Source organism: Bufo bufo, chromosome 6 (genome assembly GCF_905171765.1).
Source record: "Bufo bufo chromosome 6, aBufBuf1.1, whole genome shotgun sequence".
NCBI lineage: Eukaryota > Metazoa > Chordata > Amphibia > Anura > Bufonidae > Bufo > Bufo bufo.
Genome location: NC_053394.1, coordinates 437321125 through 437393213, shown reverse-complemented (window position 1 = coordinate 437393213; position 72089 = coordinate 437321125). Strand labels below are relative to the sequence as shown.

General features: G+C 47.4%; 1 protein-coding gene across 1 annotated transcript; it reads left to right on the top strand.

The window, feature by feature from the left end:
- Positions 1 to 28729: 28729 nt before the first annotated feature.
- On the top strand, positions 28730 to 55296 carry RGS9 (regulator of G protein signaling 9). The gene is given in 21 exon segments (XM_040437035.1): positions 28730 to 28860; positions 36310 to 36406; positions 37608 to 37658; positions 37795 to 37901; positions 37984 to 38035; positions 38159 to 38217; positions 39255 to 39331; positions 39446 to 39527; positions 39612 to 39674; positions 40688 to 40717; positions 40794 to 40855; positions 42041 to 42154; positions 42949 to 43064; positions 43197 to 43284; positions 43396 to 43534; positions 43611 to 43693; positions 44249 to 44363; positions 46256 to 46312; positions 46314 to 46753; positions 53857 to 54943; positions 55145 to 55296. Coding segments are annotated over 20 exon segments (2049 nt in total). The 5' UTR covers positions 28730 to 28797; the 3' UTR covers positions 54011 to 54943; positions 55145 to 55296.
- The last annotated feature ends 16793 nt before the right edge of the window (positions 55297 to 72089 follow it).

Sequence of the window (72089 nt, the reverse complement as noted above, 5' to 3'; positions counted from 1 at the left end):
CTACAGAGGACAGTATACTGTATATATACTACAGAGGACAGTATACTGTATATATACTACAGAGGACAGTATACTGTATATATACTACAGAGGACAGTATACTGTATATATACTACAGAGGACAGTATACTGTATATATACTACAGAGGACAGTATACTGTATACACACTACAGAGGACAGTATACTGTATATATACTACAGAGGACAGTATACTGTATATATACTACAGAGGACAGTATACTGTATATATACATTACAGAGGACAGTATACTGTATATACACTACAGAGGACAGTATACTGTATATACACTACAGAGGACAGTATACTGTATATACACTACAGAAGACAGTATACTGTATATATACTACAGAGGACAGTATACTGTATATATACTACAGAGGACAGTATACTGTATATATACTACAGAGGACAGTATACTGTATATATACTACAGAGGACAGTATACTGTATATATACTACAGAGGACAGTATACTGTATATATATACTACAGAGGACAGTATACTGTATATATACTACAGAGGACAGTATACTGTATATATATACTACAGAGGACAGTATACTGTATATATATACTACAGAGGACAGTATACTGTATATAAACTACAGAGGACAGTATACTGTATATATACTACAGAGGACAGTATACTGTATATATACTACAGAGGACAGTATACTGTATATATACTACAGAGGACAGTATACTGTATATACACTACAGAGGACAGTATACTGTATATATACTACAGAGGACAGTATACTGTATATATATACTACAAGGGACAGTATACTGTATATATACTACTGAGGACAGTATACTGTATATATACTACAGAGGACAGTATACTGTATATATACTACAGAGGACAGTATACTGTATATATACACTACAGAGGACAGTATACTGTATATATACTACAGAGGACAGTATACTGTATATATACTACAGAGGACAGTATACTGTATATATACTACAGAGGACAGTATACGGTATATATACTACAGAGGACAGTATACTGTATATATACTACAGAGGACAGTATACTGTATATATACTACAGAGGACAGTATACTGTATATATACTACAGAGGACAGTATACTGTATATATATATATACTACAGAGGGCAGTATACTGTATATATACTACAGAGGACAGTATACTGTATATATACTACAGAGGACAGTATACTATATATATATATACCACAGAGGACAGTATACTGTATATATACTACAGAGGACAGTATACTGTATATATATACTACAGAGGACAGTATAATGTATATATACTACAGAGGACAGTATACTGTATATATACTACAGAGGACAGTATACTGTATATATACTACAGAGGACAGTATACTGTATATACACTACAGAGGACAGTATACTGTATATATACTACAGAGGACAGTATACTGTATATATACTACAGAGGACAGTATACTGTATATATATACTACAGAGGACAGTATACTGTATATATACTACAGAGGACAGTATACTGTATATATATATACTACAGAGGACAGTATACTGTATATATACTACAGAGGACAGTATACTGTATATATACTACAGAGGACAGTATACGGTATATATACTACAGAGGACAGTATACTGTATATATACTACAGAGGACAGTATACTGTATATATACTACAGAGGACAGTATACTGTATATATACTACAGAGGACAGTATACGGTATATATACTACAGAGGACAGTATACTGTATATATACTACAGAGGTCAGTATACTGTATATATACTACAGAGGACAATATACTGTATATATATATACTACAGAGGACAATATACTGTATATATACTACAGAGGTCAGTATACTGTGTATATATACTACAGAGGACAGTATACTGTATATATACTACAGAGGACAGTATACTGTATATATATATACTACAGAGGACAGTATACTGTATATATACTACAGAGGACAGTATACTGTATACATACTACAGAGGACAGTATACGGTATATATACTACAGAGGACAGTATACTGTATATATACTACAGAGGACAGTATACTGTATATATACTACAGAGGACAGTATACGGTATATATACTACAGAGGACAGTATACGGTATATACACTACAGAGGACAGTATACTGTATATACACTACAGAGGTCAGTATACTGTATATATATACTACAGAGGACAGTATACTGTATATATATATACTACAGAGGACAGTATACTGTATATATATACTACAGAGGACAGTATACTGTATATATATACTACAGAGGACAGTATACTGTATATATACTACAGAGGACAGTATACTGTATATATATACTACAGAGGTCAGTATACTGTATATATACTACAGAGGACAGTATACTGTATATACACTACAGAGGACAGTATACTGTATATATATACTACAGAGGACAGTATACTGTATATATACTACAGAGGACAGTATACTGTATATATATACTACAGAGGACAGTATACTGTATATATACTACAGAGGACAGTATACTGTATATATATACTACAGAGGACAGTATACTGTATATATACTACAGAGGGCAGTATGCTGTATATATACTACAGAGGACAGTATACTGTATATATACCACAGAGGACAGTATACTGTATATATATACTACAGAGGACAGTATACTGTATATATATACTACAGAGGACAGTATACTGTATATATACTACAGAGGTCAGTATACTGTATATATACTACAGAGGACAATATACTGTATATATATATACTACAGAGGACAATATACTGTATATATACTACAGAGGTCAGTATACTGTGTATATATACTACAGAGGACAGTATACTGTATATATACTACAGAGGACAGTATACTGTATATATATATACTACAGAGGACAGTATACTGTATATATACTACAGAGGACAGTATACTGTATATATACTACAGAGGACAGTATACGGTATATATACTACAGAGGACAGTATACTGTATATATACTACAGAGGACAGTATACTGTATATATACTACAGAGGACAGTATACTGTATATATACTACAGAGGACAGTATACGGTATATATACTACAGAGGACAGTATACTGTATATACACTACAGAGGACAGTATACTGTATATATACTACAGAGGTCAGTATACTGTATATATATACTACAGAGGACAGTATACTGTATATATATACTACAGAGGACAGTATACTGTATATATACTACAGAGGACAGTATACTGTATATATATACTACAGAGGTCAGTATACTGTATATATACTACAGAGGACAGTATACTGTATATACACTACAGAGGACAGTATACTGTATATATATACTACAGAGGACAGTATACTGTATATATACTACAGAGGACAGTATACTGTATATATATACTACAGAGGACAGTATACTGTATATATACTACAGAGGACCGTATACTGTATATATATACTACAGAGGACAGTATACTGTATATATACTACAGAGGGCAGTATGCTGTATATATACTACAGAGGACAGTATACTGTATATATACCACAGAGGACAGTATACTGTATATATATACTACAGAGGACAGTATACTGTATATATATACTACAGAGGACAGTATACTGTATATATACTACAGAGGACAGTATACTGTATATATATACTACAGAGGACAGTATACTGTATATATACTACAGAGGACAGTATACTGTATATATATACTACAGAGGACAGTATACTGTATATATACTACAGAGGGCAGTATGCTGTATATATACTACAGAGGACAGTATACTGTATATATACCACAGAGGACAGTATACTGTATATATACTACAGAGGACAGTATACTGTATATATACTGAAGAGGACAGTATACTGTATATATACTACAGAGGACAGTATACTGTATATATACTACAGAGGACAGTATACTGTATATATACTACAGAGGACAGTATACTGTATATATATACTACACAGGACAGTATCCTGTATATATACTACAGAGGACAGTATACTGTATATGTACACTACAGAGGTCAGTATACTGTATATATACTACAGAGGACAGTATACTGTATATATATACTACAGAGGACAGTATACTGTACATATACTACAGAGGACAGTATACTGTATATATACTACAGAGGACAGTATACGGTATATATACTACAGAGGACAGTATACTGTATATATACTACAGAGGACAGTATACGGTATATATACTACAGAGGACAGTATACTGTATATATACTACAGAGGACAGTATACTGTATATATATACTACAGAGGACAGTATACTGTATATATACTACAGAGGACAGTATACTGTATATATACTACAGAGGACAGTATACGGTATATATACTACAGAGGACAGTATACTGTATATATACTACAGAGGACAGTATACTGTATATATACTACAGAGGACAGTATACTGTATATATACTACAGAGGACAGTATACGGTATATATACTACAGAGGGACAGTATACTGTATATACACTACAGAGGACAGTATACTGTATATATACTACAGAGGTCAGTATACTGTATATATATACTACAGAGGACAGTATACTGTATATATATACTACAGAGGACAGTATACTGTATATATATACTACAGAGGACAGTATACTGTATATATACTACAGAGGACAGTATACTGTATATATATATACTACAGAGGTCAGTATACTGTATATATACTACAGAGGACAGTATACTGTATATACACTACAGAGGACAGTATACTGTATATATATACTACAGAGGACAGTATACTGTATATATACTACAGAGGACAGTATACTGTATATATATACTACAGAGGACAGTATACTGTATATATACTACAGAGGACAGTATACTGTATATATATACTACAGAGGACAGTATACTGTATATATTTACTACAGAGGGCAGTATGCTGTATATATACTACAAAGGACAGTATACTGTATATATACCACAGAGGACAGTATACTGTATATATATACTACAAAGGACAGTATACTGTATATATATACTACAGAGGACAGTATACTGTATATATACTACAGAGGACAGTATACTGTATATATATACTACAGAGGACAGTATACTGTATATATACTACAGAGGACAGTATACTGTATATATATACTACAGAGGACAGTATACTGTATATATACTACAGAGGGCAGTATGCTGTATATATACTACAGAGGACAGTATACTGTATATATACCACAGAGGACAGTATACTGTATATATACTACAGAGGACAGTATACTGTATATATACTGAAGAGGACAGTATACTGTATATATACTACAGAGGACAGTATACTGTATATATACTACAGAGGACAGTATACTGTATATATATACTACAGAGGACAGTATCCTGTATATATACTACAGAGGACAGTATACTGTATATGTACACTACAGAGGTCAGTATACTGTATATATACTACAGAGGACAGTATACTGTATATATATATACTACAGAGGTCAGTATACTGTATATATACTACAGAGGGACAGTATACTGTAATATACTACAGAGGACAATATACTGTATATAATATACTACAGAGGTCAGTATACTGTATATATACTACAGAGGACAGTATACTGTATATATACTACAGAGGACAGTATACTATATATATATACTACAGAGGACAGTATACTGTATATATACTACAGAGGTCAGTATACTGTATATACACTACAGAGGACAGTATACTGTATATATATACTACAGAGGACAATATACTGTATATATATACTACAGAGCACAGTATACTGTATATATATACTACAGAGGACAGTATACTGTATATATATACACTACAGAGGATAGTATACTGTATATATATACTACAGAGGACAATATACTGTATATATATACTACAGAGCACAGTATACTGTATATACACTACAGAGGACAGTATACTGTATATATACTACAGAGGACAGTATACTGTATATATACTACAGAGGACAGTATACTGTATATATACACTACAGAGGACAGTATGCTGTATATACACTACAGAGGACAGTATACTGTATATATATACTACAGAGGACAATATACTGTATATATATACTACAGAGCACAGTATACTGTATATATATACTACAGAGGACAGTATACTGTATAATATACACTACAGAGGATAGTATACTGTATATATATACTACAGAGGACAATATACTGTATATATATACTACAGAGCACAGTAATACTGTATATATATACTACAGAGGGACAGTATACTGTATATATATACTACAGAGGACAGTATGCCTGTATATACACTACAGAGGACAGTATACTGTATGTATATACTACAGAGGACAATATACTGTATATATATACTACAGAGCACAGTATACTGTATATATATACTACAGAGGACAGTATACTGTATATATATACACTACAGAGGATAGTATACTGTATATACACTACAGAGGACAGTATACTGTATATATACACTACAGAGCACAGTATACTGTATATATACTACAGAGCACAGTATACTGTATATATACTACAGAGCACAGTATACTGTATATATACTACAGAGCACAGTATACTGTATAATATACTACAGAGGATAGTATACTGTATATATTATATACTACAGAGGACAATATACTGTATATATATACTACAGAGGACAGTATACAGCTTACAGAGCGATCTGGGTAGATTGGAGGCGGGCAGAGAAGTGGCAGATGAGGTTTAACACTGACAAATGTAGGTTATGCACATGGGAAGAATAATACAAGTCACCCGTACATACTAAATGGTAAAACACTCGGTAACACTGACATGGAAAAGGAGCCTAGGAATATTAATAAACGGCAAATTAAACTGTAGAAACCAGTGTCAGGGCAGCTGCTGCCAAGGCCAATAAGATAATGGGTTGCATCAGAAGGGGCATAGATGCCCGTGATGAGAACATAGTCCTACCACTTTACAAATCATTAGTCAGACCACACATGGAAGTACTGGTGAACAGTTCTGGGCTCCTGTGAACAAGGCAGACATAGCAGAGCTGGAGAGGGTCCAGGGGAGGGCAACTAAAGTACCCTGAAAGATTATCAAAATTAGGGGTTATTCACTTTAGAAAAAGACGATTGAGGGAGATCTAATTGCATGTATAAATATATCAGGGGTCAGTACAGAGATCACTCCCATCATCTATTTATCCCCAGGCTGTGACGAGGGGACATCCTCTGCGTCTGGGGAAAGAAGGTTTGTACACAAACATAGAAGAGGATTCTTTACTGTAAGAGCAGTGAGACTATGGACTCTTTACTGTAAGAGCAGTGACGATGAGACTATGGACTCTTTACTGTAAGATCAGTGAGACTATGGACTCTTTACTGTAAGAGCAGTGAGACTATGGAACTCTTTACTGTAAGAGCAGTGAGACTATGGACTCTATACTGTAAGAGCAGTGAGACTATGGACTCTTTACTGTAAGAGCAGTGAGACTATGGAACTCTTTACTGTATGAGCAGTGAGACTATGGAACTCTTTACTTTAAGAGCAGTGGACTATGGACTCTATACTGTAAGAGCAGTGAGACTATGGACTCTTTACTGTAAGAGCAGTGAGACTATGGACTCTTACTGTAAGAGCAGTGAGACTATGGACTCTTTACTGTAAGAGCAGTGGGACTATGGACTCTTTACTGTAAGAGCGGTGAGACTATGGACTCTTTACGGAAAGAGCAGTGAGACTATGGACTCTTTACTGTAAAGCAGTGAGACTATGGACTCTATACTGTAAGAGCAGTGAGACTAAGGACTCTCTACTGTAAGAGCAGTGAGACTATGGACTCTTTACTGTAAGAGCAGTGAGACTATGGACTCTTTACTGTGAGAGCAGTGAGACTATGGACTCTTTACTGTAAGAGCAGTGAGACTATGGACTCTATACTGTAAGAGCAGTGAGACTATGGACTCTATACTGTAAAAGCAGTGAGACTATGGACTCTTTACTGTAAGAGCAGTGGAGACTATGGACTCTGTACTGTAAGATCAGTGAGACTATGGACTCTTTACTGTAAGAGCAGTGAGACTATGGACTCTGTACTGTAAGAGCAGTGAGACTATGGACTCTGTACTGTAAGAGCAGTGAGACTATGGACTCTTTACGGTAAGAGCAGTGAGGACTATGGACTGTATACTGTAAGAGCGGTGAGACTATGGACTCTTTACTGTAAGAGCAGTGTGAGACTATGGACTCTTTACTGTAAGAGCAGTGAGACTATGGGACTCTTTACTGTAAGAGCAGAGAGACTATGGACTCTTTACTGTAAGAGCAGTGAGACTTGGACTCTATACTGTAAGAGCAGTGAGACTATGGACTCTATACTGTAAGAGCGGTGAGACTATGGACTCTTTACTGTAAGAGCAGTGAGACTATGGACTCTTTACTGTAAGAGCAGTGAGACTATGGACTCTTTACTGTAAGAGCGGTGAGACTATGGACTGTATACTGTAAGATCAGTGAGACTATGGACTCTTTACTGTAAGAGCAGTGAGACTATGGACTCTTTACTGTAAGATCAGTGAGACTATGGACTCTTTACTGTAAGATCAGTGAGACTATGGACTCTATACTGTAAGAGCAGTGAGACTATGGACTCTTTACGGTAAGAGCAGTGAGACTATGGACTGTATACTGTAAGAGCGGTGAGACTATGGACTCTTTACTGTAAGAGCAGTGAGACTATGGACTCTTTACTGTAAGAGCGGTGAGACTATGGACTGTATACTGTAAGATCAGTGAGACTATGGACTCTTTACTGTAAGAGCCGTGAGACTATGGACTCTTTACTGTAAGAGCAGTGAGACTATGGACTCTATACTGTAAGAGCAGTGAGACTATGGACTCTTTACTGTAAGAGCAGTGAGACTATGGACTCTTTACTGTAAGAGCAGTGAGACTATGGACTTTTTACTGTAAGAGCAGTGAGACTATGGACTTTTTGCTGTAAGAGCAGTGAGACTATGGACTCTATACTGTAAGAGCAGTGAGACTATGGACTCTTTACTGTAAGAGCAGTGAGACTATGGACTGTATACTGTAAGATCAGTGAGACTATGGACTTTTTACTGTAAGAGCAGTGAGACAATGGACTCTATACTGTAAGAGCAGTGAGACTGTGGACTCTTTACTGTAAGAGCAGTGAGACTATGGACTCTTTACTGTAAGAGCAGTGAGACTAATGGACTCTTTACTGTAAGAGCAGTGAGACTATGGACTCTTTACTGTAAGAGCAGTGAGACTATGGACTGTATACTGTAGCAGTGAGACTATGGACTCTATACTGTAAGAGCAGTGAGACTATGGACTCTTTACTGTAAGAGCAGTGAGACTATGGACTCTTTACTGTAAGAGCAGTGAGACTATGGACTCTTTACTGTAAGATCAGTGAGACTATGGACTCTTTACTGTAAGAGCAGTGAGACTATGGACTCTTTACTGTAAGATCAGTGAGACTATGGACTCTATACTGTAAGAGCAGTGAGACTATGGACTCTTTACTGTAAGAGCAGTGAGACTATGGACTCTATACTGTAAGAGCAGTGAGACTATGGACTCTATACTGTAAGAGCAGTGAGACTATGGACTCTATACTGTAAGAGCAGTGAGACTATGGACTCTTTACTGTAAGAGCAGTGAGACTATGGACTCTTTACTGTAAGAGCAGTGAGACTATGGACTCTATACTGTAAGAGCAGTGAGACTATGGACTCTTTACGGTAAGAGCAGTGAGACTATGGACTCTTTACTGTAAGAGCAGTGAGACTATGGACTCTATACTGTAAGAGCAGTGAGACTATGGACTCTTTACGGTAAGAGCAGTGAGACTATGGACTCTTTACTGTAAGAGCAGTGAGACTATGGACTCTATACTGTAAGAGCAGTGAGACTATGGACTCTCTACTGTAAGAGCAGTGAGACTATGGACTCTTTACTGTAAGAGCAGTGAGACTATGGACTCTATACTGTGAGAGCAGTGAGACTATGGACTCTTTACTGTAAGAGCAGTGAGACTATGGACTCTATACTGTAAGAGCAGTGAGACTATGGACTCTATACTGTAAAAGCAGTGAGACTATGGACTCTTTACTGTAAGAGCAGTGAGACTATGGACTCTGTACTGTAAGATCAGTGAGACTATGGACTCTTTACTGTAAGAGCAGTGAGACTATGGACTCTGTACTGTAAGAGCAGTGAGACTATGGACTCTGTACTGTAAGAGCAGTGAGACTATGGACTCTTTACTGTAAGAGCAGTGAGACTATGGACTGTACTGTAAGAGCGGTGAGACTGTGGACTCTTTACTGTAAGAGCAGTGAGACTATGGACTCTTTACTGTAAGAGCAGTGAGACTATGGACTCTTTACTGTAAGAGCAGTGAGACTATGGACTCTATACTGTAAGAGCGGTGAGACTGTGGACTCTTTACTGTAAGAGCAGTGAGACTATGGACTCTTTACTGTAAGAGCAGTGAGACTATGGACTCTTTACTGTAAGAGCAGTGAGACTATGGACTCTGTACTGTAAGAGCGGTGAGACTATGGACTCTTTACTGTAAGTGCAGTGAGACTATGGACTCTTTACGGTAAGAGCAGTGAGACTATGGACTCTATACTGTAAGAGCAGTGAGACTATGGACTCTTTACGGTAAGAGCAGTGAGACTATGGACTCTTTACGGTAAGAGCAGTGAGACTATGGACTGTATACTGTAAGAGCGGTGAGACTATGGGACTCTTTACTGTAAGAGCAGTGAGACTATGGACTCTTTACTGTAAGAGCAGTGAGACTATGGACTCTATACTGTAAGAGCAGTGAGACTATGGACTCTTTACTGTAAGAGCAGTGAGACTATGGACTCTTTACTGTAAGAGCAGTGAGACTATGGACTCTTTACTGTAAGAGCAGTGAGACTATGGACTCTATACTGTAAGAGCAGTGAGACTATGGACTCTATACTGTAAGAGCAGTGAGACTATGGACTCTTTACTGTAAGTGCAGTGAGACTATGGACTCTTTACGGTAAGAGCAGTGAGACTATGGACTCTATACTGTAAGAGCAGTGAGACTATGGACTCTTTACGGTAAGAGCAGTGAGACTATGGACTCTTTACGGTAAGAGCAGTGAGACTATGGACTGTATACTGTAAGAGCGGTGAGACTATGGACTCTTTACTGTAAGAGCAGTGAGACTATGGACTCTTTACTGTAAGAGCAGTGAGACTATGGACTCTTTACTGTAAGAGCAGTGAGACTATGGACTCTATACTGTAAGAGCAGTGAGACTATGGACTCTTTACTGTAAGAGCAGTGAGACTATGGACTCTTTACTGTAAGAGCAGTGAGACTATGGACTCTTTACTGTAAGAGCAGTGAGACTATGGACTCTTTACTGTAAGAGCAGTGAGACTATGGACTCTATACTGTAAGAGCAGTGAGACTATGGACTCTATACTGTAAGAGCAGTGAGACTATGGACTCTATACTGTAAGAGCAGTGAGACTATGGACTCTTTACTGTAAGAGCAGTGAGACTATGGACTCTTTACTGTAAGAGCAGTGAGACTATGGACTCTTTACTGTAAGAGCAGTGAGACTATGGACTCTTTACGGTAAGAGCAGTGAGACTATGGACTGTATACTGTAAGAGCGGTGAGACTATGGACTCTTTACTGTAAGAGCAGTGAGACTATGGACTCTTTACTGTAAGAGCAGTGAGACTATGGACTCTTTACTGTAAGAGCAGTGAGACTATGGACTCTTTACTGTAAGAGCAGTGAGACTATGGACTCTTTACTGTAAGAGCAGTGAGACTATGGACTCTATACTGTAAGAGCAGTGAGACTATGGACTCTATACTGTAAGAGCAGTGAGACTATGGACTCTTTACTGTAAGTGCAGTGAGACTATGGACTCTTTACGGTAAGAGCAGTGAGACTATGGACTCTATACTGTAAGAGCAGTGAGACTATGGACTCTTTACGGTAAGAGCAGTGAGACTATGGACTCTTTACGGTAAGAGCAGTGAGACTATGGACTGTATACTGTAAGAGCGGTGAGACTATGGACTCTTTACTGTAAGAGCAGTGAGACTATGGACTCTTTACTGTAAGAGCAGTGAGACTATGGACTCTTTACTGTAAGAGCAGTGAGACTATGGACTCTATACTGTAAGAGCAGTGAGACTATGGACTCTTTACTGTAAGAGCAGTGAGACTATGGACTCTTTACTGTAAGAGCAGTGAGACTATGGACTCTTTACTGTAAGAGCAGTGAGACTATGGACTCTATACTGTAAGAGCAGTGAGACTATGGACTCTATACTGTAAGAGCAGTGAGACTATGGACTGTATACTGTAAGAGCAGTGAGACTATGGACTCTATACTGTAAGAGCAGTGAGACTATGGACTCTTTACTGTAAGAGCAGTGAGACTATGGACTCTTTACTGTAAGAGCAGTGAGACTATGGACTCTTTACTGTAAGAGCAGTGAGACTATGGACTCTATACTGTAAGAGCAGTGAGACTATGGACTCTTTACTGTAAGAGCAGTGAGACTATGGACTCTATACTGTAAGAGCAGTGAGACTATGGACTGTATACTGTAAGAACAGTGAGACTATGGACTCTTTACTGTAAGAGCAGTGAGACTATGGACTCTTTACTGTAAGAGCAGTGAGACTATGGACTCTTTACTGTAAGAGCAGTGAGACTATGGACTCTTTACTGTAAGAGCAGTGAGACTATGGACTCTATACTGTAAGAGCAGTGAGACTATGGACTGTATACTGTAAGAGCAGTGAGACTATGGACTCTTTACTGTAAGAGCAGTGAGACTATGGACTGTATACTGTAAGAGCAGTGAGACTATGGACTCTATACTGTAAGAGCAGTGAGACTATGGACTCTTTACTGTAAGAGCAGTGAGACTATGGACTCTATACTGTAAGAGCAGTGAGACTATGGGCTCTATACTGTAAGAGCAGTGAGACTATGGACTCTTTACTGTAAGAGCAGTGAGACTATGGACTCTTTACTGTAAGAGCAGTGAGACTATGGACTCTATACTGTAAGAGCAGTGAGACTATGGACTCTTTACTGTAAGAGCAGTGAGACTATGGACTCTTTACTGTAAGAGCAGTGAGACTATGGACTGTATACTGTAAGAGCAGTGAGACTATGGACTCTATACTGTAAGAGCAGTGAGACTATGGACTCTTTACTGTAAGAGCAGTGAGACTATGGACTCTATACTGTAAGAGCAGTGAGACTATGGGCTCTATACTGTAAGAGCAGTGAGACTATGGACTCTTTACTGTAAGAGCAGTGAGACTATGGACTCTATACTGTAAGAGCAGTGAGACTATGGACTCTATACTGTAAGAGCAGTGAGACTATGGACTCTTTACTGTAAGAGCAGTGAGACTATGGACTCTTTACTGTAAGAGCAGTGAGACTATGGACTCTATACTGTAAGAGCAGTGAGACTATGGACTCTATACTGTAAGAGCAGTGAGACTATGGACTCTATACTGTAAGAGCAGTGAGACTATGGACTCTATACTGTAAGAGCAGTGAGACTATGGACTCTATACTGTAAGAGCAGTGAGACTATGGACTCTTTACTGTAAGAGCAGTGAGACTATGGACTCTTTACTGTAAGAGCAGTGAGACTATGGACTCTTTACTGTAAGAGCAGTGAGACTATGGACTGTATACTGTAAGAGCGGTGAGACTATGGACTCTTTACTGTAAGAGCAGTGAGACTATGGACTCTTTACTGTAAGAGCAGTGAGACTATGGACTCTTTACTGTAAGAGCAGTGAGACTATGGACTCTTTACTGTAAGAGCAGTGAGACTATGGACTCTTTACTGTAAGAGCAGTGAGACTATGGACTCTTTACTGTAAGAGCAGTGAGACTATGGACTCTTTACTGTAAGTGCAGTGAGACTATGGACTCTTTACGGTAAGAGCAGTGAGACTATGGACTCTATACTGTAAGAGCAGTGAGACTATGGACTCTTTACGGTAAGAGCAGTGAGACTATGGACTCTTTACGGTAAGAGCAGTGAGACTATGGACTGTATACTGTAAGAGCGGTGAGACTATGGACTCTTTACTGTAAGAGCAGTGAGACTATGGACTCTTTACTGTAAGAGCAGTGAGACTATGGACTCTTTACTGTAAGAGCAGTGAGACTATGGACTCTATACTGTAAGAGCAGTGAGACTATGGACTCTTTACTGTAAGAGCAGTGAGACTATGGACTCTTTACTGTAAGAGCAGTGAGACTATGGACTCTTTACTGTAAGAGCAGTGAGACTATGGACTCTATACTGTAAGAGCAGTGAGACTATGGACTCTATACTGTAAGAGCAGTGAGACTATGGACTCTATACTGTAAGAGCAGTGAGACTATGGACTCTATACTGTAAGAGCAGTGAGACTATGGACTCTTTACTGTAAGAGCAGTGAGACTATGGACTCTTTACTGTAAGAGCAGTGAGACTATGGACTGTATACTGTAAGAGCAGTGAGACTATGGACTCTTTACTGTAAGAGCAGTGAGACTATGGACTCTATACTGTAAGAGCAGTGAGACTATGGACTCTTTACTGTAAGAGCAGTGAGACTATGGACTCTATACTGTAAGAGCAGTGAGACTATGGACTCTTTACTGTAAGAGCAGTGAGACTATGGACTGTATACTGTAAGAACAGTGAGACTATGGACTCTTTACTGTAAGAGCAGTGAGACTATGGACTCTTTACTGTAAGAGCAGTGAGACTATGGACTCTTTACTGTAAGAGCAGTGAGACTATGGACTCTATACTGTAAGAGCAGTGAGACTATGGACTCTATACTGTAAGAGCAGTGAGACTATGGACTCTATACTGTAAGAGCAGTGAGACTATGGACTCTATACTGTAAGAGCAGTGAGACTATGGACTCTTTACTGTAAGAGCAGTGAGACTATGGACTCTTTACTGTAAGAGCAGTGAGACTATGGACTCTTTACTGTAAGAGCAGTGAGACTATGGACTCTATACTGTAAGAGCAGTGAGACTATGGACTCTTTACTGTAAGAGCAGTGAGACTATGGACTCTATACTGTAAGAGCAGTGAGACTATGGACTGTATACTGTAAGAACAGTGAGACTATGGACTCTTTACTGTAAGAGCAGTGAGACTATGGACTCTTTACTGTAAGAGCAGTGAGACTATGGACTCTTTACTGTAAGAGCAGTGAGACTATGGACTCTATACTGTAAGAGCAGTGAGACTATGGACTCTATACTGTAAGAGCAGTGAGACTATGGACTGTATACTGTAAGAGCAGTGAGACTATGGACTCTTTACTGTAAGAGCAGTGAGACTATGGACTGTATACTGTAAGAGCAGTGAGACTATGGACTCTATACTGTAAGAGCAGTGAGACTATGGACTCTTTACTGTAAGAGCAGTGAGACTATGGACTCTATACTGTAAGAGCAGTGAGACTATGGGCTCTATACTGTAAGAGCAGTGAGACTATGGACTCTTTACTGTAAGAGCAGTGAGACTATGGACTCTATACTGTAAGAGCAGTGAGACTATGGACTCTATACTGTAAGAGCAGTGAGACTATGGACTCTTTACTGTAAGAGCAGTGAGACTATGGACTCTTTACTGTAAGAGCAGTGAGACTATGGACTGTATACTGTAAGAGCAGTGAGACTATGGACTCTATACTGTAAGAGCAGTGAGACTATGGACTCTTTACTGTAAGAGCAGTGAGACTATGGACTCTATACTGTAAGAGCAGTGAGACTATGGGCTCTATACTGTAAGAGCAGTGAGACTATGGACTCTTTACTGTAAGAGCAGTGAGACTATGGACTCTATACTGTAAGAGCAGTGAGACTATGGACTCTATACTGTAAGAGCAGTGAGACTATGGACTCTTTACTGTAAGAGCAGTGAGACTATGGACTCTTTACTGTAAGAGCAGTGAGACTATGGACTCTATACTGTAAGAGCAGTGAGACTATGGACTCTATACTGTAAGAGCAGTGAGACTATGGACTCTATACTGTAAGAGCAGTGAGACTATGGACTCTATACTGTAAGAGCAGTGAGACTATGGACTCTATACTGTAAGAGCAGTGAGACTATGGACTCTTTACTGTAAGAGCAGTGAGACTATGGACTCTTTACTGTAAGAGCAGTGAGACTATGGACTCTTTACGGTAAGAGCAGTGAGACTATGGACTGTATACTGTAAGAGCGGTGAGACTATGGACTCTTTACTGTAAGAGCAGTGAGACTATGGACTCTTTACTGTAAGAGCAGTGAGACTATGGACTCTTTACTGTAAGAGCAGTGAGACTATGGACTCTTTACTGTAAGAGCAGTGAGACTATGGACTCTTTACTGTAAGAGCAGTGAGACTATGGACTCTTTACTGTAAGAGCAGTGAGACTATGGACTCTTTACTGTAAGTGCAGTGAGACTATGGACTCTTTACGGTAAGAGCAGTGAGACTATGGACTCTATACTGTAAGAGCAGTGAGACTATGGACTCTTTACGGTAAGAGCAGTGAGACTATGGACTCTTTACGGTAAGAGCAGTGAGACTATGGACTGTATACTGTAAGAGCAGTGAGACTATGGACTCTTTACTGTAAGAGCAGTGAGACTATGGACTCTTTACTGTAAGAGCAGTGAGACTATGGACTCTTTACTGTAAGAGCAGTGAGACTATGGACTCTATACTGTAAGAGCAGTGAGACTATGGACTCTTTACTGTAAGAGCAGTGAGACTATGGACTCTTTACTGTAAGAGCAGTGAGACTATGGACTCTTTACTGTAAGAGCAGTGAGACTATGGACTCTATACTGTAAGAGCAGTGAGACTATGGACTCTATACTGTAAGAGCAGTGAGACTATGGACTCTATACTGTAAGAGCAGTGAGACTATGGACTCTATACTGTAAGAGCAGTGAGACTATGGACTCTTTACTGTAAGAGCAGTGAGACTATGGACTCTTTACTGTAAGAGCAGTGAGACTATGGACTGTATACTGTAAGAGCAGTGAGACTATGGACTCTTTACTGTAAGAGCAGTGAGACTATGGACTCTATACTGTAAGAGCAGTGAGACTATGGACTCTTTACTGTAAGAGCAGTGAGACTATGGACTCTATACTGTAAGAGCAGTGAGACTATGGACTCTTTACTGTAAGAGCAGTGAGACTATGGACTGTATACTGTAAGAACAGTGAGACTATGGACTCTTTACTGTAAGAGCAGTGAGACTATGGACTCTTTACTGTAAGAGCAGTGAGACTATGGACTCTTTACTGTAAGAGCAGTGAGACTATGGACTCTATACTGTAAGAGCAGTGAGACTATGGACTCTTTACTGTAAGAGCAGTGAGACTATGGACTGTATACTGTAAGAGCAGTGAGACTATGGACTCTATACTGTAAGAGCAGTGAGACTATGGACTCTTTACTGTAAGAGCAGTGAGACTATGGACTCTTTACTGTAAGAGCAGTGAGACTATGGACTCTTTACGGTAAGAGCAGTGAGACTATGGACTCTATACTGTAAGAGCAGTGAGACTATGGACTCTATACTGTAAGAGCAGTGAGACTATGGACTCTTTATTGTAAGAGCAGTGAGACTATGGACTCTTTACTGTAAGAGCAGTGAGACTATGGACCCTTTACTGTAAGAGCAGTGAGACTATGGACTCTTTACTGTAAGAGCAGTGAGACTATGGACTCTATACTGTAAGAGCAGTGAGACTATGGACTCTTTACGGTAAGAGCAGTGAGACTATGGACTCTATACTGTAAGAGCAGTGAGACTATGGACTCTATACTGTAAGAGCAGTGAGACTATGGACTCTATACAGTAAGAGCAGTGAGACTATGGACTCTTTACTGTAAGAGCAGTGAGACTATGGACTCTATACTGTAAGAGCAGTGAGACTATGGACTCTTTACTGTAAGAGCAGTGAGACTATGGAATCTATACTGTAAGAGCAGTGAGACTATGGACTCTTTACTGTAAGAGCAGTGAGACTATGGACTCTATACTGTAAGAGCAGTGAGACTATGGACTCTTTACTGTAAGAGCAGTGAGACTATGGACTCTTTACTGTAAGAGCAGTGAGACTATGGACTCTTTACGGTAAGAGCAGTGAGACTATGGACTCTATACTGTAAGAGCAGTGAGACTATGGACTGTATACTGTAAGAGCAGTGAGACTGTGGACTCTATACTGTAAGAGCAGTGAGACTATGGACTCTTTACTGTAAGAGCAGTGAGACTATGGACTGTATACTGTAGCAGTGAGACTATGGACTGTATACTGTAAGAGCAGTGAGACTGTGGACTCTATACTGTAAGAGCAGTGAGACTACGGACTCTATACTGTAAGAGCAGTGAGACTATGGACTCTATACTGTAAGAGCAGTGAGACTATGGACTCTTTACTGTAAGAGCAGTGAGACTATGGACTCTTTACTGTAAGAGCAGTGAGACTATGGACTCTATACTGTAAGAGCAGTGAGACTATGGACTCTTTACTGTAAGAGCAGTGAGACTATGGACTCTATACTGTAAGAGCAGTGAGACTATGGACTCTTTACTGTAAGAGCAGTGAGACTATGGACTCTATACTGTAAGAGCAGTGAGACTATGGACTCTTTACTGTAAGAGCAGTGAGACTATGGACTCTTTACTGTAAGAGCAGTGAGACTATGGACTGTATACTGTAGCAGTGAGACTATGGACTGTATACTGTAAGAGCAGTGAGACTATGGACTCTATACTGTAAGAGCAGTGAGACTATGGACTCTTTACTGTAAGAGCAGTGAGACTATGGACTCTTTACTGTAAGAGCAGTGAGACTATGGACTCTTTACTGTAAGAGCAGTGAGACTATGGACTCTTTACTGTAAGAGCAGTGAGACTATGGACTCTTTACTGTAAGAGCAGTGAGACTATGGACTCTTTACTGTAAGAGCAGTGAGACTATGGACTCTATACTGTAAGAGCAGTGAGACTATGGACTCTTTACTGTAAGAGCAGTGAGACTATGGACTCTTTACTGTAAGAGCAGTGAGACTATGGACTGTATACTGTAGCAGTGAGACTATGGACTCTATACTGTAAGAGCAGTGAGACTATGGACTCTTTACTGTAAGAGCAGTGAGACTATGGACTCTATACTGTAAGAGCAGTGAGACTATGGACTCTTTACTGTAAGAGCAGTGAGACTATGGACTCTATACTGTAAGAGCAGTGAGACTATGGACTCTTTACTGTAAGAGCAGTGAGACTATGGACTCTTTACTGTAAGAGCAGTGAGACTATGGACTCTATACTGTAAGAGCAGTGAGACTATGGACTCTATACTGTAAGAGCAGTGAGACTATGGACTCTATACTGTAAGAGCAGTGAGACTATGGACTCTTTACTGTAAGAGCAGTGAGACTATGGACTCTATACTGTAAGAGCAGTGAGACTATGGACTCTATACTGTAAGAGCAGTGAGACTATGGACTCTATACTGTAAGAGCAGTGAGACTATGGACTCTTTACTGTAAGAGCAGTGAGACTATGGACTCTTTACTGTAAGAGCAGTGAGACTATGGACTCTATACTGTAAGAGCAGTGAGACTATGGACTCTTTACTGTAAGAGCAGGGAGACTATGGACTCTTTACGGTAAGAGCAGTGAGACTATGGACTCTTTACTGTAAGAGCAGTGAGACTATGGACTCTTTACTGTAAGAGCAGTGAGACTATGGACTCTTTACTGTAAGAGCAGTGAGACTATGGACTCTTTACTGTAAGAGCAGTGAGACTATGGACTCTTTACTGTAAGAGCAGTGAGACTATGGACTCTTTACTGTAAGAGCGGTGAGACTATGGACTCTTTACTGTAAGAGCAGTGAGACTATGGACTCTTTACTGTAAGAGCAGTGAGACTATGGACTCTTTACGGTAAGAGCAGTGAGACTATGGACTCTTTACGGTAAGAGCAGTGAGACTATGGACTCTATACTGTAAGAGCAGTGAGACTATGGACTCTTTACTGTAAGAGCAGTGAGACTATGGACTCTTTACTGTAAGAGCAGTGAGACTATGGACTCTTTACGGTAAGAGCAGTGAGACTATGGACTCTATACTGTAAGAGCAGTGAGACTATGGACTCTTTACTGTAAGAGCAGTGAGACTATGGAGCTCTCTCCCTGAGGAGGTGGTGATGGTGAGTACAATAAAGGAATTCAAGAGGGGCCTGGATGTATTTCTGGAGTGTAATAATATTACAGGCTATAGCTACTAGAGAGGGGTCGTTGATCCAGGGAGTTATTCTGATTGGAGTCGGGAAGGAATTTTTTATTCCCCTAAAGTGAGGAAAATTGGCTTCTACCTCACAGGGTTTTTTTGCCTTCCTCTGGATCAACTTGCAGGATAACAGGCCGAACTGGATGGACAAATGTCTTTTTTCGGCCTTATGTACTATGTTATGTACTATGTTATGTACTATGTTATGTACTATGTTATGTACTATGTTACTACTACTATGTTACAAGCAGATCCCACCTGAGATGTTTTCTACGTGCCACAGTGGAGGGGGCGCCATAATGGTCTGGGGGGCTTTTTCCTTCAGTGGAACCATGGAGCTTCAGGAAGTGCAGGGGCGTCAAACGGCCGCTGGCTATGTCCAGATGTGGCAGAGAGCCTTCCTCATGACTGAGGGCCCTCGTCTGTGTGGTGACGACTGGGGGTTTCAACAGGACAACGCTACAGTACACAATGCCCGCAGGACAAGGGACTTCTCCAGGAGAATAACATCACTCTTTTGGCCCATCCTGCGTGTTCCCCTGATCTAAATCCAATTGAGAACCTTTGGGGATGGATGGCAAGGGAAGTTTACAAAAATGGACAACAGTTCCAGACAGTAGATGGCCTTCGTGCGGCCGTCTTCACCACTTGGAGAAATGTTCCCACTCACCTCATGGAAACGCTTGCATCAAGCATGCCGAAACCATAACGGTGGAGCTACTCATTACTGAGCTCATGTTTGGAGGTTGGATTTCTGTTTTGTGGGGTTTAGTTATTTGTTTTTTTTGGCAGTGTGGTCCTAAACTTTTGATCAGCTGAAAAACCGCCTGTTTCAGTTTATTCGTTGTTTTCATTACATTGAATGCTCAAAAAATGTTCTGTCTCATCTCCCATTTCTTCTTGTTGCATGTTGAAGCTCTACTTGGAACCTTGTTAGGATCCAGCCATGATACATACACTGCTCAAAAAAATAAAGGGAACACGTAAACAACACAATGTAACTCCAAGTCAATCGCACTTCTGTGAAATCAAACTGTCCACTTAGGAAGCAACACTGAGTGACAATCAATTTCACATGCTGTTGTGCAAATGGGAAGGACAACAGGTGGAAATTATAGGCAATTAGCAAGAAACCCCCAATAAAGGAGTGGTTCTGTAGGTGGTGACCACAGACCACTTCTCAGTTCCTATGCTTCCTGGCTGATGTTTTGGTCACTTTTGAATGCTGGCGGTGCTTTCACTCTAGTGGTAGCATGAGACGGAGTCTACAACCCACACAAGTGGCTCAGGTAGTGCAGCTTATCCAGGATGGCACATCAATGCGAGCTGTGGCAAGAAGGTTTGCTGTGTCTGTCAGCGTAGTGTCCAGAGCATGGAGGCGCTACCAGGAGACAGGCCAGTACATCAGGGGATGTGGATGAGGCCGTAGGAGGGCAACAACCCAGCAGCAGGACCGCTACCTCCGCCTCTGTGCAAGGAGGAACAGGAGGAGCACTGCCAGAGCCCTGCAAAATGACCTCCAGCAGGCCACAAATGTGCATGTGTCTGCTCAAACGGTCAGAAAAAGACTCCATGAGGGTGATATGAGGGCCCGACGTCCACAGGTGGGGGTTGTGCTTACAGCCCAACACCGTGCAGGACGTTTGGCATTTGCCAGAGAACACCAAGATTGGCAAATCCGCCACTGGCGCTCTGTGCTCTTCACAGATGAAAGCAGGTTCACACTGAGCACATGTGACAGACGTGACAGAGTCTGGAGACGCCGTGGAGAACGTTCTGCTGTCTGCAACATCCTCCAGCATGACCGGTTTGGCATTGGGTCAGTAATGGTGTGGGGTGGCATTTCTTTGGAGGGCCGCACAGCCCTCCATGTGCTCACCAGAGGTAGCCTGACTGCCATTAGGTACCGAGATGAGATCCTCAGACCCCTTGTGAGACCATATGCTGGTGCGGTTGGCCCTGGGTTCCTCCTAATGCAAGACAATGCTAGACCTCATGTGGCTGGAGTGTGTCAGCAGTTCCTGCAAGACGAAGGCATTGATGCTATGGACTGGCCCGCCCGTTCCCCAGACCTGAATCCAATTGAGCACATCTGGGACATCATGTCTCGCTCTATCCACCAACGTCACGTTGCACCACAGACTGTCCAGGAGTTGGCAGATGCTTTAGTCCAGGTCTGGGAGGAGATCCCTCAGGAGACCGTCCGCCACCTCATCAGGAGCATGCACAGGCGTTGTAGGGAGGTCATACAGGCACGTAGAGGCCACACACACTACTGAGCCTCATTGTGACTTGTTTTAAGGACATTACATCAAAGTTGGATCAGCCTGTAGTGTGTTTTTCCACTTTAATTTTGAGTGTGACTCCAAATACAGACCTCCATGGGTTAAAAAATTTGATTTCCATTTCTTATTTCTGTGTGATTTTGTTGTCAGCACATTCAACTATGTAACGAACAAAGTATTTCAGAAGAATATTTAATTAACTCAGATCTAGGATGTGTTATTTTTGTGTTCCCTTTATTTTTTGAGCAGTGTAGGATTTTTTGCCATTTTTCAAGTGGTCTTAAACTTTTGATCAGGACTGTATAACACAGGGATGGGGGTCAGAATTTGGTGATGTAGAAAAAAGAAAAAATATTTTTTTTCAAAGTTTCAATTTATTTTTACATAAAAACCTATACATATGTGGTATTAAAGTAATCGTACTGACCCAGAGAATGAAGGGCGAAACCCGTAAAACGGTGGAGGAATTGCTTTTTTTCCCCCAATTCTACCTCATTTGGAATTTTTTTTCCGCTTCCCACTTCAATGTATGCCATATTAAATGGTGGCAAGTACAACTTGTCCCGCAAAAAATAAGCTCTCATATGGATAAGTGAACGGAAAAATAAAAATGTTATGGCTCAAGGAAGATAGGGAAGAAAAATGAAAACGCAAAAACAAAAAACCTCCGGGTTAAATATTAAGTTTACTATCCGCCTGTTTCTCTTGATTTGCGACATTTTAACGCCAATGGCAGTCAAATGCGACTGTCTGAGACGCTGAATGTTTTTGCTGTTGTTTTGGTTGAGTGCTGTTCAGCTCATTTCTATCCGGTTTTAATACTCGCCGGTCACTTGTTCCCACGACCAGTTGGTTTTTCTTTCCATAAATGCGCCTTTTTACACAAAGCACCGACACATGAGCCGGCTTCATTTTCCGCAACAACTTGAACCATTTCTGCCGATGATAAATGAGGCGTAATATGCGCCGATTTGATAGTCCCACCTTCGTTATATGTTTTCCCGTTTCCTATCAAGTTCTTACTTCTCCGGTACAATGTCTGGAAGGACCCAGTTTACTCTCTGAGCTCGGGCCAAAACCAGCAGGTCCAACATTCGCTGCCCTCCTTCTTAAAATAAGGGCCATAACTGACCCCTGTTTCTTCACAGAATTCGACCCCACACTGCTATTTATCTAAAAATTAGTCAATTCCACCCAACTAGCAGCCTGCCTGTCATGGCTGCTGATGGTTGCCCATTACTCGGATACACCTAGTCATTACTTTTTTCCCATATATCATCTTTTCTGCCCAAAACAGTAATTAAACACATTAGTGATGTTAGGCTGCTATTATACTGCACAGAACTGTTCATAGAATAAATAAATAATTAGAAATAAATATCTGCTATCTAATTAGCATCTAATGCATCCGGACCACAAGGGCAGAGGTCTGCGAAATGAAGATCACACGTTCTGGGAGATAAAGCTCTGTCTGGAGAGGCCTGAAGAAGGCAGTGTGGACGGGGACAGAGAAGACTCCGAAGTCTGGAGGAGGACAGAGGAGTCTGGACGGAGGGGGACAGAGGAGTCTGGACGGAGGGGGACAGAGGAGTCTGGACGGAGGACAGAGGAGTCTGGACGGAGGACAGAGGAGTCTGGACGGAGGACAGAGGAGTCTGGACGGAGGACAGAGGAGTCTGGGCGGAGGACAGAGTAGTCTGGAGGAGGAGAAGAGGAGTCTGGAGGAAGACAATGGAGTCTGGAGGAAGACAATGGAGTCTGGAGTAGGAGAACGGAGTCTGGAGGGGGACAGCAGATTTTGGAAAAAGACAGAGGAATCTGGAAGGGGACAGAGGAGTCTGGAGAAGAAGACAGGAGTCTGAAGGGGACAGGGTGTCTGGAGGAGAAGAGAGGAATCTGGAAGAGGAGTCTGGAGGAGAAGAGAGGAATCTGGAAGAGGAGTCTGGAGGAGAAGAGAGGAATCTGGAAGAGGAGTCTGTAGGAGAAGAGAGGAGGACATAGGAGTCTGGAGGAGGACAGGGGTTCTGGAGCATGACAGGCATTCTGGAGGTAGAGAAAAGAGTCTGGAAGAGAAGAGGGTTCAGTAGAGGACATAGGAGTCTGGAGGAGGAGAGAGGAAAATGGAGGAGGACAGAGGGTCCTGGAGGGGGACAGAGGAGTCTGAAGGAGAACAGAAGGTTCTGAAGGAGGACAGAAGGTTCTGGAGGAGAATAGAGGAGTTTGGAAGAGGAGAGGGGAGTCTGGAGGAGAAGAGAGGAGTCTGGAAGAGGAGAGAGGAGTCTGGAGGAGGACATAGGAGTCTGGAGGGAGACAGAGGAGTCTGAAGGAGGATATTGGAGAAGGACAGAGGAATCTAGAGGGGGGGCAGAGGAGTCTGGAGAAGAAGACAGGAGTCTGAAGGGGGACTGAGGAGTCTGGAGGAGAAGAGAGGAGTCTGTAGGATGACATAGGAGTCTGGAGGAGGAGAGAGGAGTCTGGAGGAGGAGAAAGGAGTTTGGAGTAGGAGAGAGGAGTTTGGAGGAGGACAGAGGGTTCTGGAGGGGAAAGAGGAGTCTGGAGGAGGACAGAAGGTTCTGGAGGAGAATAGAGGAGTCTGGGAGAGGAGAGGAGAGTCTGGAGGTGGAGATAGGAGTCTGGAGGAGAAGAGAGAAGTCTAGAAGAGGAGAGGAGGTTCTGGAGGAGGAGAGAGGAATCTAGAGGGGGACAGAGGAGTCTGGAGAAGAAGGAGTCTGAAGAGGGACAGGGTAGTCTGGAGGAGAAGAGAGGAGTCTGTAGGATGACATATGAGTCTGGAGGAGGAGAAAGGAGTTTGGAGGAGGAGAGGAGAAAGGAGTCTGGAGGAGGAGATAGGGTTCTGGAGGAGGACAGAGGAGTCTGAAGGAGAAGTGACTTTTGGCTCCTCAGCATTTTGGAGGTCAGTTCTCTACATTTGGCCACTTTCCTCTCTGCGTCTGTCGCCCGGATTGTGGCAGCGATTCCTCATTCACAAAGAGAGCACGTCTCCTAACATGAGGAGGGACACCGCAAGACAATGGGGTGGAGTCGGTATCACACAGGATTAGATACACAGCTCAGCAGACTGTATCACACAGGAGAGGATTAGATACACAGCTCAGCAGACAGTATCACACAGGAGAGGATTAGATACACAGCTCAGCAGACAGTATCACACAGGATAGGATTAGATACACGGCTCAGCAGACTGTATCACACAGGAGAGGATTAGATACACGGCTCAGCAGACAGTATCACACAGGATAGGATTAGATACATAGCTCAGCAGACTGTATCACACAGGAGAGGATTAGATACACGGCTCAGCAGACAGTATCACACAGGATAGGATTAGATACACAGCTCAGCAGACTGTATCACACAGGAGAGGATTAGATACACGGCTCAGCAGACAGTATCACACAGGATAGGATTAGATACATAGCTCAGCAGACTGTATCACACAGGATAGGATTAGATAAACAGCTCAGCAGACAGTATCACACAGGAGAGGATTAGATACACAGCTCAGCAGGCAGTATCACACAGGATAGGATTAGATACACAGCTCAGCAGACAGTATCACACAGGATAGGATTAGATACACAGCTCAGCAGACAGTATCACACAGGATAGGATTAGATACACAGCTCAGCAGACTGTATCACACAGGATAGGATTAGATACACGGCTCAGCAGACTGTATCACACAGGATAGGATTAGATACACAGCTCAGCAGACAGTATCACACAGGATAGGATTAGATACACAGCTCAGCAGATAGTATCGCACAGTATAGGATTAGATACACAGCTCAGCAGACAGTATCACACAGGATAGGATTAGATACACAGCTCAGCAGACTGTATCACACAGGATAGGATTAGATACACAGCTCAGCAGACAGTATCACACAGGAGAGGATTAGATACACAGCTCAGCAGACAGTATCACACAGGATAGGATTAGATACACAGCTCAGCAGACTGTATCACACAGGATAGGATTAGATACACAGCTCAGCAGACAGTATCACACAGGAGAGGATTAGATACACAGCTCAGCAGACAGTATCACACAGGATAGGATTAGATACACAGCTCAGCAGACAGTATCACACAGGATAGGATTAGATACACAGCTCAGCAGACAGTATCACATAGGATAGGATTAGATACACAGCTCAGCAGACAGTATCACATAGGATAGGATTAGATACACAGCTCAGCAGACAGTATCACACAGGATAGGATTAGATACACAGCTCAGCAGACAGTATCACACAGGATAGGATTAGATACACAGCTCAGCAGGCAGTATCACACAGGATAGGATTAGATACACAGCTCAGCAGACAGTATCACACAGGATAGGATTAGATACACAGCTCAGCAGACAGTATCACATAGGATAGGATTAGATACACAGCTCAGCAGACAGTATCACACAGGATAGGATTAGATACACAGCTCAGCAGACAGTATCACACAGGATAGAATTAGATACACAGCTCAGCAGACAGTATCACACAGGATAGGATTAGATACACAGCTCAGCAGTCAGTATCACACAGGATAGAATTAGATACACAGCTCAGCAGACTGTATCACACAGGATAGGATTAGATACACAGCTCAGCAGACAGTATCACACAGGATAGGATTAGATACACAGCTCAGCAGACAGTATCACACAGGATAGGATTAGATACACAGCTCAGCAGACAGTATCACACAGGATAGGATTAGATACACAGCTCAGCAGACAGTATCACACAGGATAGAATTAGATACACAGCTCAGCAGACTGTATCACACAGGATAGGATTAGATACACAGCTCAGCAGACTGTATCACACAGGATAGGATTAGATACATAACTCAGCAGACAGTATCACACAGGATAGGATTAGATACACAGCTCAGCACACAGTATCACACAGGATAGGATTAGATACACAGCTCAGCAGACAGTATCACACAGGATAGGATTAGATACACAGCTCAGCAGACAGTATCACACAGGATAGAATTAGATACACAGCTCAGCAGACAGTATCACATAGGATAGGATTAGATACACAGCTCAGCAGACAGTATCACACAGGAGAGGATTAGATACACAGCTCAGCAGACAGTATCACACAGGACAGGATTAGATACACAGCTCAGCAGACTGTATCACACAGGATAGGATTAGATACACAGCTCAGCAGACAGTATCACACAGGATAGGATTAGATACACAGCTCATCAGACAGTATCACACAGGATAGGATTAGATACATAGCTCAGCAGACGGTATCACACAGGATAGGATTAGATACACAGCTCATCAGACAGTATCACACAGGATAGAATTAGATACACAGCTCAGCAGACAGTATCACACAGGATAGGATTAGATACACAGCTCAGCAGACTGTATCACACAGGATAGGATTAGATACATAACTCAGCAGACAGTATCACACAGGATAGGATTAGATACACAGCTCAGCACACAGTATCACACAGGATAGGATTAGATACACAGCTCAGCAGACTGTATCACACAGGATAGGATTAGATACACAGCTCAGCAGACTGTATCACACAGGATAGGATTAGATACACAGCTCAGCAGACAGTATCACACAGGATAGGATTAGATACACAGCTCAGCAGACAGTATCACACAGGATAGGATTAGATACACAGCTCAGCAGACTGTATCACACAGGATAGGATTAGATACACAGCTCAGCAGGCAGTATCACACAGGATAGGATTAGATACACAGCTCAGCAGACAGTATCACACAGGATAGGATTAGATACACAGCTCAGCAGGCAGTATCACACAGGATAGGATTAGATACACAGCTTTTTACATATAACGGACAGTTCATTATAAACTCGGTTACAGTGACTGAAAGTAGAGTTTTGTGCAGGAAGTGCTCTCTCTGGTGGCTGTGTCTGGTACTGCAGCCCATTCTGATTGGCTGCTGCGTGTGATTGACAGCTAGGAGAGGGGAGGAGCCTCTGTCCCCAGTACAACCTGTGTCGCTGCCGCAGCCGCTTGTGTCTGTCTCTGATCGCCGCAAACATGACGGTGAAGCATCTGGACCAAGGCCAGCACCACAGGCCGAGGATGGCGTTCCTGAGGAAGGTACTGCCGGGTGTGTGTGTGTGTGTGTGTGTGTGTGTGTGTGTGTCAGAGCTGTGTGTGTGTGTGCGGGGCAGAGCTGTGTGTGTGTGTGTGTGTGTGTGTGTGCGGGGCAGAGCTGTGTGTCTGTGTGTGTGTGTGCGGGGCAGAGCTGTGTGTGTGTGTGTGCGGGGCAGAGCTGTGTGTGTGTGTGTGTGCGGGGCAGAGCTGTGTGTGTGTGTGTGTGCGGGGCAGAGCTGTGTGTGTGTGTGTGTGTGTGTGTGTGTGTGTGCGGGGCAGAGCTGTGTGTGTGTGTGTGTGTGTGTGTGTGTGTGTGCGGGGCAGAGCTGTGTGTCTGTGTGTGTGTGTGTGTGTGTGTGCGGGGCAGAGCTGTGTGTGTGTGTGTGTGTGTGTGTGTGTGCGGGGCAGAGCTGTGTGTGTGTGTGTGTGTGCGGGGCAGAGCTGTGTGTGTGTGTGTGTGTGCGGGGCAGAGCTGTGTGTGTGTGTGTGTGTGTGTGTGTGCGGGGCAGAGCTGTGTGTGTGTGTGTGTGCGGGGCAGAGCTGTGTGTGTGTGTGTGTGTGTGTGTGTGTGTGTGCGGGGCAGAGCTGTGTGTGTGTGTGTGTGTGTGTGTGTGTGTGTGCGGGGCAGAGCTGTGTGTCTGTGTGTGTGTGTGTGTGTGTGTGCGGGGCAGAGCTGTGTGTGTGTGTGTGTGTGTGTGTGTGTGCGGGGCAGAGCTGTGTGTGTGTGTGTGTGTGCGGGGCAGAGCTGTGTGTGTGTGTGTGTGTGCGGGGCAGAGCTGTGTGTGTGTGTGTGTGTGTGTGTGTGCGGGGCAGAGCTGTGTGTGTGTGTGCGGGGCAGAGCTGTGTGTGTGTGTGTGCGGGGCAGAGCTGTGTGTGTGCGGGGCAGAGCTGTGTGTGTCTGTGTGTGTGCGGGGCAGAGCTGTCTGTGTGTGTGTGCGGGGCAGAGCTGTCTGTGTGTGTGCGGGGCAGAGCTGTCTGTGTGTGTGTGTGTGTGTGTGCGGGGCAGAGCTGTCTGTGTGTGTGCGGGGCAGAGCTGTGTGTGTGTGTGCGGGGCAGAGCTGTCTGTGTGTGTGCGGGGCAGAGCTGTCTGTGTGTGTGCGGGGCAGAGCTGTCTGTGTGTGTGCGGGGCAGAGCTGTGTGTGTGTGTGCGGGGCAGAGCTGTGTGTGTGTGTGTGCGGGGCAGAGCTGTGTGTGTGTGTGTGTGTGCGGGGCAGAGCTGTGTGTGTGTGTGTGTGCGGGGCAGAGCTGTGTGTGCGGGGCAGAGCTGTGTGTGTGTGTGCGGGGCAGAGCTGTGTGTGTGTGTGCGGGGCAGAGCTGTGTGTGTGTGTGCGGGGCAGAGCTCTGTGTGTGTGTGCGGGGCAGAGCTGTCTGTGTGTGTGTGTGTGTGTGCGGGGCAGAGCTGTCTGTGTGTGTGTGTGTGTGTGCGGGGCAGAGCTGTCTGTGTGTGTGTGTGTGCGGGGCAGAGCTGTCTGTGTGTGTGTGTGTGCGGGGCAGAGCTGTCTGTGTGTGTGTGTGCGGGGCAGAGCTGTCTGTGTGTGTGTGTGTGTGTGTGTGCGGGGCAGAGCTGTCTGTGTGCGGGGCAGAGCTGTCTGTGTGTGTGTGTGTGTGCGGGGCAGAGCTGTCTGTGTGTGTGTGTGTGTGCGGGGCAGAGCTGTGTGTGTGTGTGTGTGTGTGTGCGGGGCAGAGCTGTCTGTGTGTGTGTGTGTGTGCGGGGCAGAGCTGTCTGTGTGTGTGTGTGTGTGTGCGGGGCAGAGCTGTCTGTGTGTGTGTGTGCGGGGCAGAGCTGTGTGTGTGTGTGTGTGTGTGTGTGTGTGTGTGTGCGGGGCAGAGCTGTGTGTGTGTGTGTGTGTGTGTGTGTGTGCGGGGCAGAGCTGTCTGTGTGTGTGTGTGCGGGGCAGAGCTGTGTGTGTGTGTGTGTGTGTGTGTGTGTGTGTGTGTGTGTGTGCGGGGCAGAGCTGTGTGTGTGTGTGTGTGTGTGTGTGTGTGTGTGTGTGTGCGGGGCAGAGCTGTGTGTGTGTGTGTGTGTGTGCGCGGGGCAGAGCTGTCTGTGTGCGGGGCCCCAGGGGCTTGTGGTGTTGTATGGCAGGTGTCAGTATCAGTTAGTATGGAGATGTGTTTGTCACCCGGTTGGGGGTGACACAGTTGTCCCTATCATGATGTCTGCGCTGTGTCACTGGTTGAGATCCCAGTATAGAACTGGCCGGGGACGAGAGCACTCATCATCTTCTGGTGGTCAGGGAGGCGTCCGGATGATGACTACTTCAGGTATCTGGCCGGTTGTGATGTCACCACTTTCCAGTCTTCGGGCCCCACAGGGTCGTTCCCGGGGTCTCCGCTGCAGCATGAATTCTTCTCACGGGTGTAGATGGCAGTGACCTCGTGATGTCATCGCTGCTCTGATGATGTCACTGCTGGAACATGGAGAGGATCTTATTACAGGCCATAATCCGGGTTATCCTTGCCTCTATCGCCCTTGGATTATCCGGATGATGAGGGTTACAGTTATTGCTGGTGACAGCCCCAGATGGTCCCTATGTCCGCTGTGGAAGTATGGTGGCCGTGAAGGGTTAATCCACTCCTGGCTGTGAGACATCAAGAAAGTGCGGCCTATAGTGTGAGGGTGGCCCTCCAGAACCGCGGAGCCAAGCATCAGTATGGTACTGGCCTAGGTTCTGCCTCTGACCACTAGGGGCAGTGGTGGTGGACATAGGGTCTCTGTCATCGGCCGGTTAGAGAGCCTTGATACCTGGCAAAAGTGGGAGTGGCCTTTTGAGAGGCGGAGTTTACATAATAGGGTGGGAATAATCTAAAGCAGTAGTAGTGGTGCCATACCAAGCCCAGTACATGTATACAGCACCAGAACCAAGCCCAGTACATGTATACAGCACCAGAACCAAGCCCAGTACATGTATACAGCACCGGAACCAAGCCCGGTACATGTATACAGCACCAGAACCAAGCCCAGTACATGTATACAGCACCAGAACCAAGCCCAGTACATGTGTACAGCACCAGAACCAAGCCCGGTACATGTATACAGCACCAGAACCAAGCCCGGTACATGTATACAGCACCAGAACCAAGCCCAGTACATGTGTACAGCACCAGAACCAAGCCCAGTACATGTGTACAGCACCAGAACCAAGCCCGGTACATGTATACAGCACCAGAACCAAGCCCAGTACATGTGTACAGCACCAGAACCAAGCCCGGTACATGTATACAGCACCAGAACCAAGCCCGGTACATGTATACAGCACCAGAACCAAGCCCAGTACATGTATACAGCACCAGAACCAAGCCCAGTACATGTGTACAGCACCAGAACCAAGCCCGGTACATGTATACAGCACCAGAACCAAGCCCAGTACATGTATACAGCACCAGAACCAAGCCCGGTACATGTATACAGCACCAGAACCAAGCCCAGTACATGTATACAGCACCAGAACCAAGCCCAGTACATGTATACAGCACCGGAACCAAGCCCAGTACATGTGTACAGCACCAGAACCAAGCCCAGTACATGTATACAGCACCGGAACCAAGCCCAGTACATGTGTACAGCACCAGAACCAAGCCCAGTACATGTATACAGCACCAGAACCAAGCCCAGTACATGTATACAGCACCGGAACCAAGCCCAGTACATGTGTACAGCACCAGAACCAAGCCCAGTACATGTATACAGCACCAGAACCAAGCCCAGTACATGTATACAGCACCGGAACCAAGCCCAGTACATGTGTACAGCACCAGAACCAAGCCCAGTACATGTATACAGCACCAGAACCAAGCCCAGTACATGTGTACAGCACCAGAACCAAGCCCAGTACATGTATACAGCACCAGAACCAAGCCCGGTACATGTGTACAGCACCAGAACCAAGCCCGGTACATGTATACAGCACCAGAACCAAGCCCGGTACATGTATACAGCACCAGAACCAAGCCCGGTACATGTATACAGCACCAGAACCAAGCCCGGTACATGTATACAGCACCAGAACCAAGCCCGGTACATGTATACAGCACCAGAACCAAGCCCGGTACATGTATACAGCACCAGAACCAAGCCCAGTACATGTGTACAGCACCAGAACCAAGCCCAGTACATGTATACAGCACCAGAACCAAGCCCAGTACATGTGTACAGCACCAGAACCAAGCCCAGTACATGTATACAGCACCAGAACCAAGCCCAGTACATGTGTACAGCACCAGAACCAAGCCCAGTACATATCCGGCACCGGAACCAGCGGCCATTGCCTTATAAGTTTATTGTAAAACTACAACCCCTATTATGTCCTGAGCAGGTGGAAAGGTCTGCTGGGAGTTGTTGGACCAGCCATCATCATGCTGTAGACCATCTGAGGTTCAGACCACCAGGAGCTTCTCTCTGTATACCGCCACGTGCTGTATATAATGGCGGTGTATACAGTCATGTGACAGTGCCGTCCCCTTATAACGCTCCAGCGCTGGTATAACCTCCGCAGACACTTGTCTCGGTGATGTCATCGCTGATCTCTGATGTCATGTATGGTTGGTCCTCAGTCTTTCCTCACGTGGTGTTGGGGGTCGGGAGGTTCCTTGGCCGCTCGTCGCTCCTTCTCCTCGTTGTGTCGCTGATGTCTCGCCCTTTCCCAGGTTTCGCCCCCGCACTGGTGATAAGTGGGTTATGTGTGGAGGGAGCGATCAATTATACATCAGGCCTCATCACCGCTGCTCTCCAGAGACGAGCGTCACCCCCCCGCTCCTCGTTACTATGGCTCCAACCGCAGGAAATAAGGAGGATTGTCAGCACGCCGGGAGAGGCCAAGGAATAGGGGCCCCAGAGGAAGGGGCCCGGACCTGCAGATAGTATATCATGTCTGAGGGGTAGTCACAGCCCCGCCCCCTGCTGATGACATCACTGATATAATGACATGTGATCAGACATGAGATCCACACACCTTATACTACAGGAACATCTATTCATCTATTACTGCTGACAACCTGCCTGTATATCCTGTCTGAGAGGTAGTCACAGCCCCGCCCCCTGCTGATGACATCACTGATATAATGACATGTGATCAGACATGAGATCCACACACCTTATACTACAGGAACATCTATTCATCTATTACTGCTGACAACCTGCCTGTATATCCTGTCTGAGAGGTAGTCACAGCCCCGCCCCTGCTGATGACATCACTGATATGACATGTGATCAGACATGAGATCCACACACCTTATACTACAGGAACATCTATTCATCTATTACTGCTGACAACCTGCCTGTATATCCTGTCTGAGAGGTAGTCACAGCCCCGCCCCCTGCTGATGACATCACTGATATAATGACATGTGATCAGACATGAGATCCACACACCTTATACTACAGGAACATCTATTCATCTATTACTGCTGACAACCTGCCTGTATATCCTGTCTGAGAGGTTGTCACAGCCCCGCCCCCTGCTGATGACATCACTGATATAATAACATGTGATCAGACATGAGATCCACACTCCTTATACTACAGGAACATCTATTCATCTATTACTGCTGACAACCTGCCTGTATATCATGTCTGAGAGGTAGTCACAGCCCCGCCCCCTGCTGATGACATCACTGATATAATGACATGTGATCAGACATGAGATCCACACTCCTTATACTACAGGAACATCTATTCATCTATTACTGCTGACAACCTGCCTGTATATCCTGTCTGACAGGTAGTCACAGCCCCGCCCCCTGCTGATGACATCACTGATATAATGACATGTGATCAGACATGAGATCCACACACCTTATACTACGGAAACATCTATTCATCTATTACTGCTGACAACCTGCCTGTATATCCTGTCTGAGAGGTAGTCACAGCCCCGCCCCCTGCTGATGACATCACTGATATGACATGTGATCAGACATGAGATCCACACTCCTTATACTACAGGAACATCTATCCATCTATTACTGCTGACAACCTGCCTGTATATCCTGTCTGAGAGGTTGTCACAGCCCCGCCCCCTGCTGATGACATCACTGATATGACATGTGATCAGACATGAGATCCACACACCTTATACTACAGGAACATCTATTCATCTATTACTGCTGACAACCTGCCTGTATATCCTGTCTGAGAGGTTGTCACAGCCCCGCCCCCTGCTGATGACATCACTGATATAATGACATGTGATCAGACATGAGATCCACACTCCTTATACTACAGGAACATCTATTCATCTATTACTGCTGACAACCTGCCTGTATATCCTGTCTGAGAGGTAGTCACAGCCCCGCCCCCTGCTGATGACATCACTGATATAATGACATGTGATCAGACATGAGATCCACACTCCTTATACTACAGGAACATCTATTCATCTATTACTGCTGACAACCTGCCTGTATATCATGTCCGAGAGGTAGTCACAGCCCCGCCCCCTGCTGATGACATCACTGATATAATGACATGTGATCAGACATGAGATCCACACTCCTTATACTACAGGAACATCTATTCATCTATTACTGCTGACAACCTGCCTGTATATCATGTCTGAGAGGTTGTCACAGCCCCGCCCCCTGCTGATGACATCACTGATATAATGACATGTGATCAGACATGAGATCCACACACCTTATACTACAGGAACATCTATTCATCTATTACTGCTGACAACCTGCCTGTATATCCTGTCTGAGAGGTTGTCACAGCCCCGCCCCCTGCTGATGACATCACTGATATAATGACATGTGATCAGACATGAGATCCACACACCTTATACTACAGGAACATCTATTCATCTATTACTGCTGACAACCTGCCTGTATATCCTGTCTGAGAGGTAGTCACAGCCCCGCCCCCTGCTGATGACATCACTGATATAATGACATGTGATCAGACATGAGATCCACACACCTTAATCTACAGGAACATCTATTCATCTATTACTGCTGACAACCTGCCTGTATATCATGTCTGAGAGGTAGTCACAGCCCCGCCCCCTGCTGATGACATCACTGATATAATGACATGTGATCAGACATGAGATCCACACACCTTAATCTACAGGAACATCTATTCATCTATTACTGCTGACAACCTGCCTGTATATCATGTCTGAGAGGTAGTCACAGCCCCGCCCCCTGCTGATGACATCACTGATATAATGACATGTGATCAGACATGAGATCCACACTCCTTATACTACGGAAACATCTATTCATCTATTACTGCTGACAACCTGCCTGTATATCATGTCTGAGAGGTAGTCACAGCCCCGCCCCCTGCTGATGACATCACTGATATAATGACATGTGATCAGACATGAGATCCACACACCTTATACTACAGGAACATCTATTCATCTATTACTGCTGACAACCTGCCTGTATATCCTGTCTGAGAGGTAGTCACAGCCCCGCCCCCTGGTATTTCTCGCTGGTCTTTTGCAGATTGAGGCGCTGTTGCTGGAGATGCAGGACGTGGAGATCGGCATTAAGATGCACACGCAAAGACTGATGATCACCACCATCCCCCACGCCATCACAGGTACCGCCAAGGGTGCTGTGCTCCACCCACTCATTTCCATAATGTGTTGCCCCACCCACTCATTTCCGTAATGTGTTGCCCCACCCACTCATTTCCGTAATGTGTTGCCCCACCCACTCGTTCCTCTGTAATGTGTTGCCCCACCCACTCGTTCCTCTGTAATGTGTTGCCCCGCCCACTCGTTCCTCTGTAATGTGTTGCCCCACCCACTCGTTCCTCTGTAATGTGTTGCCCCGCCCACTCGTTCCTCTGTAATGTGTTGCCCCGCCCACTCGTTCCTCTGTAATGTGTTGCCCCACCCACTCGTTCCTCTGTAATGTGTTGCTCCACCCACTCGTTCCTCTGTAATGTGTTGCCCCACCCACTCGTTCCTCTGTAATGTGTTGCCCCACCCACTCGTTCCTCTGTAATGTGTTGCCCCACCCACTCGTTCCTCTGTAATGTGTTGCTCCACCCACTCGTTCCTCTGTAATGTGTTGCTCCACCCACTCGTTCCTCTGTAATGTGTTGCTCCACCCACTCGTTCCTCTGTAATGTGTTGCCCCGCCCACTCGTTCCTCTGTAATGTGTTGCCCCGCCCACTCGTTCCTCTGTAATGTGTTGCCCCGCCCACTCGTTCCTCTGTAATGTGTTGCCCCGCCCACTCGTTCCTCTGTAATGTGTTGCCCCGCCCACTCGTTCCTCTGTAATGTGTTGCCCCGCCCACTCGTTCCTCTGTAATGTGTTGCCCCGCCCACTCGTTCCTCTGTAATGTGTTGCCCCGCCCACTCGTTCCTCTGTAATGTGTTGCCCCGCCCACTCGTTCCTCTGTAATGTGTTGCCCCGCCCACTCGTTCCTCTGTAATGTGTTGCCCCGCCCACTCGTTCCTCTGTAATGTGTTGCCCCGCCCACTCGTTCCTCTGTAATGTGTTGCCCCGCCCACTCGTTCCTCTGTAATGTGTTGCCCCGCCCACTCGTTCCTCTGTAATGTGTTGCCCCGCCCACCTGTGGACACTTACACTTGTCCTCCGAGTAGTGCTGAACTACAACTCCCAGCATGCCCTAACAACCACAGGCTGGGAGTTGTAGTCTTATCTAGGCGGTCGCCTTGTAGGATCCAGTGCACTGCTGTTCCTGCTGAACGAGCAGGAGTTCTGTTACAGTGTGTCAGCCGCTCGTCATGTCCGCAGTTGGAGGTGACTTTGTTGTGTTTGTCCCCAGGACACGATATTCTGGAGTGGATCATCCAGCGACTGCAGATTGCGGATGAAGGTAGGTGGGCGATGGCGCCCCATTCTTCTTTATTGACCTGCTGCGTGAATAGAATGTCAGCGGCACATTATAGACTGACACAGCCATGATCAGTGGAGGTTCTGCGTGCCTCTGACCTCTGCCTCCTCCTCCACAGAGGGGCAGCACCTGGGGAACCTGATGGTGAAGTGCGGCTACGTCTACCCCCTGCAGGAGCCCACCAACCTGGTCCTGAAGCCCGACAGCAGCCTCTACAGGTTCCAGGTGCGGGGGGAGGGCAGGTGTCGCTGGGGGGTCTTATTTTGGGGTGTCACCGGGCTGTGCTTGTCACGTTTTCTCTCCTCAGACGCCCTATTTTTGGCCGACGCAGCAGTGGCCGGCGGAGGACACCGACTACGGTGCGTGTATTATATGTATCTACACCTGCCCCGCAGTATGTAAATGAGGGGGAGGGGCCAGATATGTATGTAAATCAGGGGGAGGGGCCACAGCTGATAATTTTATTACCGTTTTCTCTGCAGCGATTTATTTGGCAAAGAAGAACATCCGTAAGAAGGGAATTCTGGAGGAATATGAGAAGGTAAGTCGCCGCAGTCATGTGACCTCTCCCGTAGTCCGGCCCTGTCCGCTGCCATGTGACCTCTCCCGTAGTCCGGCCCTGTCCGCCGCCATGTGACCTCTCCCGTAGTCCGGCCGTGTCCGCCGCCATGTGACCTCTCCCGTAGTCCGGCCGTGTCCGCCGCCATGTGACCTCTCCCGTAGTCCGGCCGTGTCCGCCGCCATGTGACCTCTCCCGTAGTCCGGCCCTGTCCGCCGCCATGTGACCTCTCCCGTAGTCCGGCCGTGTCCGCCGCCATGTGACCTCTCCCGTAGTCCGGCCGTGTCCGCCGCCATGTGACCTCTCCCGTAGTCCGGCCGTGTCCGCTGCCATGTGACCTCTCCCGTAGTCCGGCCGTGTCCGCCGCCATGTGACCTCTCCCGTAGTCCGGCCGTGTCCGCCGCCATGTGACCTCTCCCGTAGTCCGGCCCTGTCCGCTGCCATGTGACCTCTCCCGTAGTCCGGCCGTGTCCGCCGCCATGTGACCTCTCCCGTAGTCCGGCCGTGTCCGCCGCCATGTGACCTCTCCCGTAGTCCGGCCGTGTCCGCCGCCATGTGACCTCTCCCGTAGTCCGGCCGTGTCCGCCGCCATGTGACCTCTCCCGTAGTCCGGCCGTGTCCGCCGCCATGTGACCTCTCCCGTAGTCCGGCCGTGTCCGCCGCCATGTGACCTCTCCCGTAGTCCGGCCGTGTCCGCCGCCATGTGACCTCTCCCGTAGTCCGGCCGTGTCCGCCGCCATGTGACCTCTCCCGTAGTCCGGCCGTGTCCGCCGCCATGTGACCTCTCCCGTAGTCCGGCCGTGTCCGCCGCCATGTGACCTCTCCCGTAGTCCGGCCGTGTCCGCCGCCATGTGACCTCTCCCGTAGTCCGGCCGTGTCCGCCGCCATGTGACCTCTCCCGTAGTCCGGCCGTGTCCGCCGCCATGTGACCTCTCCCGTAGTCCGGCCGTGTCCGCTGCCATGTGACCTCTCCCGTAGTCCGGCCGTGTCCGCTGCCATCTCGCCATCTTCTATTACAGGAAAACTACAGCAATCTGAACAAGAAAATCAACCACAAGTGGGACTTCGTGGTCATGCAGGCGAAGGAGCAGTACAAGTGAGTGCGTCCGCGCCTCGGCCGACCAGACTGCCCCTCGTGCATGAACAGCATGTCAGCTCATCCTGCGCTTCCTGATTCACTAGCAGACTAACTCATTGTGTGTTATCTCAGGGCAGGAAAGGAGCGGAAAAAGTCGGACCGGGTTGTGCTGGACTGTCAGGAGAAGGCGTACTGGCTGGTGCAGCGCCCCCCGGTGAGTGCGGGTAGATGGCGTCCTCTCCCTGACGGGGGCGGTTTGGGGGCTCAGGGTCATGTGACCCCCTCTCGTGTCTTACAGCCCGGATCGCTGGACGCCCTGGAGTACGGGATGGACCGCGCCACGGACCCCAATGTCGTCAAGGTAATCAGGTGAGGCCGGGCGGAGTGTGAGGTGAGCGGTGCCCCCCGACCAGAGGTTCCGGGGGATTGGTTACCATGGTAACATGCAGCTGATGGAGCTTCTGCTGCCCCTGAAAAGTCTGTGTGGAGGGAGGGGAGGAGTAGCGGCACTGTATCCATAGCAACCCGACTGCGGAGAGCGCGTGGCACCGCGAACCTCACGCCTCTGTGTTGTCCTTCGCAGGAGTCTGGAGGCTTGTGGGGCCGCGGCTCCATTATTTTCACGGTTGGCGGTTTCTTCGGCTCCGTTATATATGCTGAGTGTTTGTGGCAGTGCATGCTGAGAGTTGTAGTAGCATGGCTCCTGCTAGTCAATGACGCTTGTCTCTTCTCTCCACAGATTCCATGTGTCTCGGGGATTTGGTGAGGGTTGGAGGACGCCGCTGGTCACATGACCCCCCAACACACACACACGACATGGCAGATGGGAGTATTACTGTCTTCCCTGGAGGATGGGAGTGCCGTTCAGGCTCCTGCGATGGCGGCCACGCTGTTTCGGGCCCCGGTCATGGCGCATACAGCTTATTTACACCATGTTTCAAGCTTTCCAGAGCTGCACTCACAGTTCTTATACTCCAGTCGCATCCAGAGCTGCACTCACAGTTCTTATACTCCAGTCGCATCCAGAGCTGCACTCACAGTTCTTATACTCCAGTCGCATCCAGAGCTGCACTCACTATTCTTATACTCCAGTCGCATCTAGAGCTGCACTCACTGTTCTTATACTCCAGTCGCATCCAGAGCTGCACTCACAGTTCTTATACTCCAGTCACATCCAGAGCTGCACTCACAGTTCTTATACTCCAGTCACACCCAGAGCTGCACTCGCCCTTAGTGGAGCTGTTACAGACTGTAAATGCAGCTCTGGGTGTGACTGTTGCAGGGTAATGTGTGGCGCAGTGCTCTCCGCTCGCTGTCGGTCGGGCGCGGGTCGCACGTTCTTCGTGTAACATTTCCCTGTTTCTCTTCCGGCAGAAGACGACGGTGGATTTCTACAGGAGGGAGGTAAGTGGTTGCTGCGGCGGGGGAGGGGGGAGAGAGGCCCGGGGTGTGCCGGTGCTCAGCCTCCTCTCTGTTACAGATCATGTATTATCAGCAGTCACTGATGAGATCCACAGTAAAGTCCTCCGTGTCCCTCACCGGGTAAGTGACATCCAGATACCTACCTGACCCCAAAATGTATGTACAGCATTGTGTGTGTATAGTGGAGGGCGGTGTTATATGGGGTGTGTGTATAGTGGAGGGCGGTGTTATATGGGGTGTGTGTATAGTGGAGGGCGGTGTTATATGGGGTGTGTGTATAGTGGAGGGCGGTGTTATATGGGATGTGTGTATAGTGGAGGGCGGTGTTATATGGGGGTGTGTGTATAGTGGAGGGCGGTGTTATATGGGGTGTGTGTATAGTGGAGGGTGGTGTTATATGGGGTGTGTGTATAGTGGAGGGCGGTGTTATATGGGGTGTGTGTATAGTGGAGGGCGGTGTTATATGGGGTGTGTGTATAGTGGAGGGCAGTGTTATATGGGGTGTGTGTATAGTGGAGGGCGGTGTTATATGGGGTGTGTGTATAGTGGAGGGCGGTGTTATATGGGGTGTGTGTATAGTGGAGGGCGGTGTTATATGGGGGGTGTGTATAGTGGAGGGCGGTGTTATATGGGGGGTGTGTATAGTGGAGGGCGGTGTTATATGGGGTGTGTGTATAGTGGAGGGCGGTGTTATATGGGGGGTGTGTATAGTGGAGGGCGGTGTTATATGGGGGGTGTGTATAGTGGAGGGCGGTGTTATATGGGGTGTGTGTATAGTGGAGGGCGGTGTTATATGGGGTGTGTGTATAGTGGAGGGCGGTGTTATATGGGGTGTGTGTATAGTGGAGGGCGGTGTTATATGGGGTGTGTGTATAGTGGAGGGCAGTGTTATATGGGGTGTGTGTATAGTGGAGGGCGGTGTTATATGGGGTGTGTGTATAGTGGAGGGCGGTGTTATATGGGGGGTGTGTATAGTGGAGGGCGGTGTTATATGGGGGGTGTGTATAGTGGAGGGCGGTGTTATATGGGGTGTGTGTATAGTGGAGGGCGGTGTTATATGGGGTGTGTGTATAGTGGAGGGCGGTGTTATATGGGGGTGTGTGTATAGTGGAGGGCGGTGTTATATGGGGGGTGTGTATAGTGGAGGGCGGTGTTATATGGGGGGTGTGTATAGTGGAGGGCGGTGTTATATGGGGGGTGTGTATAGTGGAGGGCGGTGTTATATGGGGGGTGTGTATAGTGGAGGGCGGTGTTATATGGGGTGTGTGTATAACTTTTCTGCTCTGACATTTTAACCCTTTGCAGGATGGTGAAGTATTGTGAGCAGTATTTCACACACGACCCCATCATGTCCGGCTGCCTCCCCAGTAACCCCTGGATCACAGACGACACCCTGTTCTTGGAGCTGAACGCCAAGCTGTGAGTTCTCATTGTGAACCCCACAACACCCCCTGAAATGTGTCCCCTGCTGCCGCCCCCTGGTGGAATCATATGGTCTCTGCTGCCCCCTGGTGGAATCATATGGTCTCTGCTGCCCCCTGGTGGAATCATATGGTCTCTGCTGCCCCCTGGTGGAATCATATGGTCTCTGCTGCCCCCTGGTGGAATCATATGGTCTCTGCCGCCCCCTGGTGGAATCATATGGTCTCTGCTGCCGCCCCCTGGTGGAATCATATGGTCTCTGCTGCCGCCCCCTGGTGGAATCATATGGTCTCTGCTGCCCCCTGGTGGAATCATATGGTCTCTGCTGCCCCCTGGTGGAATCATATGGTCTCTGCTGCCCCCGGTGGAATCATATGGTCTCTGCTGCCCCCCGGTGGAGCGTTATGGTGTGTGCCGCCCCCCTAGTGGAATCATATGGTCTCTGCTGCCCCCTAGTGGAATCATATGGTCTCTGCTGCCCCCGGTGGAATCATATTGTCTATGCTGCCCCCCGGTGGAGCGTTATGGTGTGTGCCGCCCCCCGGTGGAATCATATGGTCTCTGCTGCCCCCGGTGGAATCATATGGTCTCTGCTGCCCCCGGTGGAATCATATGGTCTCTGCTGCCCCCTGGTGGAGCGTTATGGTGTGTGCTGGTGGAGTGTAATTCAGCCGCAGGAGCCCCGAGGGGTGAACAGAAAGCACTTCCTGGTTCTGTGAAGTCACATGGTTTATCACCGCCTGCAAGACCTCTTCCAGCAGTCAGTGAATAGACGTTTACCTGTCTTCCAGAGTGGAGATTCCTACGAAGCTGCGGGTCGAGCGCTGGGCCTTTAATTTCAGCGAGCTGATCCGCGATCCTAAAGGACGGCAAAGCTTCCAGCAATTCCTCAAGAAAGAGTTCAGCGGTAAATCTACAGGGGAACTCTACCCATAGCCGATCCCTTCTTAAAGGGCCGGCGCTTAGGCAGCCTCTCCCCTGAAATGGCGGATAACGGGGCAGTAGGTCTGGGATAATGGGGTCTTCTGTCTCTTTGAAGGGGAGAACATGAGTTTCTGGGAGGCTTGTGAGGACCTGAAATACGGCGATCAGTCCAAGGTGAAGGACAAGGCGGAGGAGATCTACAAGTGAGTGCGGTCGGGGTGGAGGGTGCAGCAGTCGACAGTGACGATGCTCACACAGCTGAGGAGGCGTTACAGTGTATCAGTACGACTTACGGAAATCCTTTTCCTCTCCAGGTTGTTCCTCGCTCCTGGCGCCAGACGCTGGATCAATATAGACGGTAAAACTATGGAAATCACGGTGAAGGGGCTGAAGCACCCGCACCGCTACGTGCTGGACGCCGCACAGACGCACATCTACATGCTGATGAAAAAGGTCTGGTGTTGCTGTGCGCGGTGTCGCGGCCCCGCCCACTGCGCAGCCTCTGCCATGTCCTCCTTTCTCTCAGTAGGATTCGTACGCCAGGTACCTGAAGTCTCCCATCTACAAGGAGATGCTGAACAAGGCCGTCGTCCCGCAGGAGACCAAGAAAAGGCAAGCACAGCGATGGCGGCGGATAGCGGGGACTTCATATGTAATAACGGGGTCCTACATCTCCGGGGCCCCCCAGGACTCGGGTCTCTCCACTAAATCAGTACATCTCCGCGGAGCCCCCCCATATCACATTACTGGTGATATTCACCGGACCTGTAGCTATAGCAGACCTATCTTTATTTATGACTAGAATGCCAGAAGTGCAGTGAAGACTGACACACAGGGAGAGAGGTGCGGGAGAGTATTGGGTCCCTTCTCAGCACATTTCAAAAGCGGAACGAAGAGGTTAAAGTTGGCGTGTCCCTGCCGCCACATCTGCTCGCCTCTCATGGCGCTCTAATTGTCTGCACATGGCGGCGGCTGGGAGGCTCCTTCATGTCTCCTCCGTGGTCCCCAGAGACCCACCAGCCGACCCACTGATCCGATTCAGCAGGGAAACTACGTGAACCCCCAACACCTCAAGATTGTCCTGTGTACACCATTCACTGACAGCAAGCAGGGATGTTGAGGCGTTGGTTCTGTATAAGTGATGTCTGTCTGTCTTCCTCCCGGCAGTAATTTCCCGTTCATGCGGCGACATCGGAGGTCGAGTCCCAGCCCGGTGATCCTGCGCCAGCTGGAGGAGGAGGCCAAGGCGAGAGAAGCCGCCAACACTGTGGATATCACACAGGTCATGAGCAAGCTAGACCGCCGAAATCAGCCCAAGCAGGAGCCCGCTAAGCCAAACTAGGCCGGGGCCCCGAAGGTGCAGGGCCCCAGCACGGGGCGTAGAGGCCAGAGTTATAGAATCAGCTGTAGGCGACCAGGAGATTTTAGCGCAGTTCCCTCTGTGGCCACTAGATGTCCCCACTGCTCTATGTAGCTGGGTTCTCATGGTCAGTTGGAGATGAGGATGGTGGTAGTAGGTATTATAGGGTCCGCTGGACCTACACTCCGTAAGGAGGGGGGAAGCATAGTGGAGGTGTCGTTCCTATGGGTAAGCAAATAACATCCCCCTCGCCCGGAGCAGGTTACCTACGCGCTATACGTATGGGGTGGAGCTACAGGCAGTATCGGCTCCGCCTCGCTCTGAGAGACATCGGAGAAAGTCGCAGGAAGGCGTCACCAGAAGTTCTGCAGCTAATGGACTTTGTGTATCATTTGTTCACCATTGTCAAGATCTCTGCTTACTGTCAGTGACTGGGAACATTCATTGTTTACATCCCTGTTATGGTGTTCTCACAGTTGAGGGTTTGTCACAGTGTACCCTGAGTGTAAAGAAGAATGTTCCCATTCACTGACGGTGAGCAGAGATCTTGGCAGTGGTGGGGGATAGGAATCTGCCAGATACCGGGGATTGATGCGTAGACCTCCTGTGTGTTTTACCCCAGCCCGCCCCTTCACCGGCCACGTCCTGCCATTTCACGCTCAATAAACATTACACCACCGCTCTGGCGTCCATTTCATCCTCCTGTTTCTGCCTCGTGCTCCAAGAGAATCCTAGGAAATTTCCTACATGGAGACTATAACTCTCAGCATGTTCTGTAGCATGGAAGTGTAGATTTACAACACTATGCAATGTCTTGTTTTTGCGGCTGCAGTGCCTCTTCTCAGCCACTAGGTGGTAGTATTACGAAGCTGATCTGCCACCTGCAGGCTGAGATTAGGTACTGCAGTTAGCTCCTAGTTCCTCTGGGGACAGTCTGCAGTAGTAAAGGCCCCTGATGTTTCCTGGCGTTCTCCTGGGGCCCAATTGTTGTGTGCCGTCATATACCTGCATGATGTGCCCTGGCGTTCTCCTGGGGCCCGATGCTTGCCGTCATGTACCTCCATGATGTGTCCTGGCGCTCTCCTGGGGCCCAATGCTTGCCGTCATGTACCTGCATGATGTGTCTTGGCGTTCTCCTGGGGCCCGATGCGTGCCGTCATGTACCTGCATGATGTGTCCTGGGGCCCGATGCGTGCCGCCATGTACCTGTATGATGTGTCCTGGCGCTCTCCTGGGGCCCGATGCGTGCCGTCATGTACCTGCATGATGTGTTCTGGCACTCTCTTGGGGCCCGATGCGTGCTGTCATGTACCTGCATGATGTGTCCTGGCGCTCTCTTGGGGCCCGATGCGTGCTGTCATGTACCTGCATGATGTGTCCTGGGGCCCGATTGTTGCGTGCCGTCATGTACCTGCATGATGTGTCCTGGGGCCCGATGCGTGCCGTCATGTACCTGCATGATGTGTCCTGGCGCTCTCCTGGGGCCCGATGCGTGCCGTCATGTACCTGCATGATGTGTCCTGGGGCCCGATTGTTGCGTGCCGTCATGTACCTGCATGATGTGTCCTGGCGCTCTCCTGGGGCCCGATGCGTGCCGTCATGTACCTGCATGATGTGTCCTGGGGCCCGATTGTTGCGTGCCGTCATGTACCTGCATGATGTGTCCTGGCGCTCTCTTGGGGCCCGATGCGTGCCGTCATGTACCTGCATGATGTGTCCTGGGGCCCGATGCGTGCCGTCATGTACCTGCATGATGTGTCCTGGGGCCCGATGTTGCGGTCCCGCTCATAACCTCCCTCTGGTCTCTCCCACAGCTGTGCCATTACACCGCTCCAATACCTCACCTGACGGTCTACACCGGTACCTGTGCCCCCCCCCTCCCCGGCGAGTCCTTTCCTGCCCTGCCAGCCCAGACTGGAGCTCTCCACGCCGTCTCCCGGACACGTCACTTTACCAAACTGTGCCGCCTGCCCTTCTCCTATTAGCGTGGCGATAGAGAGCACGCCGGGCGTGGAGAGAAAGTGGGAGCCCAGCGAGGCCCGCCAGTCCGACAACCAGTACCCCTCCAACGACAACACAGAGGTGTCTTTCGGATCGGAGTCTGGCGGGAACTACCTGTCCGTCCCGCTGGAGATCAAGACGGCTCCAAAATCCAAGGTGACCCTGTCCTTTAGCAAGCTGCTGAAACGAGGGTGCTCCAACTCGCCTGTTTTTGCCACCCTCTCACCCAAGTGCCCGGCGGTGAATCACGGCAAAGTGCAGCCGCTGAACGAGCTGGAGCAGCAACTCCAACAGACGAAGAAGGTGACCAAGTAAGTGGGGTGTGCCTGCAGGAGGGCGGGGTCATTGTAACTAAGCTCCTCCTCCATCCATCATGGCTGCCGCCCCCATCTATGTGTCATAGCGCCTCGTTGCTCCTGTGTGTGCTCACGTGATTACCACCTCGTGTCTTTGTGCCAATGGCGCCTCTCTGGTATTTTGCTCACCATATTACCAGTTTCCCACCACTGATGGAGGCTGCAGCGCCCTCTGGTGGCTGGCACTGGGATGAGGCTGCAGCGCCCTCTGGTGGCTGGTACTGGGATGAGGCTGCAGCGCCCCCTGGTGTCCAGCAGTGGGATGAGGCTGCAGCGTCCCCTGGTGCTCAGTTCGGGGATGAGGCTGCAGCGCCCCCCGGTGGTGAGTTTGGGGATGAGGCTGCAGTGCCGGGGATGGGGGGGGGTTCGGGGGGGCTGGCACTTGAATGAGGCTGCAGCGTCCCCCCGGTGTCCAGCAGTGGGATGAGGCTGCAGCGTCCCCCCGGTGTCCAGCAGTGGGATGAGGCTGCAGTGCCCCCTGGTGCTCAGTTCGGGGATGAGACTGCAGCGACCCCCGGGGGTTGACCGTTCCTTCTCGCCACATATCATCATGTTCTGTGTGTTTCGCTCCATCAGCGTCCACCCATCGGAGAGACGCCCGCGGTCTGCATGGAGCATACGTGTTGGCGGCTGCCCCTTATGTGTTCTGATGCTTCCCACTCCTGCATGTTAACCATTCAGCTCCCAATTTCATCACTGCATGAATCCATCGCAGGACGCAAGGGTAAAACCCGAGGTGTGTGAGTGTCAGGGAGATGACATTCCTGGGAAAAGTGAGGAAAATCCACCCAGAAGAATAGGCTAGACATTACTAGTGGCTTCTTTATAGGGATTAGCATTCCCACATAGAAGAATAGGTCAGACATTACTAGTGGCTTTTTCATAGGGATTAGTATTCCCACATAGAAGAATAGGCCAGACATTACTAGTGGCTTCTTCATAGGGATTAGTATTCCCACATAGAATGGGCCAGACATTACTAGTGGCTTCTTTATAGGGATAAGCGCTGCATCATAGAACACTAGGCCAGACATTACTGGTTGCTTTATAGGAATTGGCATTCCCACATAGAATAGGTCAGACATTATGAGTGGCTTCGTTATAGGGATCAGCCCTTGCACATAGAATAGGCCAGATATTACTAGTCAGTTCTCCATAGGGATCGGCGATTGCACATAGAATAGGCCAGACATTACTAGTGGCTTCTTCATAGGGATTAGAATTCCCACATAGAAGAATACGCCAGACATTACTAGTGGCTTCTTTATAGGGATTCGTATTCCCACATAGAAGAATAGGCCAGACATTACTAATGGCATCTTTATAGGGATTAGAATTCCCACATAGAAGAATAGGCCAGACATTACTAATCGTTAATTTCTAACGATAATTTGTTGTCCCTTAGTCCTAACAGTGGCACAAATGGGGGGTATTCTGCCCCTGTGGACTGGTTAGGACAGGTGGAAGTTTAATGAACAATAAAAAAAACACTGGCATGCACACGCCCTCCCTGCCCCAATAAAGAGGGGTGTGACCCTCCAACCCATGTGTAATTACAAGTAGACAAACATAATCATTAATAACATATGGGGGGGGGGGGGGAATTTGTGTGCCACTGTTAGACTAAGGGAAAACAAATTATCGTTAGAAATTAACGATTCCCTTACGTCCTAACCAGTGGCACAGATGGGGATTTAGCAAGTAGAAACCCCCATGGGAGGGTCCTCATGCCTGGAAGAAGATAACACTGTCCGGCCAAATGAGGAATAACTATGTATTCTAGTATCCACTCTATAGTGTGAGATAAAAGTGGAGTGAGAACTCCAAGAAGCTGACTTACAGATCACGTCCAATGGGATCGAGCTTCTCTCTGCAAAAGAAGTGGCCACTGCTCGAGTAGAGTGGGCCCTTACAAATTCAGGGGGCTCCGAGCCCTGAGACATATAAGACTCCCGAATTGCCTCTTTAAGCCAGCGACTGATGGAGAGCTTAGAGGCTTTCCTCCCCTTATGGGTACCGGAAAAAAGGATAAGGAGGTTTTCATCCTTCCTAAATACCTTGGAGCGTTCCAGGTAAATCCTAAGACATCTCGCAATATCGAGGGTATGGAGCCCTCTTTCCTCAGAGGAGGGGGGTGGAGCCAACGTTGGTAGGGAGATCACCTGATTGATATTGTCAAAGGAAGGAACCTTTGGGATAAAGGTAGGTAAAAATTTTAGAAGTACCCGATCCTGTAGGAACTTCGTATATGGCTCAAAGGCAGAAAAAGCCTGGAGTTCCCCAACTTACTTTGCAGAGGTAACAGCTAACAAGAAGGTGATCTTCCAGGTCAGGAACCTGAATCCCGCCTCCTCTAGGGGCTCAAAGGGGGGAGATGATAACCCCCTGAGCACGATCAATAGATCCCAAACAGGGATAGGTCTGATTACTGTAGGCTTTAATCTTGGGGCTCCCTTCAGGAGCCTCTTGATAAGGGGGTCTTGAGAAATAGCTCTGTTGAGACAAGCAGAGATTGCTGAAATCTGCACTTTAAGGGTAGCTGGTGATAGCCCCCCTGTCCAGACCGTCCTGAAGAAATTGGAGGATGAAAAGATCTTCCAGATTCTGGAGTAGGCCTTATTGGTAGCTTCTGATCTGGAGTGCTCCAGGGTTCTCAAGACAGACCCCGATAGCCCTTATATCCCTGGAAGGGACTGATCAACCTCCAGGCCGTCAGGTTGAACATTTGAAGATTTGAGGAGACCTGGGTGCCCCCCCCGACACCAGTACTCTCTCTGGGGGAAGCCTCAGCAATTGACCCCGACTCATCTGTAAGAGTTGGGTAAACCAAGCTCTTTTCGGCCAGTATGGGATAATGGCGATTACTGACGCTTGGTCCTGCCTGATCTTCATCAAGACCCTTGGTATCAAGGAAATTGGAGGGAAGATGTAGGCCAGCCTGAACCTCCATGGGATTGACAGTGCATCTATTGCCACCGGGTTGTCCTCCCTGTAAAGGGAGCAATACCTCTCCACCTTGGTGTTGAACCTCGTTGCCATGAGATCGATCTCTGGCATGCCCCACCTGAGCGTTATCTCCTTGAAGACCTCTGGATGAAGTGACCATTCTCCGGTTGGAAGACCTCGGCTCAGGCGATCCGCAATCACATTGTGAACTCCGCGAATGTGAACGGCTGATAAGTGGGTGAGGTTCAGTTCTGCCCAATCCAAAATCACCCCTATCTCTCTCAGGAGACTGTGACCTCGTGCCTCCCTGCTTGTTGATATACAGTACAGCGGTCATGCTGTCTGACTGTACCTTCACTGCCTTCCCTCGAATGACGGGAGCAAAATGAAGAAGAGCTATTCTGATTGCTCTGATCTCCAGGAGATTCGATGACAATAACCTCTCCTGAGGTGTCCAAGTTCCCTGGACTGTCTTGTCCTGACGATGCGCACCCCAGCCTACTAGGGATGCGTCTGAAGTAAGTATGATCCAAGAGGGCTGGATCAGGGACTTGCCGTCCGTGAGGTGGGACCACCACCTCAGAGAGGATTGGACTTTGTAAGGCAGGGAGAGCACGGAATTGAGTCCCACCGGACTGTGATTCCACTTGGCTAATACTTCCGACTGGAGCGGACGTAGGTGCCATAATGCCCAAGGTACCGCCTCTGCGGTTGAAGACATTAGTCCCAACATCCTCATCCACGTTCGAATCATTACCTGTTTTGGTACAGAGAGAGAGAACGGGCTGTCTGTTGCACGGATTGCCTTCTTTCGGGAGTGAGATGAATTGTCATCCTGACTGAATCCACCATGAACCCCAGGAACCTTACCGAGGTGGCTGGTTGTAGTTGGGATTTGTCCTAACTGATGTAGGAATGTAACAGCCTGTTGGATGTGTTGGGACAGGATCGCTTGGGAAGGAGCTCTGAGGAGCCAGTCGTCCAGGTATGGAACTATGCTCAGGCCCTGAAGCCTTAGTGCGGCCACCACAGAGACCACTACTTTGGTGAAAGTGTGTGGGGCTGAAGAAATCCCAAACGGGAGGGCCACAAACTGAAAATGTTTTAGGACCCCCCCCCCCCCCCCGATGTTTACCGCGATCCTTAAGAATCTTCTGGACCCAGGATGGATGGGAATATGGAGATGAGCATCCTTGAGGTCTAAGGTTGCCAAGAAATCTCCCGGCATAAGAAGATTGGTCACTGACTGGATAGTTTCCATATGGAACTTCTTCTGTTTTATGAAACGGTTGAAGAACCTCAGATCTATAATCATCCTCCAACCACCGGTACTCTTGGCTACCAGGAAAACTGGGGAGTAGATACCTGTTCTCCTCTCTTGGAGAGGAACCTCTTCTAAGGCCCCCTTCTGGAAGTATTCTAGCACGTAGCTTTCTAGAATCTTCTGCTTGTTGCTGGGAAGAAGCCTTGTTTGGACAAACTTGTCCAGAGGCAAACTGCTCAAGTCTACAAGGTAGCCCTGAGAAATTACACGCAGGACCCAACTGTCCTGGATATGATCCTGCCAACAAGGTAGAAAGTGCTGTAGGCGACCGCCTACGGGAATGTGGGGAGAAGGGAGCCCGAGATCTCCAGTCAAACCGGCTAAATACCAAGAGCCTCGAGGAGGCCCGCAATCAGAGTGCCGAGGACTTCGTGGGGGGTTTAGAACCCCGAGAGGATCTCCCTCCTCTACGGGAACCCCAATTCCTCTGGGGTCTGGGTTGCGGTTCCGCTCTGGAACTATACCCCTTGCCCCGACCACGAAAGGACTGCTGGGGAAGGGACTTGCCCTTCTTGTCCGACAGCCCCTCCATTATGTGGTCAAGCTCTGCACCAAAGAGTTTGCCGGGTTCATATGCCATGACACAGAGGTTATGTTTTGAGGTCGTATCGGCCTTCCAAGGTTTCAACCAAAGCGGACGCCTGCCCGCGGTTGAAAGAGCCATGGACTTGGATGCCAGCTTCAATTGTTGTGGAGCTGCGTCACACAAGAAGTCAATGGCAAGGCTGGCCGTCTTACATGAGGCCAGAATGTCGTCCCTAGAGACCCCTTGGTCCAGGTCAGACTGGATTTGGGAAAATCTAGATTTTAGAAAATTCGCCACTTCGGACGAGGAAATTGTGACTGAGGCGGAGGCCGAGGAATAAGCGCGCCTAAGGGCGCAGTCCGCCTTCCGGTCCATTGGGTCCAGCAAACTTGACCCGTCGTCTGAAGGGATCAGGGTCCTTCTGGATAATTTTGCGATCGCCATGTCCACTTTGGGAACAGGCCCCCAGGACGATACCTGATCCTCTTTAACCGGAAACACCGCCTTGAACCTTTTGGTCAACACTGGACCTTTCTCTGGCTTTCTCCACTCTGTTTTCATCAGAGACAGGAGAGAATCATCTGCTTTAAAGGCCCTAGGCCCCCTAGAGGCAGAGGATGAGGCTTCCCCCGGATCAACGTCCTGGTCCCCCGACCGGACGGATTTTAGTAGCCGCTGGGCCTTCTCCAGCGGAAAAAAATATGCGAATCCATCCTCCTCATCCAAGGAGGAAGAGGCTGAACCCTCTCTCGCCTCCTGACCCCCCGAGACCTCCATCGCACGATGGGGGGAGGAGGGACGATGACGTTTGGAGACCAGGGTTCAGCTCCTGTATGGAGGCGTTGACCTGGCTCATGTTGGACTCCATGTACCCCTTCACCCAATCGACCACGTCGTTGGACAGATGGCTCCAGTCTTGGCCCTACAGGATGGGCACCGGGAGAAATCGTAAGAGTCCTCCAGGACGATCTGACAGTCATGGCACTGCGGACTTCCTGCTGGGCTCTTGCTCCCCGTCACCGGTAGACGACATGGCTGAAAATTAAAAGAGACATGAATTTAGCAAAATTCAAGAAAACAGAGCTTAATCGCAAGCTTCAGGATCTTTACCCAGAAGATCCTAGCAAGCTCTTTTCAGCACACAGAGGTTAGCAAACACTCTAGCACCAAACCACACTCAAGGTTAACAGCAAGCTGCGCTCCAGGAGACTGAACCTGGAGCTTCATCCAGTTTAAATAGGGTTGTTGGCGCCAAAAAGAAAGCCCCGCCCACAAAAGGGGCGGGGTAAACCTCTAAGTTTGTATCTTTAAAACTAAAAGAAAAAACTCTATATCATGGACCCAGAGAGGGACCCTGAAACATTTAAAGGCCCCCCGCGGCCCTATAACATCAAAATACACCTCCGGCCGACGATCCGATCGGCCGGAGCGAAACCCGGAAGTGACGTCACCTGAAGTCACTTCCGCAGGATGGCGGCGCCCAGCCGAACATGCCACCGCCACTCCAGCTCCGTAAATGAGGTAAGCCCCACAGTGACAGGGCTCTGTACAAGGGAGCCAAAAAACAGCAAAGGCCGGAGGACATCCTCAGGCCGCATCGGAGGAGCGGCCCAGTTCCCAAGGGATTAAATAAAAAAGGGGAAAGACACTCTCTCCACCGCAAGGATTGAGGAGTGCACCACCCGTCCCGTCCGCAGTTTGGAGGGTCACACCCCTCTTTATTGGGGGCAGGGAGGGCGTGTGCATGCCAGTGTTTTTTTTTATTGTTTCATTAAACTTCCACCTGTCCTAACCAGTCCACAGGGGCAGAATACCCCCCTTTGTGCCACTGGTTAGGACGTAAGGGAATAGGCCAGATATTACTAGTCGGTTCTCCATAGGGATCGGCGATTGCACATAGAATAGGCCAGACATTACTAGTGGCTTCTTCATAGGGATTAGCATTCCCACATAGAATAGGCCAGACATTATGAGTGGCGCTCCCACATAGAATAGGCCAGGCATTACTAGTGGCTTCTTTATAGGGATTAGTACTCCCACATAGAATAGGCCAGACATTACTAGTGGCTTCTTCATAGGGATTAGCATTCCCACATCGAATAGGCCAGACATTACTAGTGGCTTCTTTATCGGGCTCGGCGCTCCCACATAGAATTATGGGAAATCCTGGTCTGAATGCTATGGGAGGGGCTCTGCATGCATCTCTGGGGCCCCCAAGACCATTTCCTCCGCCCCCTGATTTAACCCTTTCCCCGGTTGCAGCTTCTTCCAGATTAAGGTGGACATCCCCGCGGAGTGCCGGATCTACCCCATGGACTCTGAGGAGGAGGAGGGGGGCCCGCTGGCCTGTAAGGACTCCATCCAGGAGGTGATCTGCCCCTGGGAGAACATCCTGGAAGAGGGGAAGGCCGGATAAGCGGCGCCCGGAGCCACCCAGATAACCAAGTGCATTAGGATCCGCAGCGATCGCCTCCACCATTAACCAGTTCACTGCCGGCGGGGGTCGGAGCTCCTCTGTCACTGAAGCACAGCAGTATTAGCCAAAACCCCCTGCCCTCCACCCTGGCCGCTGCTTCGGGGGTGACTAGGGTCTAGCATGGTGTAGCCCATCAGTCCTCCTCTGTTCAGTGTCACTTGTGTTGCCTCAGTGTGATCCGGGCGATATCGGGGGCGGGCACCCCAGTATCTGCAGATCCCACCTCATCATCTACCTCCAATGTATGGCTACCCGGGGGCCCCCAGCGCCAGGGGCCATGGTAAAGCTGAGGAGCAACCTCATGTGCTGTACTCCAGTCACTGCCAGAGCTGCATGTACAATTCTGCAGTTACATCATGTCATACTCCAGTCACTGCCAGAGCTGCATGTACAATTCTGCAGTTACATCATGTCATACTCCAGTCACTGCCAGAGCTGCATGTACAATTCTGCAGTTTGCTCATGCTCCAGTTACATCCAGAGCTGGTGGCAGTATTATGCGCTGTTGCATCTCTAGTGCAGCACAGTGCAATGCATTATGGGAGTTCTGTCACAATGTAGCGGTGGTTCCTGGGTGTCAGGGATCAGCACTCCAGCTGTAGTGAAACTACAACTCCCAGCAGGAACACTTACTCAGCTGTATAGATGTGAAAGGGAGTTGTAGTTTAAGAACAGTCAGAGGTTGCTGATTCCTGCGGTATATGGAGAACAGAAGGTGATGTAAGACTGACTGCAGCTCTGGATGTGACCAGAGTAGGAGACATCGAACAGCAGCTGCAGCTCTGGATGTGATTGCAGTGATTTGTCACCAAATTATGAAGATTCTCCCCATATGTTGACAAAACCATCCCTGTGCAGGGGTGCGGTATAGAGGTGAGGTGCGTATAGAGGTGAGGTGCAGGGGTGCGGTATAGAGATGAGGTGCGGTATAGAGGAGGGGTGCAGGAGTGCGGTATAGAGGTGGGGTGCGGTATAGAGGTGGGGTGCAGTAGTGCGGTATAGAGGTGGGGTGCAGGGATGCGGTATAGAGGAGGGGTGCGGTATAGAGGTGAGGTGCAGGAGTGCGGTATAGAGGTGGGGTGCAGGGGTGCGGTATAGAGGTGGGGTGCAGGGGTGCGGTATAGAGGTGGGGTGCAGGGGTGTGGTATAGAGGTGGGGTGCAGGGGTGCGGTATAGAGGTGAGGTGAGGTTCAGGGGTGCGGTATAGAGGTGGGGTGCGGTATAGAGGTGAGGTGCAGGGGTGTGGTATAGAGATGAGGTAGGGTGCGGTATAGAGATGAGGTGCGGTATAGAGGTGAGGTGGGGTGCGGTATAGAGATGAGGTGCGGTATAGAGGTGGGGTGCAGGATAGAGGTGGGGTGCAGGAGTGCGGTATAGAGGTGGGGTGCAGGGGTGCGGTATAGAGGTGGGGTGCAGGAGTGCGGTATAGAGGTGGGGTGCAGGGGTGCGGTATAGAGGTGGGGTGCAGGAGTGCGGTATAGAGGTGGGGTGCAGGGGTGCGGTATAGAGGTGAGGTGCAGGGGTGCGGTATAGAGGTGAGGTGCAGGAGTGCGGTATAGAGGTGGGGTGCAGGGGTGCGGTATAGAGGTGGGGTGCAGGAGTGCGGTATAGAGGTGAGGTGCAGGGGTGCGGTATAGAGGTGAGGTGCAGGAGTGCGGTATAGAGGTGAGGTGCAGTGCAGGAGTGCGGTATAGAGGAGGTTCTGGGGTTCGGTATAGAGGTGGGGTTCAGGGGAGTGCTATAGAGGTGAGGTGCAGGAGTGCGGTATAGAGGAGGTGCAGAGGTGCGGTATAGAGGTGGGGTGCGGTATAGAGGTGGGGTACAGGGGTGCGGTATAGAGATGAGGTGCAGGGGTGCGGTATAGAGGTGGGGTACAGGGGTGCGGTATAGAGATAAGGTGCAGGGGTGCGGTATAGAGGTGGGGTGCAGGGGTGCGGTATAGAGTGAGGTGCAGGGGTGCGGTATAGAGTGAGGTGCAGGGGTGCGGTATAGAGTGAGGTGCAGGGGTGCGGTATAGAGATGGGGTGCGGTATCGAGGTGGGGTGCGGTATAGAGGTGAGGTGCAGGGGTGCAGTATAGAGGTGGGGTGCGGTATAGAGGTGGGGTGCAGGGGTGCGGTATAGAGGAGGGGTGCGGTATAGAGGTGAGGTGCAGGGGTGCGGTATAGAGTGAGGTGCAGGAGTGCGGTATAGAGTGAGGTGCAGGGGTGCGGTATAGAGGTGGGGTGCAGTATAGAGGAGAGGTGAGGTATAGAGGTGAGGTTCAGTATAGAGCAGGGGTGCGGTATAGAGGTGAGGTTCAGGGGTTCAGTATAGAGCAGGGGTGCGGTATAGAGGTGAGGTTCAGGGGTGCGGTATAGAGGTGAGGTTCAGGGGTCCGGTATAGAGGTGGGGTGCAGGAGTGCGGTATAGAGGAGAGGTGCGGTATAGAGGTGAGGTGCAGGAGTGCGGTATAGAGGTGGGGTGCAGGAGTGCGGTATAGAGGAGAGGTGCGGTATAGAGGTGAGGTTCAGGGGTGCGGTATAGAGGTGGGGTGCAGGAGTGCGGTATAGAGGAGAGGTGCGGTATAGAGGTGAGGTGCAGGAGTGCGGTATAGAGGTGAGGTGCGGTATAGAGGTGAGATGCGGTATAGAGGTGAGGTTCGGTATAGAGGTGAGGTTCGGTATAGAGGTGAGGTGCGGTATAGAGGTGAGGTGCGGTATAGAGGAGAGGTGTGGTATAGAGGTGAGGTTCAGTATAGAGGTGAGGTGCGGTATAGAGGTGAGGTTCAGGGGTGCGGTATAGAGGTGGGGTGCAGGGGTGCGGTATAGAGTGAGGTGCAGGGGTGTGGTATAGAGGTGGGGTGCGGTATAGAGGAGAGGTGCGGTATAGAGGTGAGGTGCAGGAGTGCGGTATAGAGGTGAGGTTCAGTATAGAGGTGAGGTGCGGTATAGAGGTGAGGTGCAGGGGTGCGGTATAGAGTGAGGTGCAGGGGTGTGGTATAGAGGTGGGGTGCGGTATAGAGGTGAGGTGCGGTATAGAGGAGAGGTGCGGTATAGAGGTGAGGTGCAGGAGTGCGGTATAGAGGTGAGGTGCGGTATAGAGGTGAGGTGCGGTATAGAGGTGAGGTGCAGGAGTGCGGTATAGAGGTGAGGTTCAGGGGTGCGGTATAGAGGTGGGGTGCGGTATAGAGTGAGGTGCAGGGGTGCGGTATAGAGGTGGGGTGCGGTATAGAGGTGAGGTTCAGGGGTGCGGTATAGAGGTGAGGTTCAGGGGTGCGGTATAGAGGTGGGGTGCAGGGGTGCGGTATAGAGGTGAGGTTCAGGGGTGCGGTATAGAGGTGGGGTGCAGGGGTGCGGTATAGAGTGAGGTGCAGGGGTGCGGTATAGAGGTGGGGTGCGGTATAGTTATTATTGATGTCTGGTGCAGCTCAGGCTGAGACATTGTGCACCAAAACTCAGCAGTAAGACGTTTGCGCCTTGCCCTGTCGTTCTCACCCTGCCACACTCACTCCGTCGTCTTTCCCCTGCCACCCTCGCCCCGTCGGCCTCACCATGCCATCCTCGCCCCGTCATCCTCGCCCGCCGTCCTGCCCTTCCGATGCGTTTTGTGTGACAACCTGTGTCTGATGCCTTACTGTAATGTACAATAAAGATGGCTGCAGCCTCCCCGATTCCTGTGTGTGCTCTGCAGAACATTGCACTGTTTACCTCTATGCAGAACATTGCACCGCTCGCCTCCCTGCAGAACATTACACAGCTCACTTACCTGCAGAACATTTCTCAGATCACCTAATGTCTGACATTGCACTGCTCACCTCCCTGCAGAACATTGCACTGCTCACCTCCCTGCAGAACATTGCACTGCTCGCCTCCCTGCAGAACATTGCACTGCTCGCCTCCCTGCAGAACATTGCACTGCTTGCCTCCCTGCAGATCATTGCACTGCTCGCCTCCCTGCAGAACATTACAGCACTCACCCCTCTGCAGAACATTACACAGTTCACCTCCCTTCAGTGCAATGCACCGCTCACATTTCTGCAGAACATTACTCCACTCAGCAGTACATTGCTGTCTCCTGACAGATACACAGTGTTATATCCTGCAGATTATTACACCACTGACCTCTAGAGATCTGCAGAACATCGCTCTGTCCTCCTGACAGATACATAGTGATATATTCTGCAGATTATTACACCTCTGACCTCTAGAGATCTGCAGAACATCACTCTGTCCTCTCTACCTCCTGACAGATACATAGTGATATATCCTGCAGATTATTACACCACTGACCTCTAGAGATCTGCAGAACATCGCTCTGTCCTCTCTACCTCCTGACAGATGCATAGTGATATATCCTGCAGATTATTACACCACTGAGTCTAGAGAGTTGCAGATTATTACCCTCTGAGCACTTTAGATTCCTGCAGAACATCTCTCTGTCCCTGTACATTGCTCTTTTCTGCAGATTATTACCCCTTGAGGTCTGTAGATCCCCGCTCTGCCCCTGTATACGACTATGTTCTGCAGATTATTACTCTCTAGATCCCTGCAGAACATCGCCCTGCCCCTGTACACTGCTAGGTTCTGCAGATGTGGAGGGGGTTAATGGTCTGCTACCCAGAACCCTCCGGTCGGACTCTCTGTATCTCAGAACCACGCAGCGCGCCTCTTTGAAGGCGAATGAACAAAGCCGGGACGGGCAGACAGATCCGTCTTCAAACCCTCTTTGTCTGCGATCAATGGGGCGCATTTGTTAGTTTGTTTACCGGATCCGTCCGCCGGCAGCATCAAGGCTCGGCTATATACCTAGCGAGCGGCGGGGGGCGCAGACATCCCCTCCCCGCTCACACTGCGCTCCTGCCTTGACATTTGACAATCTCCTCTATTCAGAGACTAGATAAAAGCCGGCGCGGGGCTGAGTTCTCTGCCTTCAGTCGCTCGTGCTGTGCTGGATCCACCTGTACCAAGTCGCCCGCCGCGGAGTGGGCCGGAATACAATGCGCCGATATAATGCGCGGGGACGGCGAAGGTTAACGATGGGGAAAGTGAACTCTCCTGCCGGGCGCTTAAGAAACCGAAGGAAAAAGTTCTCCCGCTGATTTGGAAGAGGAACAAAGAGTCGTGTGTGAAAGCAGCAGTCGCGACCTTCGCCCTCGGGCGAGCGGGGCTCCGGAGCACCTGCCTTTGAGTTCTGGGCGGCTGAAGGAAAAGAGTTTTATCTACTAAGAGAACACGGAGGCTTCCTGCACAATCAGCTCAACTCCGATAACGAGTGGCGAGTGCTGATCACACTGGCGTCAGAGCCCGTATTGCCGCTTATCTGCCCCCCGGTCCTTGTCCCTTCTCTCTGTGTGGACGATACTGAACAGCACACAGCATCACAGTGTTACAGGACGGGGAGTAAGCGCCAGAGCTGCATACAGCAGGGGCTGTTGGGAAGTGTCAGGCTATGCTGCAGCGAGCACAGGATACTGGGTAATGTCAGGCAATGCTGCAGCGAGCACAGGATACTGGGTAATGTCAGGCTATGCTGCAGCGAGCACAGGATACTGGGTAATGTCAGGCAATGCTGCAGTGAGCACAGGATACTGGATAATGTCAGGCAATGCTGCAGCGAGCACAGGATACTGGGTAATGTCAGGCTATGCTGCAGCGAGCACAGGATACTGGGTAATGTTAGGCAATGCTGCAGCGAGCACAGGATACTGGGTAATGTCAGGCAATGCTGCAGCGAGCACAGGATACTGGGTAATGTCAGGCTATGCTGCAGCGAGCACAGGATACTGGGTAATGTCAGGCTATGCTGCAGCGAGCACAAGATACTGGGTAATGTCAGGCTATGCTGCAGCGAGCACAGGATACTGGGTAATGTCAGGCTATGCTGCAGAAAGTACAGGATACTGGATAATGTCAGGCAATGCTGCAGCAAGCACAGGATACTGGGTAATGTCAGGCAATGCTGCAGAAAGTACAGGATACTGGATAATGTCAGGCAATGCTGCAGCGAGCACAGGATACTGGGTAATGTCAGGCTATGCTGCAGCGAGCACAGGATACTGGGTAATGTCAGGCAATGCTGCAGAAAGTACAGGGTTTTAGGTAATGACAAAGTTAGAGGTAGGTGGAGAGTCCTTAAATATTATTTTATGGATTTATGTCACAAGCTTAGGGCAAGGACCTCAAAGGTAGTATTTTCAGAAATACTACCTGTACCACAAGCCACATAGGAAAGGCAGCGGGAGATTAGGGAGGGGAACAAGTGGCTCCAGAACTGGTGCAGGAAGGAGGGGTTTGGGTTCCTGGAGAACTGGGCCGACTTCTCTATCGGCTACAGGCTCTATCGTAAGGACGGGCTGCACCTCAATGGGGAAGGGGCAGCTGTGCTGGGGAAGAAGATGACTAGAAGATTGGAGGAGTGTTTAAACTGGGGACTGGGGGGGAGGGTAATTACACTATAGGAGGGGAAGATAGTGCAGATAGAGACCGGGGGCAGGTAGTGGGACTGGGGGAGAAATGGAAGGAGGGACTAGAACAGTTCAGAAGGAAAAGTGTAGGGTAAAAAATATACATAAACCTCTCAAATGTATGTATACTAATGCCAGAAGCCTGACTAATAAAACTGGGGAGCTGGAATTAGTGATGTGTGAGGAGGACTATGACAGTGGGAATAACTGAGACATGGCTGGATGATAGCTATGACAGTGGGAATAACTGAGACATGGCTGGATGAAAGCTATGACAGTGGGAATAACTGAGACATGGCTGGATGATAGCTATGACAGTGGGAATAACTGAGACATGGCTGGATGAAAGCTATGACAGTGGGAATAACTGAGACATGGCTGGATGATAGCTATGACAGTGGGAATAACTGAGACATGGCTGGATGATAGCTATGACAGTGGGAATAACTGAGACACGGCTGGATGATGGCTATGACAGTGGGAATAACTGAGACACGGCTGGATGATGGCTATGACAGTGGGAATAACTGAGACATGGCTGGATGATAGCTATGACAATGGGAATAACTGAGACACGGCTGGATGATAGCTATTACAGTGGGAATAACTGAGACACGGCTGGATGATAGCTATGACAGTGGGAATAACTGAGACATGGCTGGAGGATAGCTATGACAGTGGGAATAACTGAGGCATGGCTGGAGGATAGCTATGACAGTGGGAATAACTGAGACATGGCTGGATGATAGCTATGACAATGGGAATAACTGAGACACGGCTGGATGATAGCTATTACAGTGGGAATAACTGAGACACGGCTGGATGATAGCTATGACAGTGGGAATAACTGAGACACGGCTGGATGATAGCTATTACAGTGGGAATAACTGAGACATGGCTGGATGATAGCTATGACAATGGGAATAACTGAGACACGGCTGGATGATAGCTATTACAGTGGGAATAACTGAGACACGGCTGGATGATAGCTATGACAGTGGGAATAACTGAGACATGGCTGGATGATAGCTATGACAGTGGGAATAACTGAGACATGGCTGGATGATAGCTATGACATAGTGGGAATAACTGAGACACGGCTGGATGATAGCTATGACAGTGGGAATAACTGAGACATGGCTGGATGATAGCTATGACATAGTGGGAATAACTGAGACACGGCTGGATGATAGCTATGACAGTGGGAATAACTGAGACACGGCTGGATGATAGCTATGACAGTGGGAATAACTGAGACATGGCTGGATGATAGCTATGACATAGTGGGAATAACTGAGACATGGCTGGATGATAGCTATGACAGTGGGAATAACTGAGACACGGCTGGATGATAGCTATGACAGTGGGAATAATGGAGACACGGCTGGATGATAGCTATGACTGTGGGAATAACTGAGGCATGGCTGGATGATAGCTATGACAGTGGGAATAACTGAGACATGGCTGGATGATAGCTATGACAGTGGTAATAACTGAGACACGGCTGGATGATAGCTATGACAGTGGGAATAACTGAGACATGGCTGGATGATAGCTATGACTGTGGGAATAACTGAGAACATGGCTGGATGATAGCTATGACAGTGGTAATAACTGAGACACGGCTGGATGATAGCTATGACAGTGGGAATAACTGAGACATGGCTGGATGATAGCTATGACTGTGGGAATAACTGAAACACGGCTGGATGATAGCTATGACAGTGGGAATAACTGAGACATGGCTGGATGATAACTATGACAGTGGGAATAACTGAGACACGGCTGGATGATAGCTATGACAGTGGGAATAACTGAGACATGGCTGGATGATAGCTATGACAGTGGGAATAACTGAGACATGGCTGGATGATAGCTATGACATAGTGGGAAAAACTGAGACATGGCTGGATGATAGCTATGACAGTGGGAATAACTGAGACACGGCTGGATGATAGCTATGACAGTGGGAATAACTGAGACATGGCTGGATGATAGCTATGACAGTGGTAATAACTGAGACACGGCTGGATGATAGCTATGACAGTGGGAATAACTGAGACATGGCTGGATGATAGCTATGACTGTGGGAATAACTGAGAACATGGCTGGATGATAGCTATGACAGTGGTAATAACTGAGACACGGCTGGATGATAGCTATGACAGTGGGAATAACTGAGACATGGCTGGATGATAGCTATGACTGTGGGAATAACTGAAACACGGCTGGATGATAGCTATGACAGTGGGAATAACTGAGACATGGCTGGATGATAACTATGACAGTGGGAATAACTGAGACACGGCTGGATGATAGCTATGACAGTGGGAATAACTGAGACATGGCTGGATGATAGCTATGACAGTGGGAATAACTGAGACACGGCTGGATGATAGCTATGACATAGTGGGAAAAACTGAGACATGGCTGGATGATAGCTATGACAGTGGGAATAACTGAGACACGGCTGGATGATAGCTATGACAGTTGGAATAACTGAGACACGGCTGGATGATAGCTATGACAGTGGGAATAACTGAGACATGGCTGGATGATAGCTATGACAGTGGGAATAACTGAGACATGGCTGGATGATAGCTATGACAGTGGGAATAACTGAGACATGGCTGGATGATAGCTATGACAGTGGGAATAACTGAGACACGGCTGGATGATAACTATGACTGGGCAGTTAATGTACAAGGTTACAGTCTGTTTAGAAAGGATCGTCAAAACCAGAGGGGGGGGGGGGGGGGGGCTCTCCTTTATGTAAAGTCTTGTCTAAAGCCCACACTCCGTGAAGATATAAGTGAGGGACATGAACATGTGGAGTCACTGTGGGTAGAGATACATGGAGCTAAAAACAACAATAAATTACTAATAGGAGTTTATTATAAACCACCTAATAGACCGGAGTCCACAGAAAATCTACTACTAAACGAGATAGACGAGGCGGCAAATCATAATGAGGTGGTTATTATGGGGGAACTCCGCAGATATAGACTGGGAAACTGAGACCTGTACATCTCATAGAGGAAACAGGTTCGTGGCTATAACCAAAGACAATGACCTCTCCCAACTGGTTCAGGACCCGACTAGAGGGACGGCCATACTGGACTTGGTATTAACCAATAGACCTGACAGAACAACAGACGTGCAGGTCGGGGGACACCTGGGAAATAGTGACCATAAAGTAATATCCTTCCAATTATCATTCAAAAGAGCGTTTCTACAGGGAGGAACAAAAATACCAAACTTCAAAAAAGCTAAATTCAGCCAACTAAGAGAGGCCATAGCCCTAACTAACTGGGACAAAGTCCTCAAAAATAAAAATACAGCCACAAAATGGGATATTTTTAAAAGCATCCTAAAATCTCATTGTGAGAGGTACAGACCGTATGGGAATAAAGGGTTAAGGAACAAAAAGAAACCAATGTGGATAAACAGAACTGTAAAGAAAGCAATAAATGACAAAAAGAAAGCATATAAATCACTAAAACAGGAGGGTAGCGAGGAAGCACTGAAAAACTATAAGGAAAAAAATAGAACATGTAAAAAACAAATAAAAGCGGCCAAACTAGAGACCGAGAGATTAATTGCCAAAGAGAGTAAAACTAACCCTAAAATGTTCTTCAATTATATAAATGTTAAAAAATATAAATCTGAAGGTGTCGGCCCTTTACAGAGTAATGAGGGGGGAGTCGCAGAGAGCAACGAGGAGAAAGCAAAGCTATAAAATATTTTTTTCTCCAATGTATTCACTGAGGAAAATAAACTGTCGGATGAAATGCAGAATGCAAAAGTAAATTCCCCATTAAAAGTGTCCTGTCTGACCCAGGAAGAAGTACAACAGCGACTTAAAAAGATTAAAATAGACAAATCGCCAGGACCAGATGGCATACACCCCCGTATCCTAAGGGAATTAAGTAATGTCATAGTCCGACCCTTATTTCTGATATTTAAAGGGGTTATCCCATTCTAGACAATGGGGGCCTATCGCTAGGATATGCCCCCATTGTCTGATAGGTGCGGGTCCCACCTCTGGGACTCGCACCTACAAGGAGAACGGAGTGGAGAAAGTTGAGGAGGGCGCACTGCGCATGCACAGCCGCCCTCCATTCATTTTTCTGGAGCCGCCAAAAATAGCCAAGCGCTGGCTCGGCTATTTCCGTCGGCCCCATAGAAATAAATGGGAGCGGTGGCCGCGCATGCGCGGTGCGCTCATATTCACTTCAATGGGAGAGGCGGGGAGATGCGCCTGGTGGTGGACGGACCCCGGAAAACCTGGGGTCCTCCAGCCACAACTCTCCCCGGCTCCTTTCTCCTTGTAGGTGCGGGTCCCAGAGGTGGGACCTGCACCTATCAGACAATGGGAGCACATCCTAGCGATATGCCCTCATTGTTTAAGATGGGATAACCCCTTTAAGGACTCTATACTGACAGGGAATGTCCCACAGGATTGGCGCATAACAAATGTGGTGCCAATATTCAAAAAAGGGTCCAAAAACAGAGCCTGGAAACTATAGGCCGGTAAGTGTAACATCTGTCGTGGGTAAACTGAAGGTTTTCTGAGAGATGCTATGTTAGAGCATCTTAACGGAAATAAGCAAATAACGCCATATCAGCATGGCTTCGTGAGGGATCGGTCATGCCAAACTAATGTAATCAGTTTCTATGAGGAGGTAAGTTCTAGACTTGACAGCGGCGAATCAATGGATGTCGTATATCTGGACTTCTCCAAAGCATTGGACACTGTACCACATAAAAGGTTAGTATATAAAATGAGAATGCTCGGACTGGGAGAAAACGTCTGTATGTGGGTAAGTAATTGGCTGAGGGATAGAAAACAGAGGGTGGTTATTAGTGGTACACACTCAGATTGGGTCACTGTCACTAGTGGGGTACATCAGGGGTCAGTACTGGAGGGGTCACTGTCACTAGTGGGGTACCTCAGGGGTCAGTACTGGAGGGGTCACTGTCACTAGTGGGGTACCTCAAGGGTCAGTACTGGAGGGGTCACTGTCACTAGTGGGGTACCTCAGGGGTCAGCATTGGAGGGGTCACTGTCACTAGTGGGGTACCTCAGGGGTCAGTACTGGAGGGGACACTGTCACTAGTGGGGTACCTCAGGGGTCAGTACTGGAGGGGTCACTGTCACTAGTGGGGTACCTGAGGGGTCAGTATTGGGCCATATTCTCCAATATATTTATTAATTATCTTGTAGAAGGCTTGCACAGTAAAGTATCAATTTTTGCAGATGACACTAAACTGTGTAAAGTAATTAACACTACAGAGGACAGTATACTGTATATATACTACAGAGGACAGTATACTGTATATATACATACTACAGAGGACAGTATACTGTATATATACTACAGAGGACAGTATACTGTATATATATACTACAGAGGACAGTATACTGTATATATATATATACTACAGAGGACAGTATACTGTGTATACACTACAGAGGACAGTATACTGTATATATACTACAGAGGACAGTATACTGTATATATACACTACAGAGGACAGTATACTGTATATATACTACAGAGGACAGTATACTGTATATATATACTACAGAGGACAGTATACTGTATATATACTACAGAGGACAGTATACTGTATATATACTACAGAGGACAGTATACTGTATATATACTACAGAGGACAGTATACTGTATATACACTACAGAGGACAGTATACTGTATATATATACTACAGAGGACAGTATACTGTATATATACTACAGAGGACAGTATACTGTATATATATACTACAGAGGATAGTATACTGTATATATACACTACAGAGGACAGTATACTGTATATACACTACAGAGGACAGTATACTGTATATATATACTACAGAGGACAGTATACTGTATATACACTACAGAGGTCAGTATACTGTGTATGTACACTACAGAGGACAGTATACTGTATATATATACTACAGAGGACAGTATACTGTATATATATACTACAGAGGACAATATACTGTATATATATACTACAGAGCACAGTATACTGTATATATACACTACAGAGGACAGTATACGGTATATATACACTACAGAGGACAGTATACTGTATGTATACTACAGAGGACAGTATACTGTATGTATACTACAGAGGACAGTATACTGTATATATATACTACAGAGGACAGTATACTACTACAGAGGGATCTGGATAGACTGGAGGCTTAGGCAGATAAGTGGCAGATGAGGTTTAACACTGACAAATGTAAGGTTATGCACATGGGAAGGAATAATGCAAGTCACCCGTACATACTAAATGGTAAAACACTCGGTAACACTGACATGGAAAAGGACTTGGGAATTTTAATAAACAGCAAACTAAGCTGTAGAAACCAGTGTCAGGCAGCTGCTGCCAAGGCCAAAAAGATAATGGGTTGCATCAAAAGGGGCATAGATGCCGGTGATGAGAACATAGTCCTACCACTTTACACATCACTAGTCAGACCACACATGGAGTACTGTGTACAGTTCTGGGCTCCTGTGAACAAGGCAGACATAGCAGAGCTGGAGAGGGTCCAGAGGAGGGCAACTAAAGTAATTACGGAAAAGGTTTGTACACAAACATAGAAGAGGACTCTTTACGGTAAGAGCAGTGAGACTATGGACTCTTTACGGTAAGAGCAGTGAGACTATGGACTCTTTACTGTAAGAGCAGTGAGACTATGGACTCTTTACTGTAAGAGCAGTGAGACTATGGACTCTGTACTGTAAGAGCAGTGAGACTATGGACTCTATACTGTAAGAGCAGTGAGACTATGGACTCTTTACTGTAAGAGCAGTGAGACTATGGACTCTATACTGTAAGAGCAGTGAGACTATGGACTATATACTGTAAGAGCAGTGAGACTATGGACTCTTTACTGTAAGAGCAGTGAGACTATGGACTCTTTACTGTAAGAGCAGTGAGACTATGGACTCTATACGGTAAGAGCAGTGAGACTATGGACTCTATACTGTAAGAGCAGTGAGACTATGGACTCTATACTGTAAGAGCAGTGAGACTATGGACTCTTTACTGTAAGAGCAGTGAGACTATGGACTCTATACTGTAAGAGCAGTGAGACTATGGACTCTATACTGTAAGAGCAGTGAGACTATGGACTCTTTACTGTAAGAGCAGTGAGACTATGGACTCTGTACTGTAAGATCAGTGAGACTATGGACTCTATACTGTAAGAGCAGTGAGACTATGGACTATTTACTGTAAGAGCAGTGAGACTATGGACTCTTTACTGTAAGAGCAGTGAGACTATGGACTCTTTACGGTAAGAGCAGTGAGACTATGGACTCTATACTGTAAGAGCAGTGAGACTATGGACTCTTTACTGTAAGAGCAGTGAGACTATGGACTCTATACTGTAAGAGCAGTGAGACTATGGACTCTATACTGTAAGAGCAGTGAGACTATGGACTCTTTACTGTAAGAGCAGTGAGACTATGGAGTCTTTACTGTAAGAGCAGTGAGACTATGGACTCTTTACTGTAAGAGCAGTGAGACTATGGACTCTATACTGTAAGAGCAGTGAGACTATGGACTCTATACTGTAAGAGCAGTGAGACTATGGACTCTATACTGTAAGAGCAGGGAGACTATGGACTCTATACGGTAAGAGCAGTGAGACTATGGACTCTATACTGTAAGATCAGTGAGACTATGGACTCTTTACTGTAAGAGCAGTGAGACTATGGACTCTATACTGTAAGAGCAGTGAGACTATGGACTCTTTACGGTAAGAGCGGTGAGACTATGGACTCTTTACTGTAAGAGCAGTGAGACTATGGACTCTTTACGGTAAGAGCAGTGAGACTATGGACTCTATACTGTAAGAGCAGTGAGACTATGGACTCTGTACTGTAAGAGCAGTGAGACTATGGACTCTATACTGTAAGAGCAGTGAGACTATGGACTCTTTACGGTAAGAGCAGTGAGACTATGGAGCTCTCTCCCTGAGGAGGTGGTGATGGTGAGTACAATAAAGGAATTCAAGAGGGGCCTGGATGTGTTTCTGGAGCGTAATAATATTACAGGCTATAGCTACTAGAGAGGGGTCGTTGATCCAGGGAGTTATTCTAATTGGATTCGGGAAGGATTTTTTTCTACCTCACAGGGTTTTTTTTCCTTCCCCTGGATCAACTTGCAGGACAACAGGCCGAACTGGATGGACAAATGTGTTTTTTCCGGCCTTATATACTATGTTACTATGCAAGGCTATGCTGCAGAAAGCCCAGTGTTTTAGGTAATGTAAGGCAATGCTGCAGGAAGCACAGTATTGTAGATAATATCATACTATGCTGCACCCAGCACAAGATTTGGGTATTGTCAGGTTATATTGCAAAAATGACAAGATTCTGGGTAATATGAGACTATGCTGCAGAAATAAGAATTATGGGTAAAATGAGACAATGCTGCAGAAAGCACATAATTCTAGGTAATGTCAGGCTATGCTGCATAAAACAGGATCCTGTGTAAAGTGGAGCTGTGTTGTAGAAAGCACTGGTTTCTGGGTAATGTGAGTCCATGCTGCAGAAAGCACATAATTCTAGTTAGTGTCAGGATATGCTGCAGAAAGTGTAGGGTAATGGGTAATGCCAGGCAATGCTGCAAAAAGCACAGGATTCTAGGTAAAGTGAGGCTATTCTAGAGAAAGTGCAGTTTTCTGAGTCATGTCATGCTATGCTACAGAAAGCACATTATTCTCAATAATGTCAGGCTATGCTGCAGAAAGCACAGGATTTTAGGTTATGTGAGTCAATGCTGCAGAAAGCACAGGATTTTAGGTTATGTGAGGCTATGCTGCAGAAAGCACAGGAATCTGGGTAATGTGATGCTATTTATCCCAATAATAGAATCTAGCCGGCACTATCTGAAACTGGTCCTGAGCTTCTCTGCCAGGGATGGTGGTTCCAAATGGTGCTCAGTGTAACAATGAAGAAACTTCAAACTACTCCATGTGTAGAAAGATCTTGGTCCTCACCAATATAGAAATTTGTGGTCTTTATGATCTCCATAGCCTTGAGAAAGTGTCTGCGTATCCAAAGCGGCCGTTGGCCATCCTGCATCTTGAATTACCTGTGTTTTTTTTACCTGCTATGGAGCTAATAAAGAGCACAAGTTTATATACTGATGATGAGTGCTGTGATCTTTCTACACATTATGTAGTGTGAGGCTATGCTGCAGAAAGCACAAGATTCTGAGCAATGTCAGTCAATTCTGCATAATGCACAGGATTCTGTGTAATGTTAGACTATGCTGTAAAAAGCACCAGCTTTTAGGTAATATGAGGCTATGCTGCAAAAAGTAATGTGAGGCTATGCTGCAGAAAGCACAGGATTCTGGGTAATGTTGTGCAATGTAGTAGAAAACACAGGATACTGGGTAATGTTAGGTTCTGTTGCAGAAAGTACATCATTCTGTGTAATGTGAGGCTATGCTTCAAAAAACACAGGATTCTGGGCAATGTGAAGCTATACTGCAGAAAGCACAGGATTCTGGGCAATGTGAAGCTATACTGCAGAAAGCACAGGATTCTGGGCAATGTGAAGCTATACTGCAGAAAGCACAGGATTCTGGGTGATGTGACATTATGTGGCAGAAAACATGAGATTCTGGCTTAGCTGAGACTATGCTGCAGAAAGCACAGGATTCTTAGTAAGGTGAGGTTGCACTCCAGGAAGCACAGGATTCTGGGCAATGTGAAGCTATACTGCAGAAAGCACAGGATTCTGGGTGATGTGACATTATGTGGCAGAAAACATGAGATTCTGGCTTAGCTGAGACTATGCTGCAGAAAGCACAGGATTCTTAGTAAGGTGAGGTTGCACTCCAGGAAGCACAGGATTCTGGGTAAATTGAGGCTATTTTCATGCTTAGGACTCATGAGTAGGAGCATGGCGATCTGTGCTGCTAATATGCCACAAAATGTGAGTGCAGCTGACCCTCCAAGTCCAATGCCATGCAGCTGTAGGGATCCCTCAGCGCTCAAAAGTCTTGGAATTGCTCCATCTGGAGGGAAAGTCGGATTATGGGGGGGGCTAGAAAACTGAGGACCAAATACCCTCACTGTTTACGTGCACCTCATCCTGATAGATACTAGTTACCTGTGTAGTATTTCCTCCAGGCCGAATCAGTCAGTATCTAAGGCTACTTTCACACTAGCGGCAGGACGGATCAGACAGGCTGTTCACCCTGTCGGATCCGTCCTGCCGCTATTTCGCCGTTGCTGCGCTGGATCTCCGCCCCATCCTCATTATAGTCAATTGGGACGGAGTGGCGGCACGGCGAAATAGCGGCAGGACGGATCCAACAGGGTGAACAGCCTGTCGGATCCGTCCTGCCGCTAGTGTGAAAGTAGCCTAAAAGTGTAAGGTGGCGACCCCCCAACTAGAATTTTTACCCCCAGGTGATTTTAGGGTTAACACTGGGTGACCATCCCAGAACAGGGACTATGAAACCACCCAGCATTGATCAGGTGACCCCAGCCCCTACCAGTAGACATTGGAGGCAATGGGTTTCAGGAAAGGCTGCAGAAAGCAAAGGGTTCTGGTTAATGTAAGTCCATGCTGCAGGAAGCAAAGGGTTCTGGTTAATGTAAGTCCATGCTGCAGGAAGCAAAGGGTTCTGGTTAATGTAAGTCCATGCTGCAGGAAGCAAAGGGTTCTGGTTAATGTAAGTCCATGCTGCAGGAAGCAAAGGGTTCTGGTTAATGTAAGTCCATGCTGCAGGAAGCAAAGGGTTCTGCATACACAGGGGCTTTGGGGTAACAATGGGTTATGCCATTACCATGCTATTTTTGGATTCTGGATAACTTTGGTTCCTGGTACCTAAAGGGATATTATAAATGGTTTGTGAGGCCCTTGTACAGTTTTTTTGCATTGGGGCCCGACCTAGGCATTGCAATGGCAGTGTTTTGAGGCCTGTTCTTCCCTGCTATTGGAGAACTATCACCCACAGCATTGGTTGGAGACCACTGGTATGTATGTACAGCGCCCCCTGTGGTCACATTGTCATGAAGTCTAGTATTACATAATAAACCTGATTCTCATCGGATGGACACAGGGTCCTTCCGGCTCTTTCCTGTCACTCTGGTCCGTTGAGCGTGTCCCCATCGCAGCCACTTGTCACATCAAGAGCGACTCCTTGTTAAAAGTGGGCGACATCTGACAGACGGGGGCAGCGGTGGCGGCTTTTATCACATTAGCTTTCCGGCGGCATTAATGGAATACATTACGTGTGGCTGCGAGGAAGATTCTCCTTTCAGGGTGTTGTACAATGCAGCGAGACGCGGCATAATAAGTGGAGAGCGCAACGTCCTCGCTCTCATCCCACACGTCTTGATCTCTACCACAAACTTATGTAAAATACAATGTCTGGAACATCAGCGGGGGAGGGGAGCGCTGAATACATCACCCACCTCTGTGTGTCCACAGGGGGCGACTCCGATTTAAACGCTGATGCAGGATCCGATCGGCTGCAGGACGTGGAAAGAAAGGGTTAATGAATCATTATATGTTACAGGAGCTCA